At 40.6% G+C, this 72,089-nt stretch overlaps 1 protein-coding gene across 1 annotated transcript; it reads right to left on the reverse strand.

Moving 5' to 3' along the window:
• Positions 1-22,653: 22,653 nt before the first annotated feature.
• LOC120108027 (serine/threonine-protein kinase-like protein At5g23170) lies at positions 22,654-24,555 on the reverse strand. Its single transcript, XM_039121551.3, has 2 exons — positions 23,245-24,555; positions 22,654-23,133 (listed from the first exon to the last, which is right to left on the reverse strand). Exon 1 carries the CDS (start codon positions 24,338-24,340, stop codon positions 23,282-23,284), a length of 1,059 nt encoding a protein of 352 aa, XP_038977479.3. The 5' UTR covers positions 24,341-24,555; the 3' UTR covers positions 22,654-23,133; positions 23,245-23,281.
• Positions 24,556-72,089: the final 47,534 nt, after the last annotated feature.

Consider the following 72,089-nt stretch of genomic DNA (forward strand, 5'->3'; position numbering starts at 1 on the left):
TAAAATGGCACATTTCATTGCATGCTCTAAAACCAATGATGCAACACATATTGCTGATCTGTTCTTTAAAGAGATAATGCGCTTGCATGGATTGCCTAGAACAATGGAAGTGATAGGGATGTGAAGTTTCTAAGTCATTTTTGGAAAACTTTGTGGAATAAACTAGGAACAAAACTCTTATTTTCTACTGTTGCACATCCTCAAATGGATGGACAAACTGAAGTAGTAAATAAAACACTTACTCCCTTGTTGCGTGCTATCATTCAAAAGAATTTGAAAAATTGAGAGAAATGCTTGCCACATGTTGAGTTTGCTTATAATAGAACTGTTCATTCTACTACTTCTTATTCTCCTTTTGAAGTTGTGTATGACTTTAATCCTTTGACTCCTTTGGACATCTTACCTTTGCCTACTAATGAGTGTACCAATTTGGATGGTAAGAAAAAGGCGGATACTATTAGGGAGTTGCATGCAAAAGTTCGAGCCAACATTGAGAGGAAGAATGAGCAATATGCAAAGCAAGCAAATAAGGGGCGTATTAAAGTTATTTTTGAACCGGGAGATTGGGTTTGGGTTCATATGAGGAAGGAGAGGTTTCCCACTCAAAGAAAATCTAAGCCACAAACAAGAGGAGATGGACCCTTCCAAGTACTAGAGAAGATCAATGACAATGCCTACAAGCTGGACTTGCCAAGTGAATATGGTAATGTAAGTGCTACCTTTAATATGGCTGATCTATCTTTGTTTGATGTAGGTGATGAATCTGATTCGAGGACAAATCTTTTTGAAGAGGGAGGGAATGATAGAGATGCAACCAGCCCATCTAAAGATCCTTTGCATGGAATTGAAGGTCCTATGACTAGGGCCAAGACTAAGAGGATGAAACAAGCTTTGGAAAGCCTGATCATAAAAATCAAAGGAAAAGAAGACCAACGTGAGATAGAGGCTGCACCTAATTGGGTCACTTTCATACAATTGGGTGAAGATGCTTTGAGTCCAACCTGAAAACAACACTTTGGAAAGTCCAAATCACATGACAAGAAGCATTCATGGGAATGCCAACTTTCCTATTGTATTTGGATTTTCGTGCATATTTTTGGGGTGATTTTTCAGATGATATTTTGTATTCCCCCAAGTCACATTCAGACTTTCTTGTAGTTCCCAAAGTCACTATAATTATTTTAGGATCTTTTTCCTAAGTTCTGGTTACTTTTCTAGGAGTAGGTGTAACATGCTTTTTTCCAAGCGTTAGTAAACGCAGCCTTGGTAAATGCATGACAAGTGTGCTATGTAATTTCCTAGGAGTTGCTTCTCTTTGAAGCCATTTCAGCCTTAAAATAGCACCTGATTGTACTTGAGAGGGGGAGGACGCATGAATGAAATTTTAGAGTTTCTCTTATGTGAGAGCTTCACCTTTGTTCTTGGATTAGAACTTGATAGTGTTGGTTCTACCGGCAGGTCGCGGTTAGGGTCACGCTTCTTTTGATAACTTTGGTTCTACCGGCAGGTCACGGATAGGGTCAAGTTCCTCTTTCTCTACCTATTTTCAGGACGGTCCGAAGTATGCTCTTATCAAATAGAGGTCCAATCCCCCGATGCAACTATCCCACTGTATCCAGCCGAGACTAATCAACGCCGAAAAGATCTTAGCAACTCTACTATGGTGGACGACCAATCGACTTAATATTGGGTAATCAGATCTTAGTGATTCCAACCTTGAGCTTTCCATAGAAGGTAATCGGTCAATTGGCCAGGTAAGCAGGTGGGAGGCTCTCCTTACTTAGAGAGTAAGGTCCTAATTTAGTAACCACCTTTGAACTTTCCTAAATACCAATTAGATCAATTAATCAAATATGGCTAGCTCAATGTATCATTCACTCTCGATTGATTTAGGAAGAGTTTAGGTCTCCTGGGATTTATATCTAATGTAACCATCTATCCCATACCATATGTCATTCGATTTACATCTTATGTAAATATCACATTATCAAATTTACATCCTATGTAATTATGAAACCCTTTCATATATTATGTGATTACATCTTATGTAAATGACATAATTATTTCAGTTTACATCTTATGTAAATGTCTTATTGTTTAAGGATTTTATTATATCTCATGCAAATAAATTTTGTTTAACTAATACATACATCTCATGCATACATTGTTTTAAACATAACCTTAAACAAGTATGAACATTATGATTACCATATGCATCTCATGTATAATTTTTTTTAGATCTGAAACTTTAAGCCTATTATGCTAGTCTCTAGATTTTAGATCATGCATTACTTGATTTCAAGCATTGTAATCTCATTGCAATTCAAAAATAATTTGCAAGATGAAACCAAATAAAAATCTGCATGCTGAAAATTTCAGCAACCTAAAATTTCAGCTCGCAGAAAATCCAGTAAGCATAATTTTTTTAAAAATCAGATTAAAAATATGATAATCAATCTTTAAGTCCTAATCATGCTCCCTAGTACTATGGCTCTGATACCACTGCTGAGTTACGCCCCGTGCGATGCGATATTCACAGCGGAATTCGCACGGGACGTCGTTCATCGCATTAACGTGCCTCAGATCATAGAATTCAAAATTTTTTCTGGATCCAAATTCAGAAGATCTTTAAACTCATTAGGAAGAAAAGATTAGGATCTGAGGAGGGTTGATTAAGATTCATAAAACTGAAACAAAATCAGAAATTATTGATTTGAAGATCTCATCTTCAAAAATTCTGTAGGTGTAGGACACCGCAGCCTGATGATCTTTCTACATTCTTGGTTAAGCCACACACATGTCCTGCCTCTACAGGTATTCACACGAGGATCTAATCATCTGAGATAGGGTCTTACCGGAATGCTAGCTCCTTGCAAAGACCTCCCATGACTATCAAATAGATTGGAAGATAAAAATCTACCGCGTACCTCTTTGAAGAAGAACCCTTTCTTCTTCAACCTCGCTCGTTATGGAGGAAGATGAGGGATGTAGCTTTAACCGTGGATCTTTCTTTCCTTGTACCCGTGGAAGAAAAGAATGAAGAACACCCCTTGCTGCCGTGGAGAAGGAGAAGAGGAAGAAGGGGCTGACGTGAGGAAGAACACCTTCTTCCTTGGCGTGATTTGATTTCTTCCTTTGCTTCTTCTTCTTCTTTTCTTTCCAACACTTGGAGGAAGAAGAACCCTTTCACCTTGCTTCCATGAGGAGAGAAGAGGGCCTCCTCTTGCTGCCGTGGGAAAGGAAGAAGGGAAGTGGGTAGGAGGCGTGGAGAGGAAGAGGAGAACCAATCCTTATAACGCCTCCAGGGTCCTTTAAATAGATTTGGGTCGAGTGTTTTTTCCAAAGTCTATCATGAGTAGGAGACAAACTTATCAAAATAACCCACCCTTAGATTAATGCCAAGTGTCCAATCCATGTGCCCATGGTGCCATCAAATCAATGCATGACATGTGTCCACTTAATCAATTGATTAGAGCCTAATCCAATTAGGTTTAATCCTATGGCGCCATGATCAAATCCTAATCCAATTAGGTCTTGATCAATTCCAATTACAAGCCCCAATTCCTAATCTTAATAAGACTTTAGGCTAGCTAGGAGAGAGATGGTGTGGCGTCATGCATGATAGAGTGCCATGTGGACTTTAGAGTACACATGGTGTGAACACGACTTAAATCATTTGATCCTACAACGACATGTGGACTTTAAAATCCGTGCAAACCCTAGTTTAATCCAATTGACCCAATAATGAAATCAAATCAATTTGGGTCAAATCCAATTTAATTTGGCTCATTTAAACAGCCCAACTGCAATCCAATGGCAATCAATTTTACTTAATTCTTCTTCTATTAACTCACTAACACTTAGTGGGTTAATTCAATCACCAATCATATTGATGATTGTCTTCTATTGTGATTCTAAATCACAATTATGATAGTCTGACTAATTAAATCCTCTATGTGTGTGATCCCTTAGGTTCTGTTCTAACTGGTAGTGAGACATATTGAGATCTCCATCTCAATATCACTGAAACTTCTTTCAGTGGATTGAAACAATTTCAGTTCTACTCTTAGGGTTTACTGATCACTAAGTGAATACCTTCAAGTCTCGCAATCCACTAGTAACACCTGGCAGTATGTGGTGGCAACCCAGCAGAAGAAATATCTGAACCTCTCGGTACAGTTAGCGTATGATACAGTCCCTCTGTCATGGATTCCGACGTGACGGAGGTTATGGATATCTTGTCAAATCTCATTGTCCGTCATATGTCAAATTTATTCAACTTCCAATTCAAGATATGAAAAACTCTTTTTCCAAAATACCTGGCCAGAAATTTATCGAACTCAGTCTCATAAATCACATAGAATCACTCCTAATCTATCAAGATCGATAGATCCCATCTAGATGCAACCCTATTCCAAAATGAACCTACCGCAACCAATCCGCACTAAAAGGATCCGAATGGCTAGGGCCCAAGTTCTCATGCTCGTCAAACTAAAGCAACTTCACAGTGAATAGCTGAGGCATTGTAGGTCAAAGGATCAGTCATACAACTGCAGCATAAGTAGTCACTGACGAGTGGATAGACATCCATGTGACTACTTTCTTTGGTCACGCTCAGTACCTTGTTCTCTAACAAGTACTCACACAATCATTCCAGTTTCTCTACACCATGGACTCGAGACTCGTCCGTCTGACTAAGTGATATATGCACTAATCTCAGCAGATCGATCACCGTCCCTCATGATAGATCTATCGATCAGGAGCATTTAGAAATTAATCCCTAATGACACATACCTCAAATTCTTAACTCCTTGAGAATGTGTCATATCTATTAATTTCTTGGATGATTCATGGACACATACAAACATAAATGAAAAACAAATTGTCCAATCTTATTTATTGATAACAGTCGAATTACAAATTTGTACCTCATATTACAAATATGCATCAGTCAGGTTGGCTTCTAGGGCATACTTCTAACATAAGGTGGATTCTGAGGATTGCAAACCTTGCAATCCAACGAAGTTGTGCCCCATCCCAATGGTTTAGAATATTTATCAGATAAAAACCTAAATTCTCACATTCAAGCAATTATTCATCCCAACATTTTTTTTTAGTATTCATCAACCCACATCCCTCAAACTACAATGACTGCAATAAGGAAAAAGTTAGTCTATATCTAGTATGGCATTTGCTAAGATTAAAATGTTAGCTATTTCTCAAGCATCATTAAGCTTGTTCTTAGGCTTTTTACTTCCGTATAAGATTATTCAAAAAGTCCTAAACTATTGCCCTATTTTGCTTCCTAATGAATCAATCCCCTATAACCCCGTCATCACCAAAAGATTTGCACCCCAGCAAGCAGGGTATAGTTTAAATTAGCACTAAGACCTTTTGAACCTATTTCACCCTATTTTTCCTTCTCATTATAATTTCTCTCTTCCACCAGCGAGTGCGGATGCTTGCTATCATATGCTACTAGCCCTTCGGCTATTGCCCACCACCACCACCACCTAGCTGTCGCCCTTCCCCTCCCTTTCTTCTATTTTGAGAGAAACATGAAGTTCCTTCTCCTTCATTCTCTCTCTATATCTTATGTGGGCCCTAGAAGAGGGTACTTTCCTTTGTCTTCTTTTAGTGTTTTTCCTCAATCAACCCTAGTAGAAGAATTTGAACTAACTTGGTGACTACCCATCATGCCTTGCCCAATTAGAGAATGGCCTACACCTAAGCATGCAAATGAGGTAAGAAGTTTTCATAGTTTAGCAAGTTTTTATAGAAGGTTTGTAAAGAACTTTAGTTCTATTGCTGCACCTTTGAATGAACTTGTTAAAAAGAATGTTGTGTTTAAGTGGAATGATGTGCATGAGGAAGCTTTTAATTCATTAAAAGAAAAATTGACCAATGCACCTTTGCTTTGTTTGCCTAATTTTGATAAAGCTTTTGAAATTGAATGTGATGCATCTGGTGTTGGTATAGGGGCCGTACTAATGCAGGACTCTAAACCAATTGCTTACTTTAGTGAAAAAGCTTATTGGGGCATCATTGAATTATTCCACGTATGACAAAGAGTTGTACGCTTTGGTGAGAGCTTTGCAAACTTGACAACACTACTTGTGGTCAAGGGAATTCATAATTCATTCTGACCATCAAAGCTTGAAGTTTCTATGATCTCAAGGTAAGCTTCAAAAAAGACATGCCAAGTGGTTGGAATTTATTGAGATGTTTCCTTATGTAATCAAGTACAAGAATGGTGAGGAAAACATAGTGGCTGACGCATTGTCCAGAAGGTATGCATTGCTTACTTCTTTGCAAACTAAATTACTTGGTTTTGAGTTTATAAAGGCTTATATGCTAATGATTCTGACTTTGGCCAAGTATGGGATTCTTGTTCTAAACATGCTTTTGGGGACTACTATAGGCATGATGGTTTCTTGTTTAAGAAAAATAAGTTGTGTGTGCATGTTTGTTCCTTGCGTGAAATGCTAGTTAGAGAAAGTCATGGTGGTGGATTGATGGGACATTTTGGGATAAAAAGGACTTCAGAAATATTGCATGAGCATTTTTATTGGTCTAACATGAAGCATGATGTGCAATCTGTCTGTGATAAGTGCATAGCATGTAAACAAGCTAAATCTAAAGTCATGCCCCATGGCTTCTATACACCTTTGCCTGTGTCTAATCAACCTTGGACTGATATTTCAATGGATTTTGTGTTAGGATTACCTCGATCTCAAGGTGGCAAAGATAGTATATTTGTCGTTGTTGATAGGTTTAGTAAAATGGCACATTTCATTGCATGCTCTAAAACCAATGATGCAACACATATTGCTGATCTGTTCTTTAAAGAGATAATGCGCTTGCATGGATTGCCTAGAACAATAGAAGTGATAGGGATGTGAAGTTCCTAAGTCATTTTTGGAAAACTTTGCGGAATAAACTAGGAACAAAACTCTTATTTTCTACTGTTGCACATCCTCAAATGGATGGACAAACTGAAGTAGTAAATAAAACACTTACTACCTTATTGCGTGCTATCATTCAAAAGAATTTGAAAAATTGAGAGAAATGCTTGCCACATGTTGAGTTTGCTTATAATAGAACTGTTCATTCTACTACTTCTTATTCTCCTTTTGAAGTTGTGTATGGCTTTAATCCTTTGACTCCTTTGGACATCTTACCTTTGCCTACTAATGAGTGTACCAATTTGGATGGTAAGAAAAAGGCGGATACTATTAGGGAGTTGCATGCAAAAGTTCGAGCCAACATTGAGAGGAAGAATGAGCAATATGCAAAGCAAGCAAATAAGGGGCGTATTAAAGTTATTTTTGAACCGGGAGATTGGGTTTGGGTTCATATGAGGAAGGAGAGGTTTCCCACTCAAAGAAAATCTAAGCTGCAAACAAGAGGAGATGGACCCTTCCAAGTACTAGAGAAGATCAATGACAATGCCTACAAGCTGGACTTGCCAAGTGAATATGGTAATGTAAATGCTACCTTTAATGTGGCTGATCTATCTTTGTTTGATGTAGGTGATGAATCTGATTCGAGGACGAATCTTTTTGAAGAGGGAGGGAATGATAGAGATGCAACCAGCCCATCTAAAGATCCTTTGCATGGAATTGAAGGTCCTATGACTAGGGCCAAGACTAAGAGGATGAAACAAGCTTTGGAAAGCCTGATCATAAAAATCAAAGGAAAAGAAGACCAACGTGAGATAGAGGCTGCACCTAATTGGGTCACTTTCATACAATTGGGTGAAGATGCTTTGAGTCCAACCTGAAGACAACACTTTGGAAAGTCCAAATCACATGACAAGATGCATTCGTGGGAAGGCCAACTTTCCTATTGTATTTGGATTTTCGTGCATATTTTCGGGGTGATTTTTCAGATGATATTTTGTATTCCCCCAAGTCACATTCAGACTTTCTTGTAGTTCCCAAAGTCACTATAATTACTTTGGAATCTTTTTCCTAAGTTCTGGTTACTTTTCTAGGAGTTGGTGTAACATGCTTTTTTCCAAGCCTTGGTAAACGCAGCCTTGGTAAATGCATGACAAGTGTGCTATGTAATTTCCTAGGAGTTGCTTCTGTTTGAAGCCATTTCAGCCTTAAAATAGCACCTGATTGTACTTGAGAGGGGGAGGACGCATGAATGAAATTTTAGAGTTCCTCTTATGTGAGAGCTTCACCTTTGTTCTTGGATTAGAACTTGATAGTGTTGGTTCTACCGGCAGGTCGCGGTTAGGGTCACGCTTCTTTTGATAACTTTGGTTCTACCGGCAGGTCGCGGATAGGGTCAAGTTCCTCTTTCTCTACCTATTTTCAGGACGGTCCGAAGTATGCTCTTATCAAATAGAGGTCCAATCCCCCGATGCAACTATCCCACTGTATCCAGCCGAGACTAATCAACGCCGAAAAGATCTTAGCAACTCTACTATGGTGGACGACCAATCGACTTAATATTGGGTAATCAGATCTTAGTGATTCCAACCTTGAGCTTTCCATAGAAGGTAATCGGTCAATTGGCCAGGTAAGCAGGTGGGAGGCTCTCCTTACTTAGAGAGTAAGGTCCTAATTAAGTAACCACCTTTGAACTTTCCTAAATACCAATTAGATCAATTAATCAAATATGGCTAGCTCAATGTATCATTCACTCTCGATTGATTTAGGAAGATTTTAGGTCTCCTGGGATTTATATCTAATGTAACCATCTATCCCATACCATATGTCATTCGATTTACATCTTATGTAAATATCACATTATCAAATTTACATCCTATGTAATTATGAAACCCTTTCATATATTATGTGATTACATCTTATGTAAATGACATAATTATTTCAGTTTACATCTTCTGTAAATGTCTTATTGTTCAAGGATTTTATTATATCTCATGCAAATAAATTTTGTTTAACTAATACATACATCTCATGCATACATTGTTTTAAACATAACCTTAAACAAGTATGAACATTATGATTACCATATGCATCTCATGTATAATTTTGTTTAGATTTGAAACTTTAAGCCTATTATGCTAGTCTCTAGATTTTAGATCATGCATTACTTGATTTCAAGCATTGTAATCTCATTGCAATTCAAAAATAATTTGCAAGATGAAACCAAATAAAAATCTGCATGCTGAAAATTTCAGCAACCTAAAATTTCAGCTCGCAGAAAATCCAGTAAGCATAATTTTTTTAAAAATCAGATTAAAAATATGATAATCAATCTTTAAGTCCTAATCATGCTCCCTAGTACCATGGCTCTGATACCACTGCTGAGTTACGCCCCGTGCGATGCGATATTCGCAGCGGAATTCGCACGGGACGTCGTTCATCACATTAACGTGTCTCAGATCGTAGAATTCAAAATTTTTTCTGGATCCAAATTCAGAAGATCTTTAAACTCATTAGGAAGAAAAGATTAGGATCTGAGGAGGGTTGATTAAGATTCATAAAACTGAAACAAAATCAGAAATTATTGATTTGAAGATCTCATCTTCAAAAATTCTGTAGGTGTAGGACACCGCAGCCTGATGATCTTTCTAGATTCTTGGTTAAGCCGCACACATGTCCTGCCTCTACAGGTATCCACACGAGGATCTAATCATCTGAGATAGGGTCTTACCGGAATGCTAGCTCCTTGCAAAGACCTCCCATGACTATCAAATAGATTGGAAGATAAATATCTGCCGCATACCTCTTTGAAGAAGAACCCTTTCTTCTTCAACCTCGCTCGTTATGGAGGAAGATGAGGGATGTAGCTTTAACCGTGGATCTTTCTTTCCTTGCACCCGTGGAAGAAAAGAATGAAGAACACCCCTTGCTGCCGTGGAGAAGGAGAAGAGGAAGAAGGGGCTGACGTGAGGAAGAACACCTTCTTCCTTGGCCTGATTTGATTTCTTCCTTTGCTTCTTCTTCTTCTTTTCTTTCCAACACTTGGAGGAAGAAGAACCCTTTCACCTTGCTTCCATGAGTAGAGAAGAGGGCCTCCTCTTGCTGCCGTGGGAAAGGAAGAAGGGAAGAGGGTAGGAGGCGTGGAGAGGAAGAGGAGAACCAATCCTTATAACGCCTCCAGGGTCCTTTAAATAGATTTGGGTCGAGTGTTTTTTCCAAAGTCTATCATGAGTAGGAGACAAACTTATCAAAATAACCCACCCTTAGATTAATGCCAAGTGTCCAATCCATGTGCCCATGGTGCCATCAAATCAATGCATGACATGTGTCCACTTAATCAATTGATTAGAGCCTAATCCAATTAGGTTTAATCCTATGGCGCCATGATCAAATCCTAATCCAATTAGGTCTTGATCAATTCCAATTACAAGCCCCAATTCCTAATCTTATTAGGACTTTAGGCTAGCTAGGAGAGAGATGGTGTGGCGTCATGCATGATAGAGTGCCATGTGGACTTCAGAGTACACATGGTGTGAACACGACTTAAATCATTTGATCCTACAACGACATGTGGACTTTAAAATCCGTGCAAACCCTAGTTTAATCCAATTGACCCAATCATGAAATCAAATCAATTTGGGTCAAATCCAATTTAATTTGGCTCATTTAAACAGCCCAACTGCAATCCAATGGCAATCAATTTCACTTAATTCTTCTTCCATTAACTCACTAACACTTAGTCGGTTAATTCAATCACCAATCATATTGATGATTGTCTTCTATTGTGATTCTAAATCACAATTATAATAGTCTGACTAATTAAATCCTCTATGTGTGTGATCCCTTAGGTTCTATTCTAACTGGTAGTGAGACATATTGAGATCTCCATCTCAATATCACTGAAACTTCTTTCAGTGGATTGAAACAATTTCAGTTCTACTCTTAGGGTTTACTGATCACTAAGTGAATACCTTCAAGTCTCGCAATCCACTAGTAACACCTGGCAGTATGTGGTGGGAACCCAGCAGAAGAAATATCTGAACCTCTCGGTACAGTTAGCTTATGATACAGTCCCTCTGTCATGGATTCTGACGTGACGGAGGTTATGGATATCTTGTCAAATCTCATTGTCCGTCATATGTCAAATTTATTCAACTTCCAATTCAAGATATGAAAAACTCTTTTTCCAAAATACCTGGCCAGAAATTTATCGAACTCAGTCTCATAAATCACATAGGATCACTCCTAATCTATCAAGATCGATAGATCCCATCTAGATGCAACCCTATTCCAAAATGAACCTACTGCAACCAATCCGCACTAAAAGGATCCGAATGGCTAGGGCCCAAGTTCTCATGCTCGTCAAACTAAAGCAACTTCATAGTGAATAGCTGAGGCATTGTAGGTCAAAGGATCAGTCATACAACTGTAGCATAAGTAGTCACTGACGAGTGGATAGACATCCATGTGACTACTTTCTTTGGTCACGCTCAGTACCTTGTTCTCTAACAAGTACTCACACAATCATTCCAGTTTCTCTACACCATGGACTCGAGACTCGTCCATCTGACTAAGTGACATATGCACTAATCTCAGCAGATCGATCACCGTCCCTCATGATAGATCTATCGATCAGGAGCATTTAGAAATTAATCCCTAATGACACATACCTCAAATTCTTAACTCCTTGAGAATGTGTCATATCTATTAATTTCTTGGATGATTCATGGACACATACAAACATAAATGAAAAACAAATTGTCCAATCTTATTTATTGATAACAGTCGAATTACAAATTTGTACCTCAGATTACAAATATGCATCAGTCAGGTTGGCTTCTAGGGCATACTTCTAACATAAGGTGGATTCTGAGGATTGCAAACCTTGCAATCCAACGAAGTTGTGCCCCATCCCAATGGTTTAGAATATTTATCAGATAAAAACCTAAATTCTCACATTCAAGCAATTATTCATCCCAACATTTTTTTTTAGTATTCATCAACCCACATCCCTCAAACTACAATGACTGCAATAAGGAAAAAATTAGTCTATATCTAGTATGGCATTTGCTAAGATTAAAATGTTAGCTATTTCTCAAGCATCATTAAGCTTGTTCTTTGGCTTTTTACTTCCGTATAAGATTATTCAAAAAGTCCTAAACTATTGCCCTATTTTGCTTCCTAATGAATCAATCCCCTATAACCCCGTCATCACCAAAATATTTGCACCCCAGCAAGCAGGGTATAGTTTAAATTAGCACTAAGACCTTTTGAACCTGTTTCACCCTATTTTTCCTTCTCATTATAATTTCTCTCTTCCACCAGCGAGTGCGGATGCTTGCTATCATATGCTACTAGCCCTTCGGCTATTGCCCACCACCACCACCACCTAGCTGTCGCCCTTCCCCTCCCTTTCTTCTATTTTGAGAGAAACATGAAGTTCCTTCTCCTTCATTCTCTCTCTATATCTTATGTGGGCCCTAGAAGAGGGTCCTTTCCTTTGTCTTCTTTTAGTGTTTTTCCTCAATCAACCCTAGTAGAAGAATTTGAACTAACTTGGTGACTACCCATCATGCCTTCAAGCCTTCTTCGATCATCCCTTGACAATCCTAGATATGTTACCCTTGCCCAATTAGAGAATGGCCTACACCTAAGAATGCAAATGAGGTAAGAAGTTTTCATGGTTTAGCAAGTTTTTATAGAAGGTTTGTAAAGAACTTTAGTTCTATTGTTGCACCTTTGAATGAACTTGTTAAAAAGAATGTTGTGTTTAAGTGGAATGATGTGCATGAGGAAGCTTTTAATTCATTAAAAGAAAAATTGACCAATGCACCTTTGCTTTGTTTGCCTAATTTTGATAAAGCTTTTGAAATTGAATGTGATGCATCTGGTGTTGGTATAGGGGCCGTACTAATGCAGGACTCTAAACCAATTGCTTACTTTAGTGAAAAGCTTATTGGGGCATCATTGAATTATTCCACGTATGACAAAGAGTTGTACGCTTTGGTGAGAGCTTTGCAAACTTGGCAACACTACTTGTGGTCAAGGGAATTCATAATTCATTCTGACCATCAAAGCTTGAAGTTTCTATGATCTCAAGGTAAGCTTCAAAAAAGACATGCCAAGTGGTTGGAATTCATTGAGATGTTTCCTTATGTAATCAAGTACAAGAATGGTAAGGAAAACATAGTGGCTGACGCATTGTCCAGAAGGTATGCATTGCTTACTTCTTTGCAAACTAAATTACTTGGTTTTGAGTTTATAAAGGACTTATATGCTAATGATTCTGACTTTGGCCAAGTATGGGATTCTTGTTCTAAACATGCTTTTGGGGACTATTATAGGCATGATGGTTTCTTGTTTAAGAAAAATAAGTTGTGTGTGCCTGTTTGTTCCTTGCGTGAAATGCTAGTTAGAGAAAGTCATGGTGGTGGATTGATGGGACATTTTGGGATAAAAAGGACTTCAGAAATATTGCATGAGCATTTTTATTGGTCTAACATGAAGCATGATGTGCAATCTGTCTGTGATAAGTGCATAGCATGTAAACAAGCTAAATCTAAAGTCATGCCCCATGGCTTCTATACACCTTTGCCTGTGTCTAATCAACCTTGGACTGATATTTCAATGGATTTTGTGTTAGGATTACCTCGATCTCAAGGTGGCAAAGATAGTATATTTGTCGTTGTTGATAGGTTTAGTAAAATGGCACATTTCATTGCATGCTCTAAAACCAATGATGCAACACATATTGCTGATCTGTTCTTTAAAGAGATAATGCGCTTGCATGGATTGCCTAGAACAATAGAAGTGATAGGGATGTGAAGTTCCTAAGTCATTTTTGGAAAACTTTGTGGAATAAACTAGGAACAAAACTCTTATTTTCTACTGTTGCACATCCTCAAATAGATGGACAAACTGAAGTAGTAAATAAAACACTTACTACCTTGTTGCGTGCTATCATTCAAAAGAATTTGAAAAATTGAGAGAAATGCTTGCCACATGTTGAGTTTGCTTATAATAGAACTGTTCATTCTACTACTTCTTATTCTCCTTTTGAAGTTGTGTATGGCTTTAATCCTTTGACTCCTTTGGACATCTTACCTTTGCCTACTAATGAGTGTACCAATTTGGATGGTAAGAAAAAGGCGGATACTATTAGGGAGTTGCATGCAAAAGTTCGAGCCAACATTGAGAGGAAGAATGAGCAATATGCAAAGCAAGCAAATAAGGGGCGTATTAAAGTTATTTTTGAACCGGGAGATTGGGTTTGGGTTCATATGAGGAAGGAGAGGTTTCCCACTCAAAGAAAATCTAAGCTGCAAACAAGAGGAGATGGACCCTTCCAAGTACTAGAGAAGATCAATGACAATGCCTACAAGCTGGACTTGCCAAGTGAATATGGTAATGTAAGTGCTACCTTTAATGTGGCTGATCTATCTTTGTTTGATGTAGGTGATGAATCTGATTCGAGGACGAATCTTTTTGAAGAGGGAGGGAATGATAGAGATGCAACCAGCCCATCTAAAGATCCTTTGCATGGAATTGAAGGTCCTATGACTAGGGCCAAGACTAAGAGGATGAAACAAGCTTTGGAAAGCCTGATCATAAAAATCAAAGGAAAAGAAGACCAACGTGAGATAGAGGCTGCACCTAATTGGGTCACTTTCATACAATTGGGTGAAGATGCTTTGAGTCCAACCTGAAGACAACACTTTGGAAAGTCCAAATCACATGACAAGAAGCATTCATGGGAAGGCCAACTTTCCTATTGTATTTGGATTTTCGTGCATATTTTTGGGGTGATTTTTCAGATGATATTTTGTATTCCCCCAAGTCACATTCAGACTTTCTTGTAGTTCCCAAAGTCACTATAATTACTTTGGAATCTTTTTCCTAAGTTTTGGTTACTTTTCTAGGAGTAGGTGTAACATGCTTTTTTCCAAGCCTTGGTAAACGCAGCCTTGGTAAATGCATGACAAGTATGCTATGTAATTTCCTAGGAGTTGCTTCTCTTTGAAGCCATTTCAGCCTTAAAATAGCACCTGATTGTACTTGAGAGGGGGAGGACGCATGAATGAAATTTTAGAGTTTCTCTTATGTGAGAGCTTCACCTTTGTTCTTGGATTAGAACTTGATAGTGTTGGTTCTACCGGCAGGTCGCGGTTAGGGTCACGCTTCTTTTGATAACTTTGGTTCTACCGGCAGGTCGCGGATAGGGTCAAGTTCCTCTTTCTCTACCTATTTTCAGGACGGTCCGAAGTATGCTCTTATCAAATAGAGGTCCAATCCCCCGATGCAACTATCCCACTGTATCCAGCCGAGACTAATCAACGCCGAAAAGATCTTAGCAACTCTACTATGGTGGACGACCAATCGACTTAATATTGGGTAATCAGATCTTAGTGATTCCAACCTTGAGCTTTCCATAGAAGGTAATCGGTCAATTGGCCAGGTAAGCAGGTGGGAGGCTCTCCTTACTTAGAGAGTAAGGTCCTAATTAAGTAACCACCTTTGAACTTTCCTAAATACCAATTAGATCAATTAATCAAATATGGCTAGCTCAATGTATCATTCACTCTCGATTGATTTAGGAAGATTTTAGGTCTCCTGGGATTTATATCTAATGTAACCATCTATCCCATACCATATGTCATTCGATTTACATCTTATGTAAATATCACATTATCAAATTTACATCCTATGTAATTATGAAACCCTTTCATATATTATGTGATTACATCTTATGTAAATGACATAATTATTTCAGTTTACAACTTATGTAAATGTCTTATTGTTTAAGGATTTTATTATATCTCATACAAATAAATTTTGTTTAACTAATACATACATCTCATGCATACATTGTCTTAAACATAACCTTAAACAAGTATGAACATTATGATTACCATATGCATCTCATGTATAATTTTTTTTAGATCTGAAACTTTAAGCCTATTATGCTAGTCTCTAGATTTTAGATCATGCATTACTTGATTTCAAGCATTGTAATCTCATTGCAATTCAAAAATAATTTGCAAGATGAAACCAAATAAAAATCTGCATGCTGAAAATTTCAGCAACCTAAAATTTCAGCTCGCAGAAAATCCAGTAAGCATAATTTTTTTAAAAATCCGATTAAAAATATGATAATCAATCTTTAAGTCCTAATCATGCTCCCTAGTACCATGGCTCTGATACCACTGCTGAGTTACGCCCCGTGCGATGCGATATTCGCAGCGAAATTCGCACGGAACGTCGTTCATCGCATTAACGTGCCTCAGATCATAGAATTCAAAATTTTTTCTGGATCCAAATTCAGAAGATCTTTAAACTCATTAGGAAGAAAAGATTAGGATCTAAGGAGGGTTGATTAAGATTCATAAAACTGAAACAAAATCAGAAATTATTGATTTGAAGATCTCATCTTCAAAAATTCTGTAGGTGTAGGACACCGCAGCCTGATAATCTTTCTAGATTCTTGGTTAAGCCGCACACATGTCCTGCCTCTACAGGTATCCACACGAGGATCTAATCATCTGAGATAGGGTCTTACCGGAATGCTAGCTCCTTGCAAAGACCTTCCATGACTATCAAATAGATTGGAAGATAAAAATCTGCCGCATACCTTTTTGAAGAAGAACCCTTTCTTCTTCAACCTCGCTCGTTATGGAGGAAGATGAGGGATGTAGCTTTAACCGTGGATCTTTCTTTCCTTGCACCCGTGGAAGAAAAGAATGAAGAACACCCCTTGCTGCCGTGGAGAAGGAGAAGAGGAAGAAGGGGCTGACGTGAGGAAGAACACCTTCTTCCTTGGCGTGATTTGATTTCTTCCTTTGCTTCTTCTTCTTCTTTTCTTTCCAACACTTGGAGGAAGAAGAACCCTTTCACCTTGCTTCCATGAGGAGAGAAGAGGGCCTCCTCTTGCTGCCGTGGGAAAGGAAGAAGGGAAGAGGGTAGGAGGCGTGGAGAGGAAGAGGAGAACCAATCCTTATAACGCCTCCAGGGTCCTTTAAATAGATTTGGGTCGAGTGTTTTTTTCCAAAGTCTATCATGAGTAGGAGACAAACTTATCAAAATAACCCACCCTTAGATTAATGCCAAGTGTCCAATCCATGTGCCCATGGTGCCATCAAATCAATGCATGACATGTGTCCACTTAATCAATTGATTAGAGCCTAATCCAATTAGGTTTAATCCTATGGCGCCATGATCAAATCCTAATCCAATTAGGTCTTGATCAATTCCAATTACAAGCCCCAATTCCTAATCTTATTAGGACTTTAGGCTAGCTAGGAGAGAGATGGTGTGGCATCATGCATGATAGAGTGCCATGTGGACTTTAGAGTACACATGGTGTGAACACGACTTAAATCATTTGATCCTACGACGACATGTGGACTTTAAAATCCGTGCAAACCCTAGTTTAATCCAATTGACCCAATCATGAAATCAAATCAATTTGGGTCAAATCCAACTTAATTTGGCTCATTTAAACAGCCCAACTGCAATCCAATGGCAATCAATTTCACTTAATTCTTCTTCCATTAACTCACTAACACTTAGTGGGTTAATTCAATCACCAATCATATTGATGATTGTCTTCCATTGTGATTCACAATTATGATAGTCTGACTAATTAAATCCTCTATGTGTGTGATCCCTTAGGTTCTATTCTAACAGGTTGTGAGACATATTGAGATTTCCATCTCAATATCACTGAAACTTCTTTCAGTGGATTGAAACAATTTCAGTTCTACTCTTAAGGTTTACTGATCACTAAGTGAATACCTTCAAGTCTCGCAATCCACTAGTAACACCTGGCAGTATGTGGTGGCAACCCAGCAGAAGAAATATCTGAACCTCTCGGTACAGTTAGCGTATGATACAGTCCCTCTGTCATGGATTCCGACGTGACGGAGGTTATGGATATCTTGTCAAATCTCATTGTCCGTCATATGTCAAATTTATTCAACTTCCAATTCAAGATATGAAAAACTCTTTTTCCAAAATACCTGGCCAGAAATTTATCGAACTCAGTCTCATAAATCACATAGGATCACTCCTAATCTATCAAGATCGATAGATCCCATCTAGATGCAACCCTATTCCAAAATGAACCTACTGCAACCAATCCGCACTAAAAGGATCCGAATGGCTAGGGCCCAAGTTCTCATGCTCGTCAAACTAAAGCAACTTCATAGTGAATAGCTGAGGCATTGTAGGTCAAAGGATCAGTCATACAACTGCAGCATACAAGTCACTAACGAGTGGATAGACATCCATGTGACTACTTTCTTTGGTCACGCTCAGTACCTTGTTCTCTAACAAGTACTCACATAATCATTCCAGTTTCTTTACACCATGGACTCGAGACTCGTCCATCTGACTAAGTGATATATGCACTAATCTCAGCAGATCGATCACCGTCCCTCATGATAGATCTATCGATCAGGAGCATTTAGAAATTAATCCCTAATGACACATACCTCAAATTCTTAACTCCTTAAGAATGTGTCATATCTATTAATTTCTTGGATGATTCATGGACACATACAAACATAAATGAAAAATAAATTGTCCAATCTTATTTATTGATAACAGTCGAATTACAAATTTGTACCTCAGATTACAAATATGCATCAGTCAGGTTGGCTTCTAGGGCATACTTCTAACATAAGGTGGATTCTGAGGATTGCAAACCTTGCAATCCAACGAAGTTGTGCCCCATCCCAATGGTTTAGAATATTTATCAAATAAAAACCTAAATTCTCACATTCAAGCAATTATTCATCCCAATATTTTTTTTTTAGTATTCATCAACCCACATCCCTCAAACTACAATGACTGCAATAAGGAAAAAATTAGTCTATATCTAGTATGGCATTTGCTAAGATTAAAATGTTAGCTATTTCTCAAGCATCATTAAGCTTGTTCTTAGGCTTTTTACTTCCGTATAAGATTATTCAAAAAGTCCTAAACTATTGCCCTATTTTGCTTCCTAATGAATCAATCCCCTATAACCCCGTCATCACCAAAAGATTTGCACCCCAGCAAGCAGGGTATAGTTTAAATTAGCACTAAGACCTTTTGAACCTGTTTCACCCTATTTTTCCTTCTCATTATAATTTCTCTCTTCCACCAGCGAGTGCGGATGCTTGCTATCATATGCTACTAGCCCTTCGGCTATTGCCCACCACCACCACCACCTAGCTGTCGCCCTTCCCCTCACTTTCTTCTATTTTGAGAGAAACATGAAGTTCCTTCTCCTTCATTCTCTCTCTATATCTTATGTGGGCCCTAGAAGAGGGTCCTTTCCTTTGTCTTCTTTTAGTGTTTTTCCTCAATCAACCCTAGTAGAAGAATTTGAACTAACTTGGTGACTACCCATCATGCCTTCAAGCCTTCTTCGGTCATCCCTTGACAATCCTAGATATGTTACCCTTGCCCAAATTGGACACCGATTCTTGATCTAATGAATTCAAATACACCATTCTAACTGATTTAGGCCACGAGGCATTGCCACCTAGTCGACCTTGTCCTTCTTCCACTCCTTTTCTATATCTTCCATTGTTGCCTTATTTTCTTTGCCAATCTCTTCTAATGGTTGATCTTGATTTTGTTTAGGGATAAAGAAGAAATCTAGCAAGGAGGTTTACCCTTTGGTACTTAAATTAAAGTAGAAGCCTAACCCTTTATTTATTTCAATTCTTAATTAGGGCAAGATAGGAAAAACAAAGATTTAGGGTAATTTGGATATTAAAACTCCAAAGTTAGAAAATTGACAAATAAATTATAAATTAAGTAATATTACTTGTGGTTGATCAATGACAAGTTGGTCCTATATTGATATTAAATTAACTGGTTGTAAATAGTGTATCTGGATTTTGCTGTTGATAGAGGTATGGATCTCAGTATATGATCACCTATAAAGATATACATGTTTACTTATATACTTTTGTATCATGTATCAATGATTTTGTTTTGAGTGAGATATGATTATCATTTTGTTGGTCCAAATATTTGATTTTGATGAGTCCAAAATATATGAGTATGATTCTACTAATCATATGTTCTTGGAGTGTTTAAGCTATCTTATAAGAAGCTATATAATTCTAAAGTGATTTGATGGTTTGGAGAAGCATATGAGCTAAATTTTCCAAGTTGGAGAAGGTTTCATAGTGTTTGGTGAAGTTCTGCAGATGAGGAGTCGATCCCAGACTCTAGGAGTCGAAACAATACTCTGGAGATAACTAGCACATAAGTAGGAATCGACCATAGTTGCATAAAAGCCGACCTCAGAACTTTCACAGGAAGAAGAAAAAAAGGGTGAAAAATAGGGCTTCCAAGAGTTGACCCCATAAATTCAAGAGCTAACCCTAGCCGAGCAGTCAACCCTAAGTAAAGATGAGTCGACCCCATGATGGCCACAAGAGAAAGACAAAAAGCAATGAAAAATAACTTTTTTAGGAGTCGACCCTAGAATCAAAAGTAGATTCTTAGTGATCAGGAGTCGACCCCCCTGCACGTAACAACTCTGACAACTAGTTTTTTAGTTAGTACAATATGTATTAAATGATCTCCAACAACTACTTTCACCTCTCCAACTGTCAAAAAGAGCTCTTCCAGCCATTATTGAAGATATAAATGCTACCACATTTAATTAAAGAGCAAGAATATTTGAGAGTTTTTGGAAAAACAAGAGAGAGTACTCAATTCCACATCCATACTCTTCACCTACCACTTTAAGAGCATTAAGTAGAGGTTCCATTCCAAAGCGAGCAATTAAGAGAGCTCCCCTCCAATATTCAAGCATGCCAAAAGGGTTCAAATTAGTTCAGATTAGGAGCATTCTTTGTATAAATTCTTTTGTTTGTTTTGATTTTATTTGGGTTGTCAAGTTTCAAGGAGAGTTGAAACTTGGGATAGGTTGATCCGTACCTTGAAACAGAGTGTAAAAAGCTCTTCCATGCCCATGAAATGGAATGCCTATCTTGGGGATAAGCTAGAGGTGTTTGGTTTGGCTGTACCAACAAATCAACTTGGTGTTAGTTGATTGCCAAAAAAAATCAACTGGGTTTGGTTGTGAGCCCAAAAATAACGATGATATAATCTTGTGGAATAAATTCTAATAGAATCCCCAAGAAGGGCCTTAGGGAAGTGGAGGTAGGTGTTAGATTTTTCACCAAACCACTATAAACCTTGTATTTGCTGTGTGTGCTTGTTTTTCCTTCATGATTCTTGTTTCCTTTGGTCTTCTTCCAGGATACTTACTTTGTGAGCTTATATTGTATTTTCATAGCACATATTGGTTGCTCTTTATTATCACATCAGTGCATATATAGTCTCTACCGTATATCTTGCGAAATTTTTTAGAAGAACCCAATTCACCTTTCCCTCTTGGGTTGTCATCTTGGGAAACACATTCATCACATGCATGATCACCTATATGAAGATGTACATGTGGGTGTGTGTCTATATATATATATATATATTCTTGTTTCTTTATTGCATATCGATGATTTTGGTTACATGGAATAGCATACCTGATTGCATTGAATTTTGCAAGGAATATAGTATTAGATTGAATTATATTTGGTAAGCATAATTGAATTTTGAATAACTAGATGATTAAGAAAAATTTCGATTAGCCATATTATTGAGAACTTTGGTTTACCATTATGTGTCAAAGCGTGGGGTTATGGATTGCTAGTCACAGGCCAAAATATGATACTTTGATTTGCTGCCATGGGTCAAAGCACTGGATTATGGATTGCCAACCACGAGCCGAAGTATGACACTTTGACCTGCTACCACGGGCTATGCATTGCTAGTCACAAGTCAAAGTATGATCGTGGATAGCCTAAAGCCGAAAAAAAATATTTTCGGATTTGGAACTTGCTACTCAGAGATGGTAGATAAGTTATTATTTGACATATCACTATTGAAAATAATGATTTTTGATGATATATGATATATGATATATTATCTTTGAGTAGAATGGTTATCTAAAGACACCAGTTTATTTGAGTAGTGTTGGTTACTTGGTATGTGAATTCATAATATTTGCATTTATTTTAGTATTTGATTATGTGCTATTTTCTATCTTTGAATTATATATATTAGTATTTGTTGAGATTCTTACTAAGCTGCTAGCATATACCACTTCTTCACTTTTCTTTTTAGACATGCAGGATGCTTGATACTTGCTATAGTTTGGGATTGCTGATGAGAGGAGGCATAGCTTGAATGTTACTGATACTAGTCATTTAACTAAATTTGTAAATTGGACATTTTTTGGCTATTTATTAATGATGGAATTTTTTGTCTTGATGATAGGTTACTCTTATCTAGTAATATTGAGGTTGTGTTTAATTTACAGGACTTGTATTCTTTTCTCAGGCTTGGCCCTATGAGATGTACTGTCGTATTACGTGCCCAACCCGAGTAGTGGATTCGAGGCGTGATGGTAGGAACGGTGAAGAGAGAGGGAGAGGTGAAGAGAGGTTAAGAAAGCAAGAGACAAATAAGATCCAGCCATTCCCTATTTAACGTGATAGGAGCCCTAGCTAGATTGAAAAATACGTAGAGTATACTTTGCCATGTTTAACCAATTTCCCATGAGAGATAACTGAATTTTGCTAGCCTACAACTTAAATCTAGACCCTTCGCTTATAAAAAGAAATGGTTCACACACTAGAAAAAAAGACAACAAAAGCAAAACTCTGATACGTTTTAGAGCCTTCTTATCGATAGGTAGCGGCAGATTGAGCCATGATAAATAAAATAATTCAATCAAGTTCCATCTTGAGCAACATCCTTTAACTTTAGAGAAGAGGAGCCTTTGAGAGCACATCAACTTCAATAACACTCTAGCTCGAAAGATCATCACTTGAATCTTGACAAACATAATCTACTGTAAGGTAACAATTGCCATGAGATTTGTGTTGAGAGAGTATATCCTCCGACATCATTGAATCAGTCCGATAACGAAGGACACCATGATCTTTATGCTCGACAACATCTTGCTAATCTCCATCACAATAACCTCATCGTGCATCACTCCGTTTTTTGCACTCCCAACGACTAAAAAAGGAATTCCTTTCATCTCCAGTTTGGACACCAACCGCAGTGGAAGGGCCTTGAATAGGGAGCAGTGTGTGCTCTTCTCTCCCACAGAATCCCCGTGCTTTTATTTCTTTCTCCCTGTGAACCAGCGCTCGTACGACAACTAGCAACAAGAAAAGAAATTTAAAAAATAAATCAAATTAAAAGCACGGGAAATGACTCCACCACGTAACAGAATGATACGAACCACCCCACCCACTTCACAAAGCCGTACCTTCCGCTGCCCCTTCCTACTTGGACTGCAGCCTTTGTCATGCCTTCCTACTTGGACTCACTCCATCATCACTGCAATCATGGTTCCCACCGTCAATCAAGTGGTCCTTGCACGCGATCTTTGTTGTTGTCACCCTCTTCTTCGCACACCTCCTCCAAGCTCGAACACATCTACGGACTCTATCAGTGATCTTTCTCCTTACAGGACCCCAAATTGGCCACCAAATACCTTCCACCACCCTTTGCAACTCCCCTACAACCTCCCCCATCAATGGCCTCCTCTCTACATTCTCCGAAACGCACCGCACTGCAATACTTAGCATCCGATCGATTGGCCTCAGCATGCCATCGGGCAATGCCACCCTCCGATCGCAAACCTCCGCTACCCGACGAGATCCGATCATCGGCACAGCCCATGCGATGATCGAGGAAGGATCGCCGTCCATGTCCATCACCTTCCTAGAGCTGATGAGCTCCAATAACACCACCCCAAAGCTGAACACATCGCTCTTTGGGCCCAACTGTCCCGACTCCGTGTAGCATGGATCCAAGTAACCTATGGTTCCTGCCGGTACTGTGGAAACTGGTGACTGCGAGCTATCGTCCCTGACTGCAAGGCTGAAGTCGGCGAGCCTCGCGTTCCAGTTGCGGTCTATCAAAATGTTGGCCGACTTGATATCTCGGTGGATGATGGGAGGCTTCGCCTCGTGGAGTGAGAGAATGGCACGGGCGATCTGGATGGCCATGACGGCACGCCGAGGCCAAGAAGGCGGGTCTGGAAGGAGGTGGAGGAGATCATGAAGCGAGCCATTGGGCATGAAGTCCATGATGAGAAACTTGCCTGATGGACCGTGACAGACTCCTATTAGATTGACGACACTCGAATTCTTTATGGACGAAAGTATGTCGATCTCGTTACTTAATTTTGGGTCATCTCCGAGAGTTCGGACCCCTTCCAGTGGCTTCTTCACTGCTACGAGCTTTCCACCTTTGAGCTTGCCTTTGTAGACACTCCCATGGCTTCCCTTCCCAATTAGCTGCTCGAAAGAGAAGCCTTTGGTGGCGGCTTCGATGTTTTCATAGCTGAAGTCCTTCATCCCTCTTCTCTGCTCCTCTTCTTGCTCTTTTGAATGGACTCCTCTTCTCTCCTTGGTGGTGGAAAGTTCAAAGAGAAGGCGTGGGGAGAGCTACAAGGACATGAGGAGGAGGGACAAACTGTGTAGGGAGAAGAGTAAAGGTTTGAAAGGCAAATAAAAAAAGGGGCAAAGGCAAAGGTATCTGAGGAGATGCTAAAGTGGAAATGATGCTGCGTAGCTTTTCTTTGGTCCCCCAGGGAATGTAACTTTGGTCTATGGATTCTGTTATAATATTGCACACAATGTTGGGGTTCGTAGTGACTGTGTCAGTCTAGTACAGCAACTTTGTTCCTATGAGCCAATCCATGTGGGTCACAGCTCCAGCCAATGGGGCTTATTTCTCATGATTAGGAAAAGCTTCGACTGATGGCCCACACGGAAAGTCCTATCATGAAACCATTGGGATCATTTCGACCGACCTGCGATCAATCCTTTACGTTTCATTTAATCCATGGCATGCATCACCCAAGCAGAATACAGCACATTAGCATATTTATAACGATAGTCTAGAGCTATTCTTTTGAGAAATTTTTCAGCATGACAATGTGCTCATCCTCAATACTTTGCTTTCCTGCCAAGGTCGCTCTCAGTTTATTGATAGAGATGTATGACAGGATGTGCTTTTTTAAAGGATGCTAATATAAATTAATATAGGTTGGTTTGTCAAAGATTGGTGGGATGCTGATGGCATAATGGACCAAAATAACAAAAAGCATCAAACTGTTGCTTCAAAGGGTTATCATGCACCATTTCAGCTTTTCAGGAGATAAGCAATTTGTTGAGTTGGGGTTGGTGGATTTGGTGCACTACAATGACTTTTTGTATGTGCGCCATCACCGTCAAACATCAGGTATCATTTGTTGCGTGGGCGGCTAGCTAACAAACTCATTGAGTTAGGTATGTGCCATTTCACCTAATCAAAGCCATTAATTATAACGAGAAGACCACATTATAATGGTTGTTATGGACTACTACATGTCATGATACTGGGGCTAGTTCATGACCTTTTCTTATAATATGCAAGGCAGGCTTTCACGTGCAACTCAATTCTGGATTTCCTTGCATGCCAAAATTAATCATTCCAAATCCTCCCTGGAAGTTTATTATTAACATCATTTTTTTATCAGACTTACTTATGCTTCTTGTGATAGCCATGGGGTCTTTCCCATCTCATTCAAGAAATTAATGTAGATAATTAAATTTATAATTTTGGATACTCCATACTTAATTTAGATGTCTCCTGATAGATCAGATAGAGAAAAGGAGGATTGAAAATAACCTTAATGGACCTTTTTTTGAACAATTCAATAAAAACGCATTAGTTGTGTGAGATACGGGCTGAAGTCGGCAGCTCCGTCTTCCTTCTTTGGAAGGGGCAGAACAGATGATCGCGAACGCGATCCTCTCCAGCTCCTTCGGGAGCGATCGAGGCGAGGTCGCTGCGGACATCCCGCGGCACCTCCCCTCCAGCCGATCCGCGGCCAATCCAGCCGCGGACTACGCTCGACCGCCGCGATTTTCGCGGCGGAGAGCCGTTACGAAGGGGCTACAAAACCCCTTCGTTCCTCCCCCTAGGACCACCTTCCTCTCCTCCCTCTCCTCCCTCTTCTTCCTTTGTTCTTGCCTCCCGAGTGACCGGCGTCCTCTTCTCGATCGAGCGTCGTCCGGATCCCCCTCGCGACCATCTCCTGTTTCGAGATCTATCCTCTCCGTTTCGAGCGCCGCCGCCGCTTGACCGCCGGATCGAACAGCCGCGGCCGAGATCTTCCTCCCGCCGCCTCCGTCGACCGCCGGTAAGCCTTCTCTTGCCCTATATTTCATGATTTTTTTTTCTGTTTAAGCCCTAAACCGAGGTCATCCTCGGATCCTCCCTTCACGGCCGAGCCGCTGTGGCACTCTGCTGCCGGCCACGACCGCCCTACCGACGGCCGCTTCCCCCGCGAGCCGCCGGCCGGGCCACTGTCCGGCCACCTAGGCCGGCCCTCCTTCCTCCCTTATTTTCCCATCTCCCCTGTCCGTGGGGAGATTGGGAAGGAAGATGGCCCGTTGTGGGCCGAACTGGGCCAAGATTGGGCCCATTTCACAGTGGGCCTAACTTGGGCCTAGTTTACGGTGGGCCCAACTTGGGCCCAGCTTTAACCTGAACCCGAACCCGAACTCGAACTCGAACCCGAAACCAAAATCCGAAAATCTGAAACCCGACCCGAAACTCAGAACCTGGAACTCGGAACCCGAAACCCGAACCCGAAACTCAATAGTATTATTTTTGGTTTTGCTTAGCTCTGAAATTTACAAAGAAATTAATTAAATGTTAACAGGTGAACCTGATCCGCTTGCCTGAAGTAGGAATTAAGCGAGAAGAGGTAAGTAACTTAATGCCTCAAAGTGCATTTTTCTAAATTATTTGGTAAAATAATTATTACTGGATTAAATTTTGAAATATGTTTTGTATTTAGTAAAATGGGTCTGGCATGTTAAATTTTATTTGAAAATCATGTTATATGCTCTGAAATCCGTAAAATATGATTGTACAGTTTATGAAATCTATTTTTATATATATGCATTCTCAGCATGGCTATGATCTGTTATGTTCTGTTCTGGCCCCGCCAATGGAGATTATACGTTGGACCTGTTGACTTGTAATCTGTGAGAAACCGGTTTCGACACCGCGCCACCGGTGATTAGAATAGTGGTTTCTGGACACCGTTTCCACCGGTGACTAACAATAGTAATTTCTGGCACTCTGTGCAACCCATGCCATTGGGTTACGTGGCCGTAGCCTATCATGTTGAGATTCTGGTATCAGTTTTTGGAAAAATGATAATAAGTTTTGAAAATAGTAAAACAAAGTTATTTATCTTTTATTCCAAACATTATCCTGTATTTTGATCTGATATGCTCTGACCCCACTTTGGGGTATTTTGTTGCTTACTGGGCTAGTGTAGCTCATTATTTTATTTTCTCTATTTTTCAGATCCAGAGGCTTGATCGCACGGGATTGGGGAGTGCGTTAGATGTTCCGATGATTCCATCAGTTATCGACATTTTAGCTAGATTAGCTTGGACATTTGAATTATGTTGGCATATGCTATTCTGAAATTTTGTAAGACTGCTTTTGAATGACTTCAATTATTTATGTCAATTTTAAGCGTCTGTGATTATCCTCAAATAAGTTTTGAACATCTGTATTTGCTTCGATATGATCTGCTGCCTTGCACGCCTGTGCGGCTCGCCGTGCGGGCGTGCGGCGTCTGCTGCGCCTCGGGTTCGGGGCGTGACAGCATTTGTAACAACCCAGGACCTCACCCAAAGTGGCTAGCCGGAAGGTATTATTTGGGTTCCTTGATCCTGTATAAGTACCCAAGATCTACCCAGTGAATAACCGATGTGGGACTAAACACACGCCCGCACGGGTCCTCACATACTCCCCCCATTCAAGCCCTGACGTCCTCGTTAGGCTAAGGGTTTATATCTATTCAAATCAAATCACAAATACCAGATTGATCCGTGGTCAGCCCCAATGGATCCGTGCTGTAGTGTCCCCTAGTCCACATAGGTTATGGGCCGGGTCCGCTCTGATACCATTTGTAACAACCCAGGATCTCACCAAAAATGGCTAGCCGGAAGTTATTATTTGGGTACTTATACAGGATCAAGGAACCCAAATAATAACTTCCGGCTAGCCATTTTGGGTGAGATCCTGGGTTGTTACAAGTTGTCTATGCTTAGCTTTTATCCCATGCAATTTTCTCCTTCTATCATAATTTATTTTAACAGTAATTTATTTTCTATATAGCCCCTAGAAAGTTCAATTTCCCTACCTGTTAATGCAGGCCACCTATTTCCTATTCTTTTTTTCTGCATATGAATAAGTCAACCTGCTAATAAATCACTCTATCACGTAAGGTGAGTAATTTTATTAGAGTATAAAGAGAAATAAAAATAAACCTATTTACTCTAAGAGTCTAAGTTAACTTATTCCTTTTCCAAACATAACCTCAATATTATGATGGGGTTCATCATCTAGCTAAACACAACAATGCCCCGAATCTTATGTGTATTTTCTGTTGTGTGCACCGTTCTCTACTCTATGTATGTTAGCCCTTTGGCCCACATATTGGATTTGGGGGTTCCCAGGACTGCTAGCAATTGGAGCCACGCTAACTAATGTGCAGTGCCCCTAGGAATGCAACTTGTTGTCCCAACTTATGTAACCAGTAGGGAAGGAAGCAAAGAGATGGGCATCCAAACATGCAGTCACCAAGAAGTTGTACCCGAATCTTATACATGATTTCAAGATTTTTGTTTATACAGTATAAGTTAATTTTAATCATTTAATTTTTAATGTTAACACTTTGTTTTATCAATTTTTTGTAACTTAATAGCGAGGTCTTTGAATGCTAAGATATTAGTCATCTTAGTCGATGGCCAATATCAAAGTGAAGCAAGATCTAGGTTCATGTTGAGTCCTCGATTGAGATGGAAGGTATTTTGCAAATTATATAAAAATAAAAAGAAATTAATAACTTGATTGGTATATATTGGGGTCAAACTATTGATATCTTTGATGATATATTAAAACTGAAATTAATTACTATTTTGAGACATTGGTTTTAATATCTATATTAATTAAACAACCTATATAAAATATTGAAAGATGGATGGAATAAACTTTGATTATAAGTGAAAGAACAACTTGTTAGCGACTTATGCCAAAGTACACGAGTAGTACATACCTTTTTTTTTTTTTGCTGAAAAAAAGGGGTAGGGGGGAGGAAGGGACAAGCCCACCCCCGCGTAGCAGCCCCCACTAGGCCCCCACCCCGCCAAGAGAATGTTCGATGCGGGCAGAAATGGCCGTGTGTTGGGCACCCCGATCGGTTTTACTCATGCCTTCCCCACCCATGGGCCCGACTCAGCTACCCCTCTGGGCTCTGGCTTGAGTCCCAAGTGTGAGTACGTCACACCTGGCACCACCCCAGCTACTAGCGGTCCAAGAGCGGTCCTATACCTCATGTCCAAGCAGTGGCCGAAGCCACATTTTAATCGTCGCCGCAGCGACTCGAACTTGGGACCATGAGGTTAGAATCCCCATCCAGTACCACTAGGCTACCACCTTGGTGGCAGTAGTACATACCTTCGTGCAAAAGAACATTAGATGTTCTACTGCATGCTCCACTATCTAATGAGCTACTTTACCTTTGAGATCCGATTAGTTCGAAGACGGGGACAATAGATGGAAAATGCCAGTTTGGACACAACTCGACCCTTTATTCTGATTTCAATCCCTATTTATTTCGTTACGAGAGGATGAAGAGAGAGAGAGGGAGAGAGAGAGGAGAAGCCCTTGGTTGGGGGTAATATGAAGACTTATTGTAAACAACATCAAATATAGAATTGTAAAAAAATAATCAATTCAATAGGTGCTGGGATCAAGAAAGCATGAGAACATGGAAGGTGAATTGGGGGTAATCCTAAGAAGCATCTCATAGAGGAATATCAAGTGTAATAGAGTTGTAATTATTTTCATATAAAAAGCAAAGAATTATCTTGTGAGGGCATGCAATTATTTGCCCCTCATGTACTCTTCTAGAGGTTAAAATACAAAGACCACCCTATTGAGCAGGGGCAAATGTATTTGTACACTAAGATGAAGAAAATAAATTAACTTGATCTTACAACTGACCACAGTCGATATGGAATATCACGCCCTGAGCCCGGAGGGTGGCAGACGCCGCACGCCCGCACGGCGGACCGCACAAGCGTGCAAAGCACCGGAACATATCAAAGCAATTACAGATGCTTAAAATTGACGTAATTATTTAAGTTATTTAAAGCAGTCTTACAAAGATTCAAAATAGCAAATGTCAACATAATTCAAATGTCCAAACTAGTCTAACTAAAATTTCAATAATTAAGCAAAGTCTTCCAAATCTAACACACTCCCCAATCCCATGTGATCATGCCTCTGGATCTGAAAAATAGAGAAAATAAGATAATGAGCTACACTAGCCTAGTAAGCAATATAATACCCCAGAGTGGGGTCAAAGCATATCAGATAATTAATCAAAATACAAAATAATGACTGGAAATTAAATTACAAATAAACATATTTTTTTTCAAAACTTATAATTATTTTACAAAAACTCTGATATCAGGCTTCCAACATAAATAGGCTATGGCCACGTAGCCTAGTGGCATGGGTTGCACAAAGTGCCAAACACTACTATTATTAACCACCGGTGGTACGGTGTCCAAATATTACTAGTCTAATTACCGGTGGTACGGTGTCCAAACATCATTATTCTAATTACAGGTGGTACCGTGTCGAAACTAGTTTCTCATAGGTACAAATCAACGGAGCTAACGAATAATCTCTATTGACGGGGCCAGAACAGATCATAGCCATGTTGAGAATATATACATATAAAAATAGATTTAATAAGTTATCCAGTCATTTTATGGATTTCAGAGCATATAACCAAATTTTCAAATAAAATTTAACATGCCTGACCCATTTTACTAAGTACAAAACATATCTCAAAATTTAAACCACTAATAATTATTTTACCAAATAATTTAGAAAATGCACTTTGAAGCATTAGATTACTTACTTCTTCTCGCTTAACTCCTACTTAAAGTAGGCAGATCAGGTTCACTTGTTTAAATTTAATTAATTTCTTTGTTAATTCGAGAGCTAAGCAAAACCAAATATAATATTATTGGATACGGCCCAGTAGGGCCCAAAGTTGGCCCATAATGGGCATGGCCCGATAAGGCCCACATTCGACACAGCCCAATGGATTCGCATAGACCCGGCCCAATAGGACCCCCAAAGTTGGCCTCTAAATGGATTATTTATGCAATAAAATTTATTGTAGGGACCAATACCTAATTACGGTGTACTGTTCCGTAATAAAACTTGAGTAAAGGGACCAAACAAATATATTTGAGGATCTTTATGTAATAAATCTTTCTTATAGGGATCAAACATAAATTACAGAAGATCCTTTTTGTGAAATAATGTACTATCAAGGGCTTTACTACAAATTCCATTTTATTGGCCAAACAAATTCGGATTTTGGATCTGAACTGGGCCCAAGTTGGGCCCACAAAGGGTACGACCCAAATAGGGCCCAACTAGGCTGAACTGGGCCCTATTGGGCCCACAATGCACCGGGCCCATGCTTGGCCTAGTTCGGACCACGATGAACCTTCTTCTGCCCCAACCCCCCCCCCCCGAACAGGGGAAAAAGGGAAACGGGAGAAGGAAGGGGCCGACGGGGTTGCTGGCCTGGGTGGCCGGAGGCCATCCCCTGGTCGACGACCAGCCGGCCGCAGTGGCGGCCGACGGACATTGTGGTGGCCGAGGTTGAAAAACAACTGAGAATGGTCTCGGTTTATGGGGCTGAAACTAGGGAAATCTCAAAGCTTATTTGGCAACGGAACAAAGAGCAAAAAGAGGGCTTACTGACGGTTGACGAAGGTGCTAGATCTCGGCCGCGGGTGGCTCAGTTCGGTGGTCAAGCGGCGGCGATGGCAGTGGGGCTTTCCGACAACCAAAATAGATTGAAAAATAGGGGAATACAGCTCGGGTGGTGATGGTGGTTGGCCGAGGCAGCACGTCGGCCACTTGGGAAGCAAGAGCAGAGGGAGGAGAAGAAGGGAGGAGAGGAAGAGGAGGAGACGGAGGAGGGCTCGGAGGTGATCTTGTAAGGAGGAAAGGGGGTTTTATAGCTCAAATTTTCAATGGTTCTCCACCGTAGGAATCGCGGGGGTTGGGCAAAATCAGCAGCCGCTCGTGCGGCCGTGGGTTGGACGCGAATCAACCGCGGTGCAACTGCTGGATGCCCATGGTGCCTCTACACCCGGAGAAGACGGAGTGGATCGCGTCTGCGATCCCTGCTCTGGTCCCTTCCAAAAGGGGCGTTATCTCACACGGCAGATCGACCAATCAAAGCTCGCTACGAAGCCCCCAATCAACAAGTCAAAAAGCCCTCCATATGGCCAACCCAGAGATGTGCAGAGAATCCTTCAAATTTCAAAAAATTTTCTCCATTGGCGACATCTCGGTCACAATAGCGGTTTCCTCAATTGCACGGGCAAGATTCATGGAGCATGATGTGTAAGTGAAACATACATGTGTGACCTTGCTGTTAACCCAAAAGGTTTGATTTTGATGATGTAAAAATATTTGAGTAAAAAGTTTACTAATCAGTTGCCTTGAGTAAACTTGAATATTATAGAAAGCCAAGAAGAAGGCCTTCGGAAACTCTAAAATGAAGATTAATTATTCAAAGCTCTACGCAAAAAAACTCGACTCCAAAAAAATTTTGAAGCAACCCTTGAATGCTCACATGCAAATACAAAAAATTCCGACTTGGGGCCATCTCAAGAGTCAACCCTTAGATTACAATGAGTTGACCCTGGCACATTAATATAAATTGATACACATTCACGAATCGACTCCTGTAGATCATGAATCGACCCTAAAATAGTCTCAAAAGATAGACAAAAGCTGTAAAATTCATTATTATGGCGAGTCGACCGATGAAGAACATGAGTCGACTGCAATCAAATAAGAGTCGACCCTAGAAGCAAATAAGTCGACCCGTAAATGGCTATAAAGAAAAAACAGAGAGCTGTAAAATTCACTATATTGGCGAGTTGACCTATGAAGAATACGAAACGACTCTAAACAGACAAGAGTCAATGCTAGAAGCAAATGAGTCGACCCTTGAATGACCATAGATAAAAGAGTAATAAAATTCAATCTATTGGAGAGCCGACCTATGAAGATAATGAGTCAACCCTTATAAACCAAAAAAGTTAACGCCACAATGGTTGCAGGAGAAAGATAGAGTGCATGAAAAACAATAGCTAGTTTGAGTCAATCTTTAAAAATTACGAGTCGACTCTCGAAGATCATGAGTCGGCCCCTAAAAATGTCGAGTCGACCCCTCTATGCCTGACAACCATAACAATTAGCTTTTTTGTAAATCAGAACGGCCGTTTTTGTCTCACAGTAGTTCTTTCTATCTGTCTAATGGCTAGGAGAGTCTTCCAATCATTCTTAAATGGTATAAACATAAGAAAACACTAAAAGAAAGATAAAAAATAGAAAACAGAATGAATTGAATAACCAAGAAAAAAAGCTTTAAAATGAGAAATATTCAACTGCATTCATTAAAAGCTAAAATATCATATTTTCTATAATTGAGAGAGTTGATGAAGTGCATTCAAGTTCAATCAAGGCCAACTAACTAATTCAAAGCTCCATTTATTCTTTATATTTGTCTTTAAGGAGTTGTATTTTATTGTGTTACATGTTATTCTCTATACTTTGTTGTGACAAGTTTCAGGAACTGAAATTTGGAGAAAGGTCCATCCAAATTTTGAATTAGATTGTATGAGCTTAGGAATATGCTTGGTGGTGGTTTTGATTGATTGTCAGTAAAAATCAACTGATTTGATTGTCAGCTCGACTAAAACAATCACACTGTAATCTTGAAAAGATTATAGTAAAATTTTTTAAGAAAGATATCTTAGGGAGTGGATGTAGGTATAAGTTTAGCATGGAACCACTATAAATTTTCTATATTTATGGTGCATAAATTATCTGCTTTGATCTCTTGCATAATTACTTTTGTTAATTACTCATTGCAACTCACATACACTCATCAAGTTTTATTCCGCAGCATTTTACTTAAAGTTTTTAAAAAGCCCAATTCACCCCCTATTGAGATGTATAGCTGGACAACACTTGGGGATGTGCGATGAGTTACCAAAGATGGCCAATCAGCATGCCCGAATCCTTCGGCGATAGAAACTAACCCTTATGTATGCAAACCAATACTAGGGGACCGTCAAGTAGTGTTTTCGAGCCCTCATACACCCTTATGCTATCACTCTACCGCTCCCACAAATACCTCCATTATTTCTTGAGAGCCTATCTAACCTAGATATCAAAAGATCCCCTACCAGACACTCTTCGATAAGAGAACTTCTTCATCTTTGTTGTTTCAACTCGAATCTGACATCGAAGTGAAGGTTGAGCTTGGCCTCCTCTTCTCAACACCATTTCAGGAACGACTAGCATTGGAGCTATCACCACACGAGCATATTGATCACCACCTCGCCACCTTGGAGGCACATCTTGACCTTCTACCAACCTCTATGGTCTGAACAGTCTATCGCCAAGCCCTCTAGCGATTCAGCCAACTCAACACCTTCATTAAATCAATTCCCAACGACCACAAATTGACGCTAGAGAAAGGATCATGATCCCATTATCAGAGGTTCCACGAGACGACAAACGACTCATAGCCATGAAATCTAAAAGACACAGGAAACACCCTCGATTGCCTAGCCAAACACCCCATGGAATCTGACGGCTCTCTATAGGCCCTTGGAGGGCTCCACCTCCACCGAATTCACAAGCAATACTGGAGGTCACTACCAATAAGTTTCAGCTACTTGTACAACAGATTCAGGTGCTAACTATAATTATCCAGAACTTGCTGTAGACGATCGCCAACCAATACCAATAACAATAGCAGCAATAGGTTTGTGAGCCGAGCGACCGTGGAGTTTTGGTGCAGCCGAACCTCCACAACCCTCCTTGGAGTCTCAGGCAGGCTTAGCAAAGTCATCGCTCCTATTCTTGGAGCCCGAAGAAGGCCCCTCGTAGCTGCCATCTCATTTATGGAGTATGGACAAGACTGGAGGTGCCGATCCTCAAGCTCACCATCTTGGAAGAAATCAATGTTTATCCACTCCTCACCCTACCAATCTAAGAGGGACTCTAGGAGAGAGGTCGATCTCGACTGTGAACTTGAGGAGATAGACTGCTAACTTGAAGCCTTGAAGCAGCAACCTTGAAGCAACACCATGTCGAGCTCAGGAATGAGGTCGAGTTCGTCACTGAACCCTCATTCTCAATAAAGATCATGGAGAAACCTACTTCTCTTCAGTGCAAGATGCCATAGCTCGAGATTTATGATGGGACTACTAACCTCCTAGATCACTTTGAGAGCTCAAAGCTCTCATGATGCTCTAGGGGCCATTAACTCGATATTGTGCAGAGCTTTTCCGACCACGCTTCAAAAAGCATCCTGGTAGTGTTACACTGGGCTTCAGCTGAACTCCATCCATTCATTTGAGCAGTTCGACCAAATATTCGCTGCCCATTTCATAAGTAGCCAGAGGTGAAGAAACCGACTTTCTTTTGCTATCATGCAGAGAGATGATGAGTCCTTGCAGAACTACATCGGCTACTTTAACACGACCACCCTAGAGATCCATGATATGAACCATTCGGTCACCATGTCCAATGAGGAATGCATTGAAGACACCTTGGTTCCTCTTACCCTGGAGAAGATGTTGCTGAGAGATTATGCTGAGCACTTGGCTCGAGCTGATAAGTACATCAATACTGAGAAAGCCATGGTAGTTCGGCAGGGTTCGACTGAGTGCAGACTGGCAAGAAGAAGAAGAAGAAGAAGAAGAAGTAGGTTCGAGAGAACCCAGAAGAGCCTAGCAAAAAGCTATGGAGGGACAAGAAAAGTTCTTGCTGATCGAGGAGTCCTCCTCAGAGGTTCGAAAGGTACACACCTCTCAATGCCTCCTGAGGGAAGATTCCCATGGAGATCAAAAACCGAAGCTACATAAAACGGCTTCAAAAGATGAGACCAGTTGCCCACAAGGACATGACCCAATTTTGCAAGTTTCACCAGGATTACAGATACCACACTAAGGATTGCATCTAGATAAGAAATAAAATTGAGGCCCTCATCCAGCAGGGCTACCTCGGTGCATATGTCAATGACTTGCAAGATCGAGCTGACACCTATCGGGAGTAACATGCTCTCGAGCTATAGATTGACAACCAACTGATTGTAGGGATCATCAACACCATCTTAGGTGCATCAGTAGTTGGCATAACGAGCTCATCTGCATGAAAATCATATGCCTAGGCAGCCTAGATAGTGACCCAGATGTCGAAGAGGATAAACGAGATCATCTCCTTCTTGGACGTTGATATGGAAGGTATCCAAACTCCTTATGATGATGTTGTTGTAGTTTTCCTTACTATATCTAATTTTGATGTAGAAAGAATTTTAGTTAATAATGGAAGCTTAGAAGATGTCTTGTTTTATGAGGCTTCTTGTAAAATAAACTTGTCGGTTGATTGATTGAGAAAGATCAACTCTTCTCTAATCAGATTCTCGAAAGACCCGGTCCCAGTCGAAGGCATCATCACCCTTCCAGTTACTATGGAGCAAGCACCGACCAGGCCATAGTAATGCTCGAGTTTTTGGTTGTCAAGATTCCCTCGACCTATAACGTAATCTTGGAACAGCCTGGCCCGAACACCCTGTATGTTATAGTCTCTACTTATCATCTACTAATAAAGTTTCTAACCAAGAGAGGCATAGGATAAGTCTGAGGCAACCAAGTGCTAGCTTGATAGTTCTATGCTACCACACTCTAAAAAAAGAAGCCAATGGAGTTGCTTTTCGTCGAAGGCTTTGATGCCTGAGATGAGCTGAAGCAACAATGCGAGGAACCGATCGAAAAACTCCTTTCAATTCCCCTCAATGAAGCAGATCCAAGCAAGATGGTGCAGGTCGGGGCTCACCTCGACGAAGCAACCAAAGCTCAACTTCTAGATTTTTTTTGGGCTAATGTCGATGTCTTTCTTAGATTCACCTTTGGCATGCTAGGTATAAGCCCTGATGTCATCATTGACAGGTTCAACTTAGACCCAACACATCGACCTATTCAGCATAAGAAGAGGAGCTTCACCCTAGAAAGAGCAGGCCATCGATAAAGAGGTCGATAAGCACCTTAGCATAGGCTTTATTCATGAAGTCGACTACCTCGACTGGCTGGCCAATATCATCTTAGTGAAGAAGGCTAATGGAAAATAACGAGTGTGCACCAATTTCACTAACCTCAACAAAACCTGTCTAAAGGATGGCTTCCTATTACCGAGGATCAACCAATTTGTTGATGCCATGTCGAGATACCAGATGCTAATGGATGCATTCTCAGGCTAAATCAGATCTCGATGGTGCCCAAGAATGAAGAAAATATGTCCTTCACTGATAAGAAGCCTTACTGTTATAGAGTCATGCCTATCAATCTGAGAATGTGGGAGCCACCTACCATGCGCTTCTTCAACAAAATCTTTAAGGATTAGATTAGCCATAACATGGAGGTATGCATTGACAACATGCTAGTCAAATGCAAGTAGGTCGAGCACCACATGACTGATCTCGAGAGACCTTCCGAACTCTAAGAAAATATCGCATGAAGCTCAACCCAAGCAAGTGCACCTTTGGGGTTTTCCTAGAAAAATTCTTTGGCTTTATGGTGACACGGCACGAGATTGAGGTCATCCCGTAGAAGATCCATACTATGCTGAAAATGACTCCCCCAAGGATGCGAGTCATGTCACGGCGCTGAACAAATTTGTGGCGATATTGGTGGAGAGATGTCTGTCCCTCTTTAAAGCACTAAGACAAATCAAGAACTTCTGCTAATCTGAAGAACGTCAAGCCACATTCATCCTACTTCGAGACTACCTTAGCTTGCCACCACTACTTACCAAGTTGAGCCCCAGAGAAATGCTTTATCTTTACTTGGCTATCTCCCCCTCGACATTAAGCTTGGTTCTCATTTAAGAAGAAGATGGAACCTAGAGGCCGATCTACTATATGAGCCGAGTCCTCGAAGATGTTAAGATAAGGTACCCTAAGTTTGAAAAGGTGGCCTATGCTATCATTACCTTGGCTTGGAGACCTCACCTACTTTCAGGCCAATTCCATCACCATGCTGACCGACTAACCACTGAATCAAGTCTTTCAGAAACTGAATGTGTCGGAGAGGTTAACTAAATAGGCAGTTGAACATGGAGAGTTTGACATCTCTTCCATCAAAGCTCAAGCACTAGCTGACTTCTTTATGGAGTGCACAATTTCTAACGATGTGGAGGTTAGCACGATACTAGAGGAGCATAAGCTAGAACATTCCTGGATGATCCATGTTTAGGGGTCCTCCAACCTGAATAGAAGCAAAGCTAGGTTAATCTTTACCATCTTGGGTGGAGTTGTGGAGGGGTATGCCTTGTGTTTTGGCTTTAAGGTGTCCAACAACAAAACCGAGTATGAGGGTCTTCTCATTGGTCTCAAGCTCATCTAAAAATTTGGAGTTTGGTGTCTGAAAGCTCTCACCATCTCCCAAATGATCATCAGATAGGTCCAAAGGAGACTTCGAAGCTACAATCCCCAAAATAGCAAAGTACCTTCAAAAGGTCAAGAGCATCTCCTCAGCCTTCGAGGAGTTTGAAGTCCTATAAATTCTTAGGCCAAAAAATGCCAGAGTTGACCTACTCTCAAAACTCGCCACCTTAGAATGTCTTGAGGTGCTCGACAAGCCTAGCATAGAGGAGGAACTAACCCCAATTCTACAAAGGCTTCAAATTGAGTTGGATCGACCCCCTCGTTGACTATCTTCGGGACAAAAAACTTTTCGAAGATAGGAGGGAAGCTTGGAGGCTCAAGAACCAAACAATATACACGCTATATGCTTTTGGAGGGGAAGCTTTACAAGAGGTCATTTATCTTACTTGTCCTTCGATGTCTCCGACCTTCCAAAGCCGAATATGCACTTCAGAAAGTCCACAAAGGAATCTATGAAAACCACCTAGGGCATAGGGTCTTAGCTTACAAGATACTACGATAAGGCTACTACTGGCCAAGCATCCAAAAGGACGTTGTCGACATCATGAGGAGATGTGACCACTAACAACAACATGCAAATATCTAGTGGCAGCCAATAGCCCCTCTCACACCGATCAGCGCTCCTTAGCCTTTTATCTATAGGGGATCGATATCCTCGGATCATTTTTGTAAACAATCGAGTAGAGAAAATTCTTTATGGTGGCCATTAACTACTTCACTAAGTGTGTCAAGATCAAGCTGTTAGCCTGAATCACCACGAAAAATTCTCAAGAGTTTATTTGGAGATTTATCATATGTTATTTCGGGCTTCCTCGGGCCATCATTACCGACAAGAGGAGGCAGTTCGACAATACTGCTTTAGTAGTGTTGCATCGACTTGCATATAGACCACCAACTCACCTCAGTCGAGCATCTCCAAGCTAATAAGGAGCCTGAGGTTACCAACAAAACCATCCTACAAAGCCTAAAGATGAGGCTAGATCGAGTGGAGGGGCTCTAGGTGGATGAGTTTCATAGCATCCTTCGGACTTACCAAACTACTCACGAGATTCCAACAAGAGAAACATTCTTCAGTCTCTCCTTCGACACCAAAGCGATAATCCTTTTGGAGATTGGTTAACCCTGTCATCAAATAGACTCCTCAATGAGTAGATGAATTTGGAAGATCTTTGAGACAACCAAGACCCTTTGAAGAAACAAGGGAACAAGCTCGGATCTGCATGGCATGGCCACATCTTAATGATGAGTAGCTCAATACTATGACTTTCGAGTGAAAGTTTAGTTTTTTCAACATAGACACCTAGTGCTCAAAAGGACAAAAGTGGCCCAACTAGCTGAACAAGCCAAGCTTGCATCGAATTGGGAGGGGCTGCACAATGTATCTAGAGTCTATGCCCTTGAACCTATCACTTGGAGCATCTAAATGGGATTCCCATACCTTAGTCGTGTAACTTTGCCAAACTCCAAGCTTATCATAAGAAAGTTGAATCAATGCATTCTGTAAACCTGACTTATCAATGAAACATTCTTCTTTTTGCAAGAAATTGTCTTAAGCATTTTAGTCAGCTATCAAGCTCCCAAGTGAGCATGAGTTCAGGCACATCCTAATATGACCATTGAAGAAGACACCCTCGAGCATTACAGGTCAGACAATCATCCAATGGCCCCGACCTATAAGCCTTTGCAGCTAGAAAGTTCCTAGTGGAGCTTCCCAAGAGCCTGCACCTTCGTTCATCAGACGAGCCTTCCAACGGCTCTGACTTGCAAGCCTTCGTGGTTAGAAAATTTCTAGAGGAGCTTCTCAGGGGCATACACCGTCGTTTGTTGGACGAGCCATCCAATGGTCCCGACATGCAAGCCTTTAAGGCTAGGAAGTTCTTAGGGGAGCTTCTGTGGGAGCTACACTCCCGTCTATTGGCCTCTAAATTGAAGATTTGGTAAGGTAACACCTCTTCAGGTTGGGCCAGCCCAACTGCAAATACCGACCTCCGAGCCAAAGACTTGGCAAGCTAACTGACTCTGCAAGTAAGGATGGCCCAAGTGGAGATACTAGTCTTCAAGCCAAAGACTTGGCAAGTTAACTGATCTCTCTAGATTGAGATGGTCTAAGTGGAGACACCAATTTTCGAGCCAAGGATTTGGCGAGCTAACCAACTTCTTTAGATTAGGACGATCTAAGTGGAGATGCCGACCTCCCGCATACTAGCCTTGGAGCTGAGGACTTGGTAAGCTTATTGATTTCTCGAGGTCAAGATTGCCCAAGTGGAGATGCTGACCTCCTGCATACCAGCCTTCAAGCTAAGGACCTAGCAAGTTAATCGATTTTCATCAGAATGGCAACAACCTAGGTAGAAACACCAACCATCACCCTAGGCAACCTACTAATCGAAAGGTGACAACATTTTTCTCGTATCTTGATAACTTGGAGTTCGGGTCTTTAGGTGATTCTTGTCTGCAAACATACAAGTCCCAACTTTAGCTAACCAAGGCCGAAACAAGAGGGAAAGGCCCCGATGAGCTCCTAACAACGACTGATCAAGACCAAGATTAGTAGATAAGACTCTAAAATTTCCCAGCGATAAGTCCATAGCTCAGCCCTCAGTGAAGGCTGGCTTGGACAATCTTCAAAATGACATCACACTATGTCGACTGGTCCTACCCGGCAGGATTGCGCATACCTCAGGAATTAAAAAAAAAAAAGTTAAGAGAAACTTTCATTCATCGATTACTCTAATTATGGTGATGTCAGCTTAGCAACTGAGCAGATTTACAAAAGTTGCAACCTAAGATGCTAAGAATAATTCAAATGAAACAACCGCCAACTGGGAAGCCATGTTCTATCAAGGTCTCCACTTCATCCTCATCAAAAAATAGCTCAAGGATGGTTGGACCCTCACTCACTACAACATCCTTAAGGAGTCCGACCTCCGCCTCATGTTGTGTCTTCTTAAGAAGCCTGAGGAGATTAAGGGGGGAGTCCTTAGCCGAGCAATCCGCAATGAAGATTCAACGATGTCCCGCTTGAGCCTGGCCCAAGGTTTGCACTCCATTGCTTGGATAGCTTCTTGGCTTTCGTGGTTTGCTGTTAGATGACCCTAAGGTTTGCCTCCTTGATAATGCCCAAAGAATAACGCGATGTGAATGTTTAAAAGTAAATTGACAATTAGATTGTAGTAGTGAAAAGATGTGACTAAAATTAATGGCAGCAAAGCATCAAGAATTCCTCACTTGAACTAGGTTGTTCCATTCATATTTGATCCATTGGATAACTCAATTAAAGATCATAGCACTAGATTCTTTAATCGGAAGATAGCATTACAATCAAAATATTTAGAGGTAATTCTAGAAAATCATTCTCCTCTTTTAAAACCAAGAATTTCTATCCTATTAGACTTAGATTCAAAGACGAAAACATACCTAAAGGCAATATTGCAGCAGAGAATCACACTAACTGGATAAACAATCAAATCTGGACATAATCAAGCACTTCAACAATTCTATAGAAAAAGAATGGCTGAATCTATGAAAGGAATCGGTTCAAGATTATCCAAACACAAGAAAAGATCTATTGATGAGAGATGATAAACAAGAATTGTATTAACATGAGAATCTATTACATAGATCAAATATAACTGAAACTACCATCATCCAAGCGAGTTCATCCCTAGCTTCACCAAAGAATTAGCTCTCCATGAATTGTCGGCTTCTCTTCATGATTTTTATATAATGCCATCCTTCCCCCTTCAGAACGGTGAGCTCCCCAAGTATATATAGGGTTTTTGGACTTAAAACCCAAGGAAACGCGGCTTAGACATACTCGCATGCATTTTTCCGACTTTACTCTCGAGCACGAACGTCAGCATAAGGTTTGAGAGGCTCTCTAGATCGCATCCGATTCCACATTTCATGTTCTTATAGTCATTGGAAAATCCTGGATGTCTAGTTTCCAAAAAAACTTGAATCAGCTCAATTATACTTCTGTAGCTTCCAAAATCATCAAAATACTACACAAAGATCCAATCTGTCAGGGCCCTGGCTGGCAGTTTAGGGAAACCTAACTTTGCAACCTCATAACTTTCTCTTCGAAGCTCCAATTATCTGGTTCTTGATGCATATAAAACCTCAACATGTCTACTTTATCTCCACCAAGTTTCATTTCATTCAGACTACAATGGGATGTTCAATCTCTTTAACTCTATTCCTACAATAAAATCACCAAAAATCAATTAAAACTTGGACACTTTGTAAAGTAAAGCTCAGATTAGAAAGATATCATAAAAATGCCCAAATCATGCTTAAGTATTAACAATTTAGCCTAAAGTTATAGTGTTAAAGGTACATTTTCACACCTATCACTCCTCCCTCTAGATTTCATCCATCCTCAGCTCTGCCTCCATCTCTGTTGCCTTTAATGGGCAATCATTCCTTCTCCATAGCCAGCTTGCCACAAAGAAGCCCCAGGTCACCTTCGACCTCCGTCAAACTCTCCATGACCTGTTGGAGAGCTAGCTGGCCAGCTATAGTAAAATTGGAAAAAGCCGACCCTCTTTTGTCGATACTAGTCACATGCGTCGGAAAAAAACGGCCCAGGCACCAAAAATTATCACGTTTCTTTGAAGCGTCGGTGGCCTCCTCCCCAAATACGACCCACCCGATCGAGATCGAGCCCTAGCTTGGCCTCCTTTTGTGCATACTAGGTAACAATATGCTCCGAGAAAAATGATTTAGAGATGTGGAGTTCCAGCATTCTCAGGTGGGATCTACTTCTGATCAGTCCCTGCAGTCCTAGCAGCCATGTGAGCACCAACAACACGAGTCAGGATCTCAGTGCAGGCCTCCTGCTGATTGCCCGGAGGATGAGCTCTGGATCCAGAGTAATTCGATTAGTTCATATTTTATGTTCATATTTGTTTTCAACTTCTTAAGGCATATTTTATTTAATTTTAATAGATAGATAAGGGACGGTGAGGACGAGATGGGGACCCACTCAAACAAAGGATATGTGGAAGCTTCGTGAGGGTGAGAAGATCATCATCCGATGCAACGAATTGGAGCAGTCTATCAATAGATCTGAAAGTCTTCTTCAAGCTTTTTAGGATCGGTTGCACGCAAGGGTCAGCTGTGTCCGCTCAACTATACAAAGTGGAATGAAATGCTTCCTTCGTATAAGGTTGAGCTTCTTAGACTTATACAAGTAATGAATTGAATTTGTTCTTTTTAATTTGACACCTCCTATATATTAATTTGCTTACTACCATAATTTTACTTTGGAGATTTAATATTATTATAACATTCTATATCTTGTTGTGGGGTAAGTTTGTACTCCCTCGAAAGAGCCATGATTGGGTGCTAAAGTTCCTCAACCACATATGAAAAAAATATAAAGCAAAATTGAAGACGGACTTTAAGCACGATAGTATGACAAAGAAGGAGGTTGCTCGGGTTTGTCCTCCTGATGTATACCCTCAGTAGTGGAAGGAGCTTGTTCACTACTGATTTTCTGAAAGAGGACAGGTCACGTATATTGTTTCAATATCTTATATTATCTTTATTATTAATATGGATTGCAAATATATACATTGAATCATATTATACTGTGTATTTTAATTTTGGCAGACATATTCTAATATTGGTAGAGCTACCCAAGCATCTCAAGCAGTTCCTTACACTTTAGGCTTGAAGAGTTATGCGAGACGTAGAAATGAATTCGTAAGTTCTTTTCAAACTATTTGGAACTCTACTAACATATAGCATGTATCATGATATATAGTTTGCCAATATATTTTCGTATGTGTAGATAGAAGAGCATGGAAGGGATCCTAGTGAGGTAGAATTTTATAAGATGACTCATACCCACCGAGATGGCAGCTTTATCCGGGACGAGTCGAGAGATATAGTTGTATGTATTCATTATTTATTTGTTCAATTTTTTTATTAATTTTACTTCTTTTAAAATATTAATGTGACTATTTTTTTTTTTGAGAGAGATATAGGAAAGAGCTACAACTCTTATTTTAGAGCGCGTCGGAGAGTCATCATCATCCGACGCAGCCAGTCACATTGAGGCTCTAGTCTATGCCGAATTAATGGGCCCAGAATGTTATGGTCGAGTGAGGGGTTATGATATTGGAGTTACCCCCACTTAGTTGTCTGCATTGAGCCGATATATCCAAGATGCCAGACAAGGTAGTAGCACTGCAGAGGTTTGTAGTTTGAAGACAGAGATGGCACAGATAAAACAGTCATATGAAACAAGGATAGAGGAGATGAGGCAGAGTCATAGGACCGATATGAAGGAGTTGAAGTAGAGCCAAGAGTTGAAGATACAATCTTTGTAGGATCAACTTGAATATATTTCATTTTTTTTGCAGAGATTTGCTCCTTCGATAAATAACTAAATCTATATGAATATTTTACGTAATTATAATGTATTTTTATATGAGCGTGATGACTTTCGTATTCTTAGTTTCTAAAGTATTTTTTTTTCTTGTAGGTTGCTGATACTTCATCTACTCATAGAGATGATGATGTCGTCGACCCTTGATACATCATAGATTGTTTACATAGAAATTTGAGATGTATGTTTTTAGTGTATTTTTGAAGTACAATGTAATCAAATATGATAATATGAACATTTTGAATGAAAAGTTCTTATTTGTGGCATGCATTTTGTTATCTATGTGATTTAGTGTATTTATTTTATTGGAATCTAATATATACAGTATTAAAAATTGCTTTTACAAAACAAATATAAAAAAAATACTATTGCCGACGTTTTTAAGCAGCAATAGCCAGTGGCACGAAATCTGGCATGCCTTTACCGACGCTTTTAAGCGTCGATCAAGAACGAAGATAAGCCAACGCTTTTAAGATTTGGCCTAGTCCGACACAAACCCACGGTTTTAAGCGTCGGCCCAATTGGCCCACGCTTTTAAGCGTCGGTTAACTTCCAGTAGAACGACGCTAAAAAGCGTCGGCATATATCTCGTTTTTGGCCGACGCTTCCAAACTTAAAAGCGCCAGCATACATCTCGTTTCTGGACGACGCTTTTTGGATGCGTCGGCATAAACTATGCCCACCCCCACCTGCCCAACGTCTTATCCATGCTTTTGGGAGCGTTGGCAGAAAATCTACCGACGCTTAAAAGCATCGGTAATGACTAAACAAAGCACCGGGATATATCCTTTCTTTTATAGTGTGGAGAGTCTCGAGATGGTCCGACAGGCATTCTGCATGCGAATAATTTATGGCAATAGGGAAAGAAAGAAGGAAAGTAGACCATCACTCTGGAATTATTACCCTCATAAAGGTGGTAGAAAGTTTGACGAAGGATCTACACTAGGCAGCGAGCTCGAGGAAAATTTTTTGAAACTTTGAAAATAAGCAAGCATGATGACATTCACACCTTCATCAGGTAAATAGTTAATCCCGGAAGGCCAACTTAGACACATGACCTCAAACATGCTAAGATCGAGGGACAAGCCACCTCTAAACCTACCTCATTTTGTCCATCGATCTATCTCCTTGGATTGATGATAACTCACATGCTCTCCAGCTCGAGCAGACTACATTAGCTCATACATCAAGCTATAGTGAGGCATATACCGGCCATGGCGCCAACCTGCTCCGGGTGACCTAGAAGATTTGGTGAAAGCTTGAGTTAAGCCGATGGATCAAGCCACCCCAAGTAGAGTTCATGGAAATCAGATAGGTGAGAGGAAGACGAAACGATAGTTCATTACATTGCAAAAGAAGAAAATTACAAAAAGCAATAAAAAAAAGAAAATACAAAATTGCAGCTCGTGGATACCCGAGCTGGGAAACTATCCTACTCCTCTCTTTTCTCATCTTCTTATTCATCATCTTCCTCTTCTTCTCCCTTGTCTCCTTTCAACCAAGCCCTTCCATTAGAAGATTGTTCTGAAAAGGTGATCAAGTTGAGATCGACTTGGGAAGCAGCTTATTGATCCTTTCTTATTAGAAGTATGTCCTAGAAGCCAATGTGGCTGATGCATTATTTTCTTCTGAGACATAAATTTGTACTTGACCTAATTATGAGTTTATTAAGTTGGGCATTCTTTTCATTCATGTTCTTATGTGTCCATGAATCGTTCAGAAAATTAATAAGATGATGACTTATATTCTCAAGAGTTGAAAATTTAAGGCATGTGTCATTGGTGATTAATTTCTGAATTGCTCCTCATCGATGGATCACACGAAGGACGGTGATCGATCTGATGAGATTAGTGCACATATCACTTTCTTTGATGGACGAGTCTTGAGTCCACAGTATAGGGATACTAGAGTAATTGTGCAAGTACTTGTTAGAGAACAACGGTACTGAGCGTGACCATAGCAAGTAGTCACTTGAATGTTTATCCACTCGTCAGTGACTTACTTGATACTGCAGTTGTATGACTGGTCCTTTGACCTACGATGCCTCGGCTATTCACCGTGAGATTGCTGTAGTTTGACGAGCACATAAACCTGGGACCTATCGATCTAGGTCCTTGTGGTGCAGATTAGCTGCAGTAGATTCATTGTAGGAGTAGAAGTGCATCTAGATGGAGTCTATCGATCTTGATAGATTAGGAGAGATTCTATGTGATTTATAAGATCGAGTTCATAAATTCTTGGCCAAGGTAGTTTTTGAAAATGAGTTTTTCAATCTCGAACTAGAGTCGAATGAATCTTGATATATGACAGATGATGGGGTTTGACAAGTTATCCATGACTTCCATCCTATCGGAATCTATGATAGAGGGACTGTATCATCAGTAACTGCACCTAGAGGTTCATCTATTCTATTCTGTTGGGTAGCCACTACATGCTGCTAGGTGTCACTGGTAGATTGTGAGATTCAAAAGCATTCACTTGATGATCAGTGAATCCGAATGAGAAGAGTTGGAATTGTTCCAACCCATTAAAAAGAGTTTCAATGATGTTGTGATAGAGATCACAATATATCTCACTACCAGATAGAATAGAACCTATGGAGTCGCACACAATAGAGAATCTGATCGATCTGATGGTTGAAATGTGTTTGGAATCACAATAGATTAAGATTATTAATTTGATTGATAATTGATTTAACCCACTAAGATTTAGTGAGTTGAAGAAGAAATAATTGCAATTGGATTGCAATTTGATTGGATCAATTGGACTTAGTTAATTGGGCTTGATCTTATTAGATAAGGTTCATGAGTCCTACTTGGAGTAGGACTCCTAGAGTCCTAACTGGATTAAGACTTCAAATTATTAGAGTCCTACTTGGAGTAGGATTCATAAAGATCTAATTAGATTAGGACTAAACTTATATGAGTCCTAATTGGATTAGGATTCCTAAAGTTCTAATTAATTTTGGTCTAATAGATGAAGATGACTCCTAATTAGATTAGGATTCAAGAGTTCAATTGAGTCATGATCCAATTGAGTCCTAATTGGATTAGGACACTTATGGGTAAAGACTCCACATGGCCGCCTAATCCTCTTTAGAAGAGGATTAAAGCACATAACCCAAATCCTCCTCCAAGGAGGATTTGAGCCCAAATCAAGGACGGGTGTGCCCCCCTCCAAGACTAGTAGGGTTAGGCGTGAGGCTCCAAAATTGGAGGAGGCCCCATGCCTAGGGTTTGAGGAGCTTGGGGCATGGCTTCTCCTAATTTTTAGGAGGAGTCCACGCCAATGAAAAGAAAAATAAAAAGGGAGGCCGGCGGCCTCCCTCCTAAGTTTTCCTTAGCGGCCCTCCTCTTCTCCTTAGGGCTTTTCTTTCATGATGGTGGCCTCTCCCCTTCTTCCTTCTTCCATCCGCCAGGGAAAAAGAAAAGAGAAGCAAGATTGGAGTCATCTTCCTCCTCTTCATCAACCGATGAAAGAAAACATAGAGAGGAAAGTGTTCCTCTCTTCCCTCCTCCTTCTTCCTTCTTCTTCCATGGTAAAGGAAAGAAAAGAAAGTGTTTCTTCCTTCTCCTTCTTCCTTCTCTTGAGAGCAATCAAGAGTTGATTGCTTAGAGGAGTTCCAACCATCAAAAGGGATCTCTGCAAGGGAGCTAGTATCCTGGTGAGATTATAATCTTGATCGATCCAGATCTTCATGTGGATACCCGTAGAGCTCGGACACTTGTGCGGCTTCATGCGAATCCAATTTCCATGATCATCAAATAGCGGTAAAGATCTACCCGCTCAAAGGTAAAGATAGGATCTTTACAACTCTTAATTGTAGATTTAAAATTAATCATGTTCTTAATTTTAATCTTTCCTTAGATTTCATAATTTTCTGAGTTAAAAAACTCAGAATCTTTTTGAAATCTATATTTCCTAGGACATTCATGTGATGAACGATCCCGCGTGTGTGTTTATGCTGCGATCGTCGCCATGCGTATGGGGGTAACCCGACATTTCCTGGTAGACGGTAAAGCCTTTTTTGAATGAGTCCCTAGCGGCCTTCAACATCTCATCGGCGAAACTCCTACAAGTCCTTATAATATGTGACAACTTGCCAAGCATCCTCGTGAACTCGAGCAGCCCTTTTCTCGGCTCAAGCGGCTTTTTCTTCTGCTTAGGCAGCCTTCTCCTCAAATTGAGTGGCCTTATCTTCCATCCAAGCGAACCTCTAAGCTTTGCACCTGGCCTTTGCCACCAAGCCTTTAAGATGAGTGATCTCTTCCTCATCTTCCTTCCCAACTCGGGCCATCTCTTTGTCAACTTCTTACTGATCCCCAAAGCTTGGCCTCCATCTGGCTTAACTCGGCCTCAGCGACATTGGCCCTTATCTCATAGAGACAAGCTTGGGCCTCAGCTTCCTCTCACTTTTGCGACTGTCGATTGTTTCTCTCAGGCTGAGTGTTTCTTTACTCAATCTCACAGATGTGGCGATTAGTGCCCTCCAATTACCGCTAGTAGGAGCGGATGATCTTGATGAGCATCCACATGGCATAGACCCCCTGCAAGTAGAAAAAGAATGATCAGTTCCACCAATCAAATAAGAGTTTCAAAGTATCAAAGATTATACCTGAAAGGAAAAAAGCCTATTTTTGCATGCATGTAATTTTAAAAATTTTCAGAAAAATGCAGCGGAAAGATAGAATTAAACTCTTTAATTCCAAGCATGCAAGGGAGATCATATCTCAAAAATAAATTACAGGAACATTTAAACTATTTATGTAAAAAATAACTATAAGCATGATTAATCATAGAATTAGAAAATCAGCAATCCTTGTTAAGTTCTAAACCTAACTAAGATAAAATAAATCTTATACCTTATGATGAAGAGGTTGGATTTGAAGATCTGAAAGTCGAGCCTTGTAGCCACACACGTGTCTGGCCTCTACGGATGATCCACGCGAAGCTCTGGGTTGATCTAATCCCACGGAAGTGCTAGCTTGCGCGGAACCCTGCTGTGGCTGATTTTGTTCTTCCTAAAATTAATCAATCTTTAATTGATCTTATGAGATGAAGGAAGAACATGAAGAAGGAGAAGAGGAGAAGTAATGAAGTGACCCTTTTCTGAATTTTTCAGAACTCTAAGTTCATAAAAAAATCATAATCACTAAACCCTTTGCGTGGAGAGAAAGTGGAGAGAATTAATTCATAATGTCTCTCTTTCTACCCTTTTATAGATTGGGTTTAGGGCTTCTTCTAATCTTATTAGGAGTATGGGACTATAACCCACCCTTGGATTAATGCCAAGTGTCCAATCCTTGTGCTCATAGATGCATGACATGTGTCCACTTAATCAATTGATTAATTTTCTAATCACAATAGGATTTCTAATCTCATTAGGTTATACCCAATCGGCTCGGGTCGAACCCGATCGAATTAAGTCAAACCCGAATTTAGCCCAAATTGAATCTAATTCAATTTGGCTTAATTAAAGTCCAATAATTCAATCAAATTGAATTTATTAGTAATCCAATTACTAATTAACCCTCTAATAATTCAATAATTATTTTAATGCAACTTTTGCTTAGGATAATTTTGTCAATCGAATTGACCAAATTACCCCTGAATGATTCTTAATCATTAATCAGCCATTTGATCAAGTTAGAAACTTCTATGCATGTGACCCCATAGGTTCGAACCTAAACCGGTAGCACAAGAACAACTTTTTGTACTAATCGAAATGACCATCTAGCAATGGTATCCGACGTCCGGATAGGACGAATGATCGCAAAGCAACATTCAAGAATCCTTGGACTATGGTTACCGTATAATTTATCCCTATGACTCCTAAATACCAGGATGACTTCAGAGTTTTATCAACTCTGTAATAAGTGCATCCCTGATGTGATTCAACTTTCAAAATTCTGTGACTTCTCACAAGAATTACCCTGGCCAAGGTTTTGCTAAATTGAACACAAGGCATTATCTCCTGTTTCCAGGAGGGGTCAATTCCATCTTGACTCACAACTGACTACGCAAGTACTTGACTATACCCAGTGACCTTCCGTCACTAGATTAGAAATTCAGATAGTCCGGTACCAAAGTACAGTGAGTTGCTTGCTAGTCACAGGTTGCGGCCTCAGGTCAGAGGGCCAAACTTATATCCATATCCACTCGGAACATCTCTTGACAGTAGAGCATTCCAGAATTGGTCACGTTCAGTTGACCACAGGATGGTCATATTTTTACATTTGACAAAGACTGCTGTTCTATTTATTTCAGAAATAAAATAGTCGCACGTGGTTTTATGATTGACAGTCTCTATCATTTGCATATGGATGTATCTGTAAATGTGTCTGAGCAAGAAGTGAGTGCAAAAGGATCCAAGAGATCCAGGGATGAGATAAAACAAAAGTATTTGTGGCATCTCAGGCTTGGCCATATTGGAGAGGACAGAATGAACAAAATGGATAAAGATGGGCTTCTCGGTTCATTGACTTCCGAGTCATATCCAGTTTGCGAGTCCTGTCTTCAAGAAAAAATGGCTAGATTGCCCTTTGTAGGACATGGGGAGAGGACCACTGAAATACTTACCCAGGTACATACAGATGTATGTGGCCCATTCGATGTGCTAACCAGGGGACGTTATTCGTACTTCATTACCTTTACTGATGATTATTCACGGTATGGGGATGTGTATCTTATGAGACACAAATCTGAATCTTTTAAAAAGTTCAAAAAATTCAGATCGGACTCTATTAGATATGGTCCGATCCAATATGAGCTTCACTGATTTACCTATGTTTCTTTGGGGAGATGCCTTACTCACCGCAGTATAGCTACTGAATAGAGTTCCCTCTAAATCCGTTCCTACCACACCGTATGAGATATGGCATGGTAAGAAACCAAGTCTTGGTCATCTCAAGATTTGGGGATGTCCGGCCTACGTCAAACAACTACAGGCGGACAAGCTAGAGGCTAGGACCATAAGTGCTCGTTTTATAGGATATCCTAAAGAGTCATTGGGATACAATTTTTACGTCTCAGAGGATCACAATGTTTTTGTGAGCCGACATGCCATCTTCTTGGAAAAACAGTTTATCCTTGATAGAGGCAGTGGGAGAAAAATTGAGCTTGAAGAGAAAGTCTCTAAAAAGCAACGAGTCATGGATCCTATAGAACCCATTCATACTGAGCCAGTACACGTTGTTCCTCCACCTCGCAGATCTAGTAGGATCTCCCATCCTCCTGATAGATACTTAGGTATGCTTGAAGAGGATACTAAGGAAATGTTCCTCGTGGGAGATAGGAAACACATTGAGGATCCCAAAACCTACAATGAGGCGATATCAGATATCGATTCCGAGAAATGGTTGGAAGCTATGAAGTCAGAGTTAGACTCCATGCATTCCAACCAAGTCTGGACCTTAGTGGATCCACCAGAAGGTATTGTACCTATTGGATGTAAGTGGATCTACAAAAGAAAGATAGGTTCGGATAGAAAGGTAGAGACCTATAAAGCAAGGCTAGTGGCGAAAGGGCATAGTCAGCGCGAAGGCATTGACTATCAGGAATCCTTTTCACCTGTAGCCATGCTGAAATCCATCCGAACATTGCTTGCCATTGCAGCATTTCATGATTATGAAATTTGGCAGATGGATGTGAAAACAGCTTTTCTGAATGGATATCTTGATGAAGATATCTATATGGAGTAGCCTTTGGGTATCACTTCCAGCGATAGAGATCACAAGGTCTGCAAGCTGCAAAGGTCCATTTATGGACTAAAGTAAGCATATCGGAGTTGGAATACTCATTTCAATGATGCAATCAAAACGTTTGATTTCATCAAGAACGAAGAGGAATCGTGTGCCTATAAGAAGGTTAGTGGAAGTGCTATCGTATTCCTCGTACTGTACGTGGACGACATTCTCCTGATAGGGAATGATATTCCCATGCTAACCTTGGTCAAGGTCTGGTTGTTAAAAGAATTCTCCATGAAAGACTTTGGGGAAGCATCCTATATTTTGGGATAAAGGTCTATAGAGATAGATCTAAAAGGATGCTTGGCCTATCACAGAAGATGTACATAGAGGAAGTGCTGAAAAGGTTCAGCATGGAAAACTCCAAAAGGGGTCTCTTACCCCTAAGGTATGGAATTCATCTCTCCAAGAAGATGTGCCCCAACACATCTGAAGATATTCAACGCATGAGCAAGATCCCTTATGCATCGGCAATAGGGAGCCTCATGTATGCCATGCTGTGTACATGACCTGATATAGCCCTTGCTGTGAGTGTCACTAGCAGATATCAGTCGAATCTAGGTGAAGAGCACTGAATAGCTGTGAAGAATATTCTTAAGTACTTAAGAAGAACTAAAGATTTATTCTTGATCTTTGGAGGAACATCAGAGTTAAAGATAGAAGGGTACACAGATTCAGACTTTATGACTGATATCGATGATAGAAAGTCTACATCTGGATATGTGTTCTTGTGCAATGGTGGTACGGTGAATTGGAAAAGTTCTAAACAACCGATAATTGCTGATTCTACTATGGAAGCTGAATACATCGCCGCATCTGAAGCTGCTAAGGAAGGCTTCTGGTTCAAGAAATTCATTGCAGAGTTGGACGTGATGACATCAGATGCCATAACACTCTACTGCGATAATAATGGCGCCATAGCTCTTGCTAAGGAGCTAAGGTCTCATCAGAAGTCCAAGCATATAGAGCGGCGCTTCCACCTCATACGCGACTATGTTGAAAAGAAGTATGTCGAGGTACAGAGAGTAGACTCCGCGGACAACGTGGCGGACCCGTTCACTAAGCAGCTGAGTCAGCAAAAGACCGAAGCCCACCTTGAGAAGATGGAACTAAGATATATGACTGATTGGCTTTAGTGCAAGTGGGAGATTGTTAGATTTATGCCCTAAAAGCCAATCTGACTGACACATTATTAATTTTAGGACATAATTTAGTACTTGACTATTTATTATTGAATAAATAAAAAGCATCTTTTTCATTCATATTGTTTATGTGTCTATGAATCGTCCAAGAATTAATAAGATGATGATGCATATTCTTAAGAGTTAATAATTTGAGCCATGCATCATTGGTGATTAAGTTCTGAATGCTCCTGATCAATGGATCATCACGAGGACGGTGATCGATCCGATCAGTGCACACATTGCTTTTCTTATGGATGGACGAGACTCGAGTCCACAGTGTGGCGACACTGAAGTAATAGTGTAGGTGCTTGTTAAGAACAAGGATACTGAGCGTGACCAAGACAAGAAGTCACTTGGATGTCTATCCACTCGTTAGTGACTTGCTTGATGTTGCAGTATTGTGACTGGTCCTTTGACCTGAAGTGCTTCAGCTACTCACTGTAAGGTTATTGTAGTTTGACTGCATGTATACATGGTCTCTAGACATACGGGTCCATGCAGTATAGATTGGCTGCAATAGGTTCACTGTAGGAGTAGGGTATAAACCTATATGGAATCTATCGACCTTGGTAGATAAGGAGAGATCCTATGTGATTTATAAGACTGAGTTCGTAAGACCTCGCCGGGGCAGTATGCACAGTGGAGAAAGAGTTTTCCGCTCTCGAACTTAAGTCGAATAAATTTTGACGTATGACAGACGATGGGGTTTGACGAGTTGTCCATGGCCTCCGTCTTGTAGGGATCCACGATAATAGGACTGTATCATACGATAACTGTACTTAGAGGTTCATCATTCCATTCTGCTGGGTGGACACTACATGCTGCTAGGTGTCACTGGTGGATGGTGAGACTCACAGGGAATATCTCGATGATTGATAAACCCTAATGAATTGAGTTGGAATCGTTCCAACCCATTGAAAGGAATTTTCAATGATATTGTGATAGAGATCGCAATATATCTCACTACCAGTCAGAATAAAATCTATAGGGTCACACACACTAGAGGTATTGACCGATCCGATGGTTGAAATGTGATTATGAATCACGAGTAATCAATTTGATTGATGATCAGTTGAAGAAGGAACAATGGAAATTAATTAATTGAACTTAAACACGAATCCTACTTGGAGTAGGATTTCGGGAGTCCTAATTGGATTAGGAGTGGGAATCCTACTTGGAGTAGGACTGGGAGTCCTACTTAGAATAAGATTCCTATAATCCTAATTGAATTAGGATTTTGAATTCAATTTGGATTCCTACTTAGAATAGAATTCCTGGAAGTCCTAATTGGACTAGGACTTCGGATTCAAATTAGAGTTCTAATTAGATTAGGACTAAAATTAAATAAGTCCTAATTGGAATAGGATTTCTTAAGTCCTAATTAATTATTAATCTAATGAATCAATAAGACTCCTAATTGGATTAGGATTGAAGAGTTCAATTGAGTCATAATTGATTTGAGTTCTAATTGGATTAGGACTTACCTAGATTAAACCCAAATGGTTCATGATTTGGTTAAAGCCTAATGTGATTATGACTAAACCAAATAGGGGCCTCCCAATCCTCCTTAGAGGAGGACTAGGGCAACATATGAAGAGGGGTCACGCCCCTCCTCCTCTTCCTTGCATGTGCGGCACAACAAGAGGGGCCGACGCCCCTCTTGGAAATAAATCAAAGGGCTCCTAACTTGTAGGAGCCCTACATGCTTTAAAAGGGGAAGAAGGGGGCGGCACCTAGGGCATTGAAGCCCACTCCTCCTCAGTCGTACGCCCCCTCTCTTCCTCCTCTTGGTTCAGCCGCAAGCAAGGGAAGCAAAAGAAAAGGTGTTGGTGGCCTCTTCATCCTCCCTTCCTCCTTCCAACGCAGGAAAAAGAAAGAAGGCTGCAGGGGCTTTGTTCCTTTACTTTTCTTCATCCTTCTTCTTCCTCCTCCCAAGCACAATCAAGGGTTGATTCAAAGGGAGGACATCAGCCATTAAAAGAAGTCTCTGCAAGGGAGCTAGGACCCCGGGGAGACAAGAAAGCTTTGATCGGATCTCTACTTCGTGTGGATACCCGTAGAGGCCGGACGCGTGAACGGGTTCCCAACAATTTTGTCAATCGAATTGACCAAATTACCCCTGAATGATTCTTAATAATTAATCAGCCATTTGATCAACCTAGAGATTTCTATGCGTGTGACTCCATAGGTTCGAACCTAAGCCGGTAGCACAAGAACAACTTTTTGTACTAATCGAAATGACCATCTAGCAATGGTACCTGACATCCGGATAGGACGAATGATCGCAAAGCAACATTCAAGAACCCTTGGACTATGGTTACCGTATAATTTATCCCTATGACTCCTAAATGCCGGGATGACTTCAGAGTTCTGTCAACTCTGTAATAAGTGCATCCATGATGTGATTCAACTTTAGAAATCCTGTGACTTCTCACAAGCATTACCCTGGCCAAGGTTTTGCTAAATTGAACAGAAGGCATTATCTCCTGTTTCCTGGAGGAATCAATTCCATCTTGACTCACAACTGACTGCGCAAGTACTTGACTATACCCAGGGACTTTCCGTTACTGAATTAGAAATTCAGGTAGTCCGGTACCAAAGTACAGTGAGTTGCTTGTTAGTCACAGGTTGCGGTCTCAGTTCAGAGGGCCAAACTTATCCCCATATCCACTCGGAACATCTCTTGACAGTAGAGCGTTCTAAAATTGGTCACGTTCAGTGAAATGTACTCCTACACTTCACCTGTGTGACGTATCAGTGTCTCCACACCCCTTGGTTAAGAGGATAACCAATGTATATGTCACACAACGACCTAATCTCGATAATGTTGTCGTCCTAGTAACAACATATCATTTGATCGCGAACAGTTTTAAGGACTTGAAGATAAATTCTCCTTTATCATAAAACAAGTCCTATGGACTTCATCATATAATAGTTCATTTGAAGATGTACAATGAAATGATGAACAATACCAAATAACATTTTATTAATTTATCAATTCATTTACAAAATTTAATCATCAGCGCACTGACAATTGACTCTTAGGATACAATTCCTAACAATACCCATACCTCAATAGCATCACGGCATGATGACAAGATGATGCTCTCGACTGACCGCCTCTAAAGCTCCTCCTCATCCTTAGGCATAAATTCCTAAACCATATCTCACATCATCTGGGGGTCACCATGGTGGAGCACCAAGTCACTAACCTTGATCGACCAATCTAGTCAAAAGGTTGTCGACCTAAGCCTCTACAATGAAGGCTAGGATGCGGAAGTTGAAGCATGTGAGACCTAGGTAGCAGCAATCAAGGTAGGCATTGGTCAAGGCACCATCACTAAGGTTGGGATGGCCTCTAGACTAGCCGTCGAAGCTTGGGCGGCCTCTAGACCAACTATTGAAGCTTGGGTTGTCTCGAGGGCAGCCACTAGAACCTAAGCGACCGCAAAAAATGTGGCAGCTGCTGTAGCAACTATCAGAACAACCTTGAAGGCTTTGAATGGGACTGCCTCCTAGGAAGCCTTCAAAGCAGGTGGACAAACAAAAATGGGGAGAATGGCGTTCACCTCCACCGCTGATGATCCCTCTGCGATGGGCCTTTCTCCAGCCCTAACAGATTCTACTAAGCTCGATGTGATAAGAGGATCGGCCTCGTGGAAGATGAGCCTGCTAGAATCTTCTTCTTCCTCCCCATTGACGGGTTGGCTCCACTAGGTCTCTTTGAGAAACCCACTAGCTCATCAACCTCAAACTTCATCGCTGCACAAATAAAGATGAATAAGTCAGTGACCGAATAATTATGCCTCAAAAAAAGAAAGAAGCAAAGAAAATTACCCTCGACAGATGCAGGATTGAAGCTAGCATTCACTAAGCCCATCTTGCCAAGTAGCTCGGCAAAAGCTCGAGCCTTCATCTGATAAAGGACATTGATCGATTCTTGTTCTTTGTCCGATAGGATAAAAAAGAAGCTCAATGCCTTCTTCCTCAGTATTTTCTATCATATCGTAATGCCCTACAAAGCTGTCAAGGTCATGAAGAAGAACTAGCCCTTACAATTGTGGGTGGAAGAAGGGCTTGAAAAAAGATGATGTAATCCTTTTTGTAGAAAAAGTACCACCACCCTTTATTCCGAGGATGCGCCTTCATCTGAAAAAGGCTCAAAACAACCTAATGGTTGGAACAATCTCGTGGAGTCTTAGAAAACAAAAAAAATCCAACTATCAATCTTTAAGCATTGGGAGCAAGTTGGGTTGGGACGAGCTGGTACTGAACCAATAGATCAAAGTTAATCAAAGAAATTGCGAGCCTTAGCCCCACCCTTAAAGTTTCCTCGTAGAGGGCAAGTTGATTCTCCTAAGGTGACATTACCCGATCAAAAGGACCGAGCAACTCCAAGGCAAAGTTCCAAAGGATGAATAACATAGCTTGAATCTAATTGAGATCGGACTCGTCTAGGACATTCATTTTGTTGGAAATTATGTCCTAAAAGTCAATAGTCAACCTGTTGATGATTGAGATTATATGAATTAATAAATAATAGGGGAAATTACTTTCCCATCCCTCTAAAGACTCCACTGTAACAAAAAGTCCTTGTTAATTAAATCTAAAACATCCGGTCCAGAAACTTTCCAAACTGTAATTCCCGGTCCCTGAGCCCCTTTTATTTTGAAATAAGATACCGAAAATGCCCCTTCCCTTATGATCTCCCATCCTTCCGAAGAAGAATTTTAGAGACTTTCCAAACTGTAATCTCCCAGCCGCGGCTGCTGCCGACCGCGGCCTGCCCCCTCCCGCGGCCGCCGCCGGCCCCGGCTCGCCTCCTCCCGAGCCCCCTCCTGCGGCCGCGCCGCCGGGAATGCCTCCGCCTCCGCCCCCATGGTGGGAAGGTGCCGAAGAAGAGGAAGAAGGGTGCCGTCCCGCATCCTGTGGCTGTCACCAGCCACGGCCCGCCCTCCTCCAGCGTCCGCCGCGGCGCAGCCCCTTTCTGGCGCCGCCGGCCTCGCGGGAAGAGAAGAAAGGAGAAGAAGGGAAGAAGAGAAGGAAAAAAAAGAAAAAGAAAAGAAAAAGTTTGAATAGGGGTCGACTCCTGCTCTACTGGGGTTGACTCGTGAGAATCTTGGGTCGACTCGCTCACTTCTACAATAATTTTCTAAGAACACTTAACTGTGTGCACAGTCCTGTTTACTGTGTTCGCAGACAACTTAACTGTGTGCCGCCAGCTCGTGGGAGGAGAAAAAAGAAGAAAGAAGAAGAAGGGATGAAGAGAAGAAAAAAAAAGAAAAAAAATAAAAATAAAGTTAAATAAGCTTGGAACATAGTTAAATAAGTTTGGAACACACTTAATCTAGCATGACACACAGTTAAATAAGCTTGGAACACAGTTAAATCATCCCGGAACACACTTATTCTATCCCGAAACACAGTTATTTCGACTGTGCACGCAGTTAAGTGTTATTAAAAAATTATTGTAGACTTATGCTGAGCTGGGGTCGAGCTGGGGTCGACCCCTGAAGAGCTGGGGTCGACTTCAGGGGTCGACCACTGAAGAGCTGGGGTCGACCCCTAAAGAGCTGGAGTCGACCCCTGAAATCAGGCAGAAAAACAGCTCTCTGGAAAGCCTGAGAGAGTCGACTCGAGGTGAGCAGGGGTCGACTCGTGTTGTTAAGGGGTCGACTCCAGATGAGCAGGGGTCGACCCCAGGTCTGTGAACACAGTTAAGTTGTCTGTGAACACAGTTAACTTATCTAGGAACACAGTTAACTTGTCTAGGAATACAGTTGTTTAGGAACATAGTTAAGTTGTTTGTGAATACAGTTAACTTGTCTAGGAACACAGTTGTTTAGGAACACAGTTAAGTTATTTGGGAACACAGTTAACTTGTCTAGGAACACAGTTAAGTTGTCTGTGAACATAATTAACTTGTCTAGGAACACAGTTGTTTAGGAACACAGTTAAGTTGTTTGGAAACACAGTTAACTTGTCTAGGAACACAATTAAGTTATCTGTGAACACAGTTAACTTGTCTAAGAACACAGTTAACTTGTCTAGGAACACAGTTGTCTAGGAACATAGTTAAGTTGTCTGTGAACACAGTTAACTTGTTTAGGAACACAGTTGTCTAAGAATACAGTTAAGTTGTTTGGGAACACAGTTAACTTGTCTAGGAACACAGTTAATTTGTCTAGGAACACAGTTGTCTAGGAACACAGTTAACTTGTCTAGGAACACAGTTAAGTTGTCTGTGAACACAGTTAACTTGTCTAGGAACATAGTTGTTTAGGAACACAGTTAAGTTGTTTGGGAACACAGTTAACTTGTCTAGGAACACAGTTAAGTTGTCTGTGAACACAATTAACTTGTCTAGGAACACAGTTGTTTAGGAACACAGTTAAGTTATTTGGGAACACAGTTAACTTGTTTAGGAACACAGTTAAGTTATCTGTGAATACAGTTAACTTGTCTAGGAACACAATTAAGTTGTCTGTGAACATAGTTAACTTATTTAGGAACACAGTTTTCTAAGAATACAGTTAACTTGTTTGGAAACATAGTTAACTTGTCTAAGAACACAGTTAATTTGTCTAGGAACACAGTTGTCTAGGAACACAGTTAAGTTGTCTGTAAACACAGTTAACTTGTCTAGGAATACGGTTAAGTTGTTTGGGAACACAGTTAACTTGTCTAGGAACACAGTTAACTTGTCTAGGAACACAGTTAACTTATCTAGGAACACAGTTAATTTGTCTAGGAACACAGTTGTCTAGGAACACAGTTAAATTGTCTGTGAACACAGTTAACTTGTCTATGAACACAGTTGTCTAAGAACACAGTTAAATTGTTTGGGAACACAGTTAACTTGTCTAGAAACATAGTTAACTTGTATAGGAATACAGTTAATTTGTCTAGGAACACAGTTGTCTAGGAACACAGTTAAGTTGTTTGGAAACACAGTTAACTTGTCTAGGAACACAGTTAACTTGTTTAGGAACACAGTTAATTTGTCTAGGAACACAGTTGTCTAGAAACACAGTTAAGTTGTCTGTGAACACAGTTAACTTATCTAGGAGCACAGTTGTCTAGGAACACAGTTAAGTTGTTTGGGAACACAGTTAACTTGTCTAGGAACACAGTTAACTTATCTAGGAACATAGTTAACTTGTTTAGGAACACAGTTAACTTGTCTAGGAACACAGTTAAGTTGTCTGTGAACACAGTTAACTTGTCTAGGAACACAGTTAAGTTGTCTGTGAACACAGTTAACTTGTCTAGGAACACAGTTGTCTAGAAACACAGTTAAGTTATTTGGGAACATAGTTAACTTGTTTAGGAACACAATTAAGTTGTCTGTGAACACAGTTGTCTAGGAACACAGTTAAGTTGTCTGTGAACACATTTAACTTGTCTAGGAATACAGTTAAGTTGTTTGGGAACACAGTTAACTTGTCTAGGAATATAGTTAACTTGTCTAAGAACACAGTTGTGTAGGAACACAGTTCAGTTGTTTGGAAACACAGTTAACTTGTCTAGGAACACAGTTAAGTTGTCTAGAAACACAGTTAACTTGTCTGTGAACACAGTTAACTTATCTAGGAAAGCCTAAGAGTCGACTCCAGGTGAGCAGGGGTCGACTCGTGCTGTTAAGGGGTCGACTCCAGGTGAGCAGAGGTCGACTCCAGGTCTGTGAACACAGTTAAGTTGTCTGTGAACACAGTCAACTTATCGAGGAACACAGTTAACTTTATTTTTATTTTATTTTATTTTCTTCTTTTTCTTTCATTTTCTTTTTTTCTTTTCTTTTTCTTTTCTTTTTTACTTCTCTTCTTCCCTTCTCCTTCTTTCTTCTTCGTTCTTCTCTCGCGAGGCCGGCAGCTACGGAAGGGGGTCGGACGGTGGCGGCCGCAGGAGGGGGCCACCGGGGGGGGGGGCGAGTTGCAGCCTGCGGCAGCCGCGGCTGGCCAGCGGCTCCTCTTCTTTGGCACCTCCCCACCGTGGGGGCAGAGGTATTCCCGGCGGCGCGAAAGGGGGCAGCGGGCGCGGGAGGGGGCGGGCTGTGGCCGGCGGCAGGCGCGGAAGGGGGCGGGCCGTGGCCGGCGGCTGCCTTTTTCTTCTCCTTCTTCGGTGGGAATGGGAGAGGCGGGGGCATTTTCGTCTCATAAAGCAATGTTGAAATATATATGGACCGGTTGTTAAACAACTGGTCAACAGGGATTTAATGTTAAAGTTCGGTCAATAAATGGACCGCTAAGCAAGTTCCCCTAAATAATAAAAGTCATTTGGCATTTTTCATCGCATATTTTGTACATCTTCATGAACTCATGTAATGTGAAGTCCTTAGGACTCTTATAAATGATAAAGGAGGATTTATCTACAAGTCCTTAAACATGTTCACGACCAAATGATATGCTATTTACTAGGATAATGGCATTATCAAGTATAGGTCGTTGTGTGCCATATTTGTTGGTTGTCCTCTTAACCAAGGAGTGTAGAGACATTAGTATGCCACATAGGTGAAGTGTAGGAGTATATTTTACTGAACGTGATCTTATCCGGAACACTCTGCTATCAAGAGATGTTCTAAGTGGATATGGATATAAGTGTCTCTCCGATCTGAAATCGCCACGGTGACTAGCAAGCAACTTACTGTACTATGGTACTGAACTATCTGAATTTCTAATTCATCTACGAAAGTATTCTGGGTACAGTCAAGTACTTGCGAAGTCGGTGTGTGAGTCAAGAAGGGATTGACCCCTCCTGGTGATAGGAGATGATGCTCTTATGTTCAATTTAGCAAAACCTTGGGCAGGATAATCCTTGTGAGGAGTCACAGGATTTGTAAAGTTAAAACACATTTTGGATGAACTGATTAAAGAGTTGACAGCGAACTCTGAAGTCATCCTATGCATTCGGAGTCATGGTGATGAATTATATGGTAACCATACTCCAAGAGTTGTTGAATGTTGCGTTGCAATCATTCGGCCTATCCAGACGTCGGGTACGATTGCTAGATGGTCATTTTGATTAGTACAGAAAGCTGTTCTTATGATACTGGCTTAGGTTTGAACCTATGGGGTCATACGCATAGAAGTTTTAGGTTGATCAAATGGCTGACAGACGATTAAAAATCGTCCAGGGTGTAGGAGACAAACGAATCTGATCCCAATCTTGAGAAGATGAACCGCCTCAAATCACAGCACTTGAAGACTTTTCTTGGCTACTCGAGGCGTGGATCACTGGTTCTTTGATGGTGGAAGAGAACAAGAGCCAAGCGAAAATTGTCTCTTCTTCCTTATGGCCTAGGGTTCTTAGGGACGGCGGCTTACGTGCATGAGAGGAAGGGAAATTAAGAGAATAGGATTTTCAGGGAGAAAGGAGTCACATCTGATTTCATTCCATCCAAACACAAAATACGTGAGTGTATATATACATGGTTAATTATGACCCAAATCCAAAAACTCTTCTAGGCTAAATCACGTGAGAAAGCACTCAACCCAAGCCCATGTACACCCATGACTTGCATGCTCTCTTCCCCTTTGAGACTAAACCTAGCCCAATAATAGTTAGCCCCCTCAAGACCCAAATACTTGAGTCTCAAGCAGGTAGAAGACCAAATCCCGTCTCTACCTAAATCTGAAACAGACCAAGGGTCGACCCTTTAACAGCATGAGTCGACCCTTGCTCTTCAGGAGTCGACTCATGCTGTTAAAGAGTCGACCCTTGCTCTTCAGGGATCGACTCTTTAACAGCATGAGTCAACCCTTACACTGTTTTCACTGTAGTTGCTTGCATTCCTTGCTTTGGATGCACCACACTTGTGCCCACAATCTCCACCTTGGTGGTCCAAAGCTTCTGCAAGCTCTGTTAGAAGTATGTCTTAGAAGCCAATTTGGCTGACGCATTACTTTATTCTGGGACATAAATTTATACTTGACCTAATTATGAATTTATTAAGTTGGGCATTCTTTTCATTCATGTTCTTATGTGTCCATGAATCGTCCAAGGAATTAATAATATAATGACGCATATTCTCAAGAGTTGAGAATTTGAGGCATGTGTCATTGGTGATTAATTCCTGAATTGCTCCTGATCGATGGATCATCACGAGGATGGTGATTGATCCACTGAGATTAGTGCACATATTGCTTTCTTTGATGGACGAGTCTTAAGTCCACAGTATAGGGACACTGGAGCAATCATGCAAGTACTTGTTAGAGTATAAGGGTACTGAGCGTGACCAAAGCAAGTAGTCACTTGGATGTCTATCCACTCGTCAGTGACTTATTTGATGTTACAGTTGTATGACTGGTCCTTTGACCTGCGATGCCTCAGCTATTCACGGTGAGGTTGCTGTAGTTTAACGAGCACATAAACATGGGCCCTAGCCATTTGGGTTCTTGTGGTGCAGATTGGCTACAGTAGGTTCACTGTAAGAGTAGGGGTGCATCTACATGGAATCTATCGACCTTTGATAGATTAGGAGAGATCCTATGTGATTTATGAGACTGAGTTCGTAAATCCTCGGCCGGGGTAGTATGTACAGTGGAAAATAAGTTTTCCACTCACGAACTTAAGTCGAATAAATCTTGACATATTACAAACGATCGGGTTTGACGAGTTATCCATGACTTCCGTCCTGTAGGGATCCACGATAGAAGGACTGTATCATATGATAACTGCACTTAGAGGTTCATCATTCCATTCTGCTGGGTAGCCACTACATGCTGCTAGGTGTCACTGGTAGATGGTGAGACTCACAGGGACTATCTTGATGATCGATGATCCCTGGTGAGTTGAGTTGGAATTATTCCAACCCATCGAAACAAGTTTTCAATGATATTGTGATAGAGATCGCAATATATCTCATTACCAGATAGAATAGAACCTATGGGGTCACACACATTAGAAGTATTGACCGATCCGATGGTTGAATTGTGATTTGAAATCACAAATAATTTATAGTTATCAATTTGATTGATAATTGATGTAACCCACTAAGAGTTAGTGAGTAGAAGAAGGAATAACTGCAATTGGATTGCAATTTAATTAAATCAATTGGATTTAATTAATTGGGCTTGATCATATTAGACTAGAGTCCTACTTGGAGTAGGATTTCTAGAGTCCTAATTAGATTAGGACCTTAAATTAAAATAGAGTCCTACTTGGAGTAGGATTTCTAAAGTCCTAATTGGATTAGAACTAAAATTGAATAAGTCCTAATTGGATTAGGAGTTCTTAAGTCCTAATTAATTTTAATCTAATAAATTAAGATGGCTCCTAATTGGATTAGGATTGAAGAGTTCAATTGAGTCATGGTCCAATTGAATCCTAATTGGATTAGGATTTAAAGGAGAAAGATTAGGTTCACCTAATCCTTCTTGGAAGAGGATTAGACTCCCATCTATGTGGCCACCCCCCCCCCCCCCCCCCCACTTAATTTGATTAAGTGGGGTGTGAGATTAGAGGGGATAAGAGGGAGGGGCGTACGCCCCTCTCTTGGTTTTACGTGAGCAAAGAAAGGAGGGGCTACGCCCCTCCTCTCTTAGAGATAAACTTGAGCTCCTAAATTTTAGGAGCTCAAGTCTAGGGATTAATTTAAAGGAGGGCTTGTGGCCCCCCTTTCATATGACTCCCAAGTACATCACGGCAGCAACCACTCTCCCTTTCCTTGGGTTCCAGCCGCCAACATAAAAAAGGGGAGATAAACATGAGCTCCTAAAAATTAGGAGCTCACGTTTAAGGTGATTCAAAAGGAGGGTATGCGGGACCCCTTGAATACCTCTCCTTGGAAATACATGTTGATGAGAGAACAAAAGTGCGATCTATACATCACTTAAATTAATATTATTGCTAACAAATAATGATAAAAGTGCTACATTAATATTATATTTTTGTGGGGTGCAGGTGATCATAAATCAAAACTAAAATGCACATTGGGTCCAAAAAGATGCATCACTGCATGTGACCGGTCAACCGCATGGTTCAACCTTAGTTGCACACTAGAAGGAGTCTAAGTTCAGCCAGCCAGTTCACTGCAACCAATTCCCACCTCCATGCACATTAGGAGCTCACGTTTAAGATGATTCAAAAGGAGGGTATGTGGGCCCCCTTGAATACCTCTCCTTGGAAATACGTGGGATTCTCTCCTCTCCCTTTGAGCCGTGAACAGCACCCTCCTTTCTTGGGGTTTCAGCCGCCAACAAAGAAAAAAAAAAAAAGGGAGATGGCGTTGGGCTTTCTTCTCCCTTCCTTCTTCCATAAAATTAAAAGGCTGCAAACAGTTGCTTCCTTTTAATATACTTTCTTCTCTTCCACTACCCTAAGAGAAAGTAATCAAAGGTTTGGTTGCTGAAAGGAGAAAGAGATTCATCCATCAAAAGTATTCTCTGCAAGAGAGCTAGCATCCCGGGGAGATTCAAAGACTTAGATCGGTCCTCTGCCTCGTGTGGATACCCGTAGAGGCCGGACGCGTGTGCGGCTTCAAGCAAACCTTCAACAAATCCATGATCATCAGATTTGCGGTGTTCATCTATCCGCACAAGGTGAAGATCTGATCTTCCTAATATAATGAAAAATAAATTAATCCTAATCTATCTGCAAATGTCGGTTTTTGAAATATGCTCATGCGATGAACGGGATCCGTGCATGCCCCTTCCCCTGCGTTCAGAATTTTTTTTTTGCGGCGTGCAAGGGATCCCAACTGTGGTATCAGAGCCAGATTTCGTAGATTACGGTTAGGATTAATTATTAAAGGGCATATTAGATCTGAAATTTAAAGGATTATTATGCCTGCTGATTTTTATGCATGCAGAATTTCAGGTTGCAGATTTTTCTGCATGCTGAAATTTTTGAATGTTTTGATTAATGATTCTATTGCTTTGATAATGTGATTACAAATATTTAGAATCATGTCTTGCATGATCAGCAACTCATGTGATGACGTAATCAATTAGATTTCAGATCTGTAAATTATAATTTATGCATGTGATGCGAATGGTGATGATCATGGATGACCCTTTGTGAATGTGCTGAAATGTTCTGCGATGTTCTGTGATGGCATGTAAATCAGATTTTCAGATGCCTGCGTGCATCTTATATTGATGTATTAGAGACCTGCGTGTCTCATGAAAAAGGGTTGTAACTATTTTAAATTTTATTTATTTTAAAGTTATCTGGGATGTAATCTGTGATATGTTTGCACGTCAATGGTTGATCGGTGCATGCCTCTACAAGCACGATTTGCGCGGATCGAGATCAAAGGTTGATTGGAGATGGATCAAGGAGTTGATCGCAATTGGACCAAGGGTGCTCAAGATCGAATCAAGAGTTGAAGACGATCTAACCAATTGATGTGCATGTGCTTGTACTATGACCCCATCCTGGATCCATGATCATCACCAATTATTTTGTAATTATGCCTTATTGTTTATGTTTATGTTTATTCGTAGCGGGTAGATAATTTGCATGAGATGTAGATAATTAAATGAAAGAGGCCTAAATTAAATCTTCTTAAAAATATTAAGTCTAGCGGTCTTCCACCGTAGTAGAGCTGCTAAGGTCTTTTCGGCGTTGATTTGTCTCGGCTGGATACAGTGGGCAAGTTGCATCGGGGGACTGGACCTCTCTATTAGACATGAGATGTTGTAGGGGTAAAGATAGGGTTGGGCCCAATAACTGTTAGGTGAGGGACCCAATGACGGCTTTGCTTCTGCAGTTATACGGTGGGTCCGATTTAACTAAGAAATGGGGCCAATAACTGTTAGGTGAGGTCTTCATTACTTAGAGACCGGATAGCGCTACAACTTGCTTGAGAAGCATTGTACAAGAGTTGTGCACTCATCCATTTATGTGTCACCAATAACTGTTAGGTGAGGTGGCATGTAAATTGGTGGGACCGTAGCACCCCACTTGAAATTAGAGTCGCAGGTTTCTGTTTCTCTACCAGAGGAGTGCAAAAGATTCGAGAAAATAGTGGGAGGTGTTTGTTTTAAAAGGTCCTAAAACAAATAGAGTTCAAGTACAAAATTCTAAGTAGAATCTTTACTCTCTAAAGATTATAAAGTCAGCTTCTAGACTCTTAACTCATATCCTATAGAACAACCGTTTGACCAAACCCAATTATAAAGACTGGCTCAGCAAATTTCAAAATAGTTTTGAATTGTGAGAAATTCGGGTATGTGCTAGACCATGGAATCCCCATGTTACCAATCCGTCCGATCACTGATCAGCATAAGACGCATGCTAAGTGGACGAACAATGACAATAAAGTTAGGTGCTGCACAATGGCATCTATGTCCAATGAATTACAATGCCAGCATGAGAACATCAAGACTGCTAGGGATATATTAAATCACCTGCAAGAGTTGTATGATGATAAGAGTCGCGCAACATGGTTTGAAGTGTCCAAGAGGCTCTTCAAGGCTAGTCTATCCAGGATTATGGTTTGACCATGATAGAGGACTTAGAGAAGCTTGAGAAGCTTGAGAAGCTCGGCATGACCATGCACAAAGAAATTGCAAACAGATTTGATCCCGCAATCCCTTCCAGATTCATATGAACAGTTTATAGTAGACTACCATATGAACAAGATTGTATGCACCAAAAATAGAATTATTAAATAAATTGGTAACTTTCTTAGGGACCTTGAAGAGTTCAAGGGGCATCGTTCTTGCTGTCGAGTTAGTTTCTACTTCCAAGAGATAGTCTACCTGGAAGAAGAAGAAGCCTGCAAAGAAGCAGAAGACCGAGAAAACGTCAAGCAAGGAAGTTCAAAGAAAAAGGCCAATTGCAAGGAAAAGTGTTTCCATTGCATCATGGACGGCCATTGGAAGAGGAACTGTCCTACATATATGGGAAGCATAAAGAACATGAAGGGTGACAGACCTCCAGAAGGTATGTCAGATATGCTCAGGATACTTAGGGACTGTTACCTGTTTGTAGCAGAAATTTGATTTCTGTATCTTGTTTAGCACATAAAGATTTTTATAAGACTACTGTTCCATTTATTTGAGAAATAAATTGGTTCAACGTGGTTTTATAATTGACAGTCTCTATCAGGATGTATTTGTGAACGTATCTGAGCAAACAGTGAGTACCATAGGATCTAAAAGGATCTAGAGATGAGATAAATCTAAAGTATTTGTGGTACCTCAGGCTTGGCCATATAGGAGAAGACAGAATAAACAAATTAGAGAAACATAAGCTTTTGGGCTCATTGACTTTCGAGTCATATCCGATTTGTGAATTCTGCCTTCAAGGAAAGATGGCCAAATTATCCATTGTAGGACACGGGGAGGTCCACTGAAATATTTACCCTAGTACACACTGATGTGTGTGGCCCATTCGATGTGCAGGCTAGGGGTTGTAATTTTTACTTCATTTATCGATGATTACTCAGGGTATGGATATGTATATGAGATACAAATCTGAAACTTTTGAAAAGTTCAAAGAGTTCAGATATGAAGTAGAAAAACAAACAGGAAAACTCATTAAGGTTCTTCGATCGGATCGAGGAGGTAAACATCTTAATAGAGCGTTCCGTGATTATCTCAAGGAGAATGGTATAGTTTCACAATGGACCCCTTCTGGAATACCTCAGCTCAATGGGGTGTCAAAGAGGAGGAATCGGACCTTATTGGATATGGTCAGGTCCACAATGAGCTTCACTGATTTACCTTTGTTTCTTTAGAGGGATGCCCTATTTTCAGCTATTTACTTATTGAATAGAGTTTCCTCTAAATCTGTTCCTACGACACCGTATGAGATATGACATGGTAAGAAGCCGAGTCTTGGTTATCTCAAGATTTGGGGATGTCCGGCCCAAGACAAGCGACAACAGGTAGACAAGTTAGAGGATAGGACAATTAATGCTCATTTTATAGGATATCCTAAAGAGTCATTAGGATACGACTTTTCGTCTCAAAGGATCACAAAGTGTTTGTAAACCTACATGCTATCTTCATGGAAAATAGTTTATCCTTGATAGAGGCAGTAGGAGAAAAATTGAGCTCGAAGAAAAAGTCTCTAAAGAGCAACAAGCCATTGTGCCTATAGAATCTATTCATATTAAGCCAGTACACGTAGTACTTCTTCCACCTCGTAAATCTAGTAGGATCTTCTGTCCGCCTGAAAGGTACTTAGGTATGCTTACAGAGGATGTAGAGGAAGTGTTCCTCATGGGAGATAGGATCAAGGTAAGGATCCCAATACCTACAACGAGGCGATGTTAGACATCGATTTCGAGAGATGGCTGGAAGCAATGAAGTCAGAGTTGGACTCTATGCATTCCAACCAAGTCTGAACCTTAGTAGATTCACCAAAAGGTATAGTACCTATTGGGTGTAAATAGATCTACAAGAGAAAATTAAGTTCGAATAGCTAGGTAGAGACCTATAAGGCAAGGCTGCGAAAGGTTATAGTCAGTGCGAAAGCACTGATTATAAGGATACTTTTTCACCTGTATCCATGCTGAAGTCCATTCGAATATTGCTTGTTATTGCAGCATAATATGATTATGAGATATTGTGATGGTGATCACAAGATCTGCAAACTGCAAAGGTCCATCTATGGACAAAAGCAAGTATCTCAGAGTTGGAACACTTGTTTCAATGATAAAATCAAATTGTTTGATTTCATCAAGAACGAAGAGGAACATGTGTTTATAGGAAAGTTAGTGGGAGGGCTATTGCATTCTTCGTATTATACGTGGATGATATCCTTCAAATTAGGAATAATATTCCCATACTAACTTAGGTCAAGGTTTGGTTTTGTAAGGAATTCTCCATGATAGACCTTGGGAAAGCATTCTATATTTTGAATTAAAGTCTATAGAGATAGATCTAAGAGGATGCTTGTCCTGTCACAGATTATGTACATAGAGAGAGTGCTGAAGAGGTTCGGCATGGAAACCTCTAAAAGGGGATTATTACCCCTTAGGCATGGGATAAATCTCTCCAAGAAGATGTGCCCCAACACATCTGAAGAGATTCAGCGGATGAGCAAGATCCCTTATGCTTCGGCTATAGGAAGCCTCATGTATACCATGCTATGTACGTGATTTGATATAGTACAGGCAAGAAGCGCTGGATAGCTGTGAAGAACAGTTAAGTACTTGAGAAGAACTAAAGACATGTTCTTGATTTTTAGGAGAAGATCAGAGATGAAGGTAAAAGGATGCACACATATTGATGATAGAAAGTCTACATTAGAATATGTGCAATAGTTGTTTAGTAAATTGGAAGAGTTTCAAACAACCGATCATTGTAGATTCTACCTTAGAAGCTGAATGTTTAGCCGTATCTAAGGGTGCAGTGAAAACCTTCTGGTTTAAGAAGTTCATTGCTAAGTTAGGTATAATGTCATCAGATGCCATAACACTCTACTGCGATAACAAAGGCACCATAGCACTAGATAAAGAGTCAAGGTCTCACCAGAAGCCGAAGCACATAGAGCGGCGGTTTAACCTAATAAGTGACTACCTCGAAAAGAAATAAGTAGAGGATCAGAGGACTCCACAGGAAATATGGTGGATCCATTCACTAAGCAGATAAGTCAGCAGAAAACTGAAGCGCATCTTGAGAAGATGGGGCTTAGGTTTATGGCTGATTATCTTTAGTGCAAGTGGGAGATTGTTAGAAGTATGCCCTAGAAGCCAATTTGGCTGACGCATTACTTTATTCTGGAACATAAATTTGTACTTGACCTAATTATGAATTTATTAAGTTGGGCATTCTTTTCATTCATGTCCTTATATGTCCATGAATCGTCCAAGAAATTAATAATATAATGACGCATATTCTCAAGAGTTGAGAATTTGAGGCATGTATCATTGGTGATTAATTCCTGAATTACTCCTGATCGATGGATCATCACGAGGATGGTGATTGATCCACTGAGATTAGTGCACATATTGCTTTCTTTGATGGACGAGTCTTAAGTCCACAGTATAGGGACACTGGAGCAATCGTGCAAGTGCTTGTTAGAGTATAAGGGTACTGAGCGTGACCAAAGCAAGTAGTCACTTGGATGTCTATCCACTTGTTAGTGACTTATTTGATGCTGAGTTGTATGACTGGTCTTTTGACCTGCGATGCCTCAGCTATTCACGGTGAGGTTGCTGTAGTTTAACGAGCACATAAACAT

The sequence above is a fragment of the Phoenix dactylifera genome, chromosome 2 (genome assembly GCF_051530095.1).
Source record: "Phoenix dactylifera cultivar Ajwa chromosome 2, Ajwa_hap1_PhDact_Kaust_v1.1, whole genome shotgun sequence".
In the NCBI taxonomy this organism is placed as follows: Eukaryota; Viridiplantae; Streptophyta; class Magnoliopsida; order Arecales; family Arecaceae; genus Phoenix; species Phoenix dactylifera.

Bases quoted from the DNA above. Each gene is read 5' to 3' on its own strand.
- LOC120108027 (XM_039121551.3), bottom strand. From the start codon at position 24,340: ATGAAGGACTTCAGCTATGAAAACATCGAAGCCGCCACCAAAGGCTTC.